The 56,578-nt window shown below is 37.4% G+C and overlaps 6 protein-coding genes across 7 annotated transcripts; 4 read left to right on the top strand and 2 right to left on the bottom strand.

Moving 5' to 3' along the window:
- Positions 1–2,512: 2,512 nt before the first annotated feature.
- On the top strand, positions 2,513–5,065 carry LOC149400468 (uncharacterized). The gene has a single exon (XM_089612028.1). It carries the CDS (start codon positions 2,850–2,852, stop codon positions 4,788–4,790), a length of 1,941 nt encoding a protein of 646 aa, XP_089468154.1. The 5' UTR covers positions 2,513–2,849; the 3' UTR covers positions 4,791–5,065.
- A 1,332-nt stretch (positions 5,066–6,397) lies between these two features.
- Positions 6,398–9,590, bottom strand: LOC149400467 (LOB domain-containing protein 19-like). The gene is made up of 2 exons (XM_089612856.1): positions 9,025–9,590; positions 6,398–7,077 (listed from the first exon to the last, which is right to left on the bottom strand). Exons 1-2 carry the CDS (start codon positions 9,352–9,354, stop codon positions 6,772–6,774), a joined length of 636 nt encoding a protein of 211 aa, XP_089468982.1. The 5' UTR covers positions 9,355–9,590; the 3' UTR covers positions 6,398–6,771.
- Positions 9,591–26,097: 16,507 nt separating this feature from the next.
- Positions 26,098–28,450, top strand: LOC149400466 (LOB domain-containing protein 18-like). Its single transcript, XM_089610437.1, has 2 exons — positions 26,098–26,418; positions 27,888–28,450. Exons 1-2 carry the CDS (start codon positions 26,098–26,100, stop codon positions 28,248–28,250), a joined length of 684 nt encoding a protein of 227 aa, XP_089466563.1. The 3' UTR covers positions 28,251–28,450.
- Positions 28,451–31,810: 3,360 nt separating this feature from the next.
- Positions 31,811–33,627, bottom strand: LOC149400465 (Tetratricopeptide repeat (TPR)-like superfamily protein). The gene is made up of 2 exons (XM_089611165.1): positions 32,967–33,627; positions 31,811–32,890 (listed from the first exon to the last, which is right to left on the bottom strand). The coding sequence occupies exons 1-2, from the start codon at positions 33,399–33,401 to the stop codon at positions 32,093–32,095; spliced, it is 1,233 nt and encodes a 410-aa protein (XP_089467291.1). The 5' UTR covers positions 33,402–33,627; the 3' UTR covers positions 31,811–32,092.
- A 4,465-nt stretch (positions 33,628–38,092) lies between these two features.
- Positions 38,093–46,988, top strand: LOC149400464 (brefeldin A-inhibited guanine nucleotide-exchange protein 2-like). Its single transcript, XM_089613037.1, has 11 exons — positions 38,093–39,577; positions 40,777–41,094; positions 41,288–41,633; positions 41,721–42,143; positions 42,224–42,513; positions 42,745–43,018; positions 43,186–43,685; positions 43,787–44,108; positions 44,183–44,537; positions 44,623–45,308; positions 46,139–46,988. Exons 1-11 carry the CDS (start codon positions 38,391–38,393, stop codon positions 46,745–46,747), a joined length of 5,310 nt encoding a protein of 1,769 aa, XP_089469163.1. The 5' UTR covers positions 38,093–38,390; the 3' UTR covers positions 46,748–46,988.
- Positions 46,989–47,103: 115 nt separating this feature from the next.
- On the top strand, positions 47,104–48,427 carry LOC149400463 (putative calcium-binding protein CML18). Of its 2 annotated transcripts, XM_089613039.1 has the most exons (2): positions 47,104–47,292; positions 47,629–48,427. In XM_089613039.1, the coding sequence occupies exon 2, from the start codon at positions 47,676–47,678 to the stop codon at positions 48,225–48,227; it is 552 nt and encodes a 183-aa protein (XP_089469165.1). In that variant the 5' UTR covers positions 47,104–47,292; positions 47,629–47,675; the 3' UTR covers positions 48,228–48,427. The 2 variants fall into 2 exon arrangements, with proteins under 2 accessions (XP_089469165.1, XP_089469164.1); XM_089613038.1 differs by lacking the exon at positions 47,104–47,292 and having other exon boundaries at positions 47,440–48,427.
- Positions 48,428–56,578: the final 8,151 nt, after the last annotated feature.

The following is a 56,578-nucleotide window of genomic DNA, read 5'->3' as shown; positions in this document are numbered from 1 at the left end:
CAATCGTGAGAGTGCTGAGGTATCTACAATTCACTCGTGATTACGGTCTATACTATACAAGATATCCTGAGGTCATTGAAGGTTACACTGATGCGAGTTGGATATCTGGTATTCAAGATTCTAAAGCCACTAGTGGATATGTATTCACTCTGGGAGGTGCGGCTATATCTTGGAAATCCTCCAAACAAACTGTGATCACTAGATCCACAATGGAATCTGAGTTTGTTGCGTTGGATAAATGTGGCGAAGAAGCTGAATGGCTTAGGAACTTCATGGAAGATATTCCTGGTTGGACTAGACCCGTGCCTGCAATATGTGTATATTGTGATAACCAATTTGCTATTGGTAGAGCACATAGTGTGATGTATAATGGTAAGTCTAGACATATCCGTCGACGACATAATACCGTTAGACAACTTCTCTCGTCTGGAGTCATAAGTATTGACTATGTTAGGTCCAAAGAGAACATTGCGGATCCGCTAACCAAAGGGTTAAATAGGGACCAAGTAGAGAAGACATCTAAAGGAATGAGACTAAAGCCCATGACAAATAAAGCCAAGGCAAAGGAAACCCAACCATGATGACTGGAGATCCCAAGATCTTGGTTCAAAGGGAAAACCTAACTGTCAATGGCTAAGTAAGGTCACTATTAAAACAGTGACTCCCGTACGAGGTTAAGCTTAGAGCTTTTAATGATTCTGTGAAATTGGATTGTTGAGATTCCGAATGAGTAATGCGGGATTACTCTTAATAAAAGAATCACCTATGTGAGAGAGAAGTGGGGCCGCTTCAAAGGAGAATTAATTGGGCTTAATTCTTTAGAAACTCTTGCAGAACCAGACGAATGTTCAGGGCCAAAATGAACATAACCATGAGAACTGAACTTGTGTCAGGGAAATATCATTGGGGGGATATGTTTATCGTTTATACAAAACGACTAACAGTTCAAGGACATCGTGTCTACTGAGTAGTCAGTAAAGATGACATATCTTTCCGAGGGAATGTTCAAAGGCTCTACCTACCTATCCTATACTGGTATTAACCGTAGAATCTATCACCACATTGAGTCGTGTCGTGTCTTTATAATTGTCGTCTCACAATTTCATTCATGGTGGGGATTGTTGGAAGAAGTGTAAATAAAAGTTATTATTTACAAGTAAATGGATGATTTGTGGCTGATATTTGAGTGGGGTCCACTCATCGGAATTTGTTAATTCTTGCGTACTTATTCCTCGTTGCGTCGGGTATAAGATTGATTATTTATTTGCCAAAATCATTACTATAATGAATGAGAAGTTGATGCTCAAAGTATGCTTAAAGAACACATTAGTCATGTGTAAATGAAGTGAATTGCAAGAGTCCCACATGGGTTGGGTAAGTGTGTTGTTGTGGTGTTTATATATCATCATCTCTCTTTAGTGGTCAAGCAAGTGCAAGAGAGGAGAGTGTGTATGGGTTATCTCTTAACCCCTCACGCGCGCGCACACACACACGCGCGCGCGCCGCCGCAGAGCCGAGCCGGGCCGGGCCCGGCCCGGATCCGGGCCCGGGTTTCGGGTTTCGGAAATGTCTCGGTCTCGGGCTCAGGCTTGGGCTTGGGCTTATCCTTAACTTTTTATTGCAAAATTCACTTACGATTTCTTTTAATTCCATAAAATAACTTTTGTGTTATGTTGGGAATTAATTTATTTGGGAGCAAAGATCTGCATGGGTTTAATGCATACGACGTGCCTTTATTCTGGAGTAAAGGAGACTTAATGGAGACGCTTTGAGCGAGCTTCCAAGGCCGTTCATAACCTGCAGAGTTAGTGAGCATTAGTGAGCATTAATGTATTAATTGGAGTTTATGGCTGAATGTTTTAGATGGTTCAAATTCGGAACCTACTCCGCTTGCTCGGCTATAAAAGGCCTTCGGGTCTCTCATTCTGAACACACAGAAGAACACAGCTCTCTCCCTCTTTGAAATTGTTTTTGTTTTGTAGTCCGGTGATAGCTTCTGACGCTCGGGTTCTAGTTCGCCGAAGCCGAGTCTTGTGGTGCATTGCTCGTCTTAGTAGTCGTTGTATCCTGGGAGGCTTTCGCTCACTAAATCCAGCACCCGTGGGAGGGCGATAAAAGCTTCAAGGAAACCGTCAAACGGGCCTCGACCTTTCCTTGCCAGTTTTCCTGTTTTCCATTTTCGATTTATATTTTATTTTTTCTTGCATGTGTCTGGTTTTCTCTATCAATATTATTTGTAATATTGCTAACAATAATAAGTAATTAATTTGACATGTTGGAGTTTCTATTGTAGAGCAGGAGATAGTACTCCTAGTCCTAGTAGATACCCAACAGACCAAGGAACGACGTAATCAACATTGTTAGACCTCGTGTTACAAAAAAGTTGATGTAAAAAGAAGTAGAACTAGTTTAGGTTTAGGTATTTCTTCAAACTCAAAGGAACCTAACTAACTACATATTCTTTAAGGAAATAAGTTCCAAAACAATGCGTCAAAAGTACCCAAAAAAAAGAGTCAATTTTCCCAGGAAAAAGAAAAGACAAGGAAAGTTTAAAATAAAGAGGAAAAAAATAAAACAAAGAAATTAGGAAAAGGGATTTACACTCAGAAACAGAACCAAACCACTCTCTCTCTCTCTTTCTCTCTCGTCGAGTTTGAGGAGAGAGAAATAACAAACAAACGAGAAGAAAGAAAGAAAGAAACCCTCGAGAACCATTCCCAAATATGTAAAAGAAAAGCTGAGGAAAAGAAGAGCCTGAAAAAGAAAAAGAAAAAGAAAAAAATCTAATAGAATAGAAAAAAAAGCCCCAAAGCTTGCGTCTTTCTCATCAGAGAGAGAGAGAGAGGGAAATGAATCCGAGCAAAAGGGAAGAGGATATCTTCATCCACCACCACCACAATCTGGGCCCACAATCCCAAATCATTCACAATCACAACCACCATCTCCACCACTGCGAGGCTCAATCGCAGCCGTCCATTCCGACCACCCACGACGACGACCCTTCCTTCTCGCTCCCGGAGATCGTCATCTTCCGATCCTCCTCCGGCTCCTCCTCCCCCTCCCACTCCTCCGACGACAACGACGACGCCGGGTCCGCCAACCCCAATCCCAACCCTAACCCTAACCCTAGCCCGTCGGAGACCCAGCCCTCGTTCCACATCAGCCCGGAGCCTCACATCTCGTCGCAATTCTACACCTTCAACGCCGAATCCCACGCGCTCATGATCCGCTGCCTCCTCGAGCGCCGACTCGCCGCGCCGCCGGAGATCCGCGCCGCCACGCCGCGCGCGATGCTCAAATCGTGGCGCGCCGTGTGGAAGGACCGCAACGAGGACACGGCGTACCTCACCGCCTGGAAGAGGATCCAGGACAAGCTCTCCGCCCACGTGGACCCCAACGGCAACAAGTTCCTCTGCTTCAAGAACAATTCCCAGCAGTTCGTCTCCCACGTCGACCAGTGGCAGCAGATCGTCATGACCTTCCACTCCGACGCCGACCTCAAGCACCTAGGGCTCAAGGACACCGTGGACAGGATCAAGAAGGTCTGGACCGTCGGAGCCAAGTTCTACGGAATCCCCGAGAGCTTCATCAGGGTCTGCCTCGCCTCCTGCCCCGTCTGCACCTCCGCCTCCTCCGCCGGCGCCGGCCGGAACAAGCGCCGGCGATTCGAGTACACCGAGTCCTTCGACGTCCCGGCCAAGGAGGTCCCGGACCGGCTCCAACACCTCGCCGCCAAGCACAAGGTGGTCCTCTGCATCAGGCAAAAGTACATCCGCTACAAGCCCTTCATGGCCGAGGTCAAGGACTACGCTTGCCACCGCGCCGGCGAGCCCGCCGTGGCCAAGAAGTCCAAGATTCTCAAACGCGAGCCCTACGCCTCCAAGCGCTGCGGCTGCGGGTTCCGAATCCGCGCCATCGTCCCCATCGCCAACTACAACGAAAAGGACAAGACTTTCGTGTACCAAGAGGAAGGGGTCGCCGTCTTCAAGCTCTACGCGGTCCACTCGGGCCACGAGCCGGGCCCGCTGGACGGCAACGCGAGGATCATGCACCGCCTCGTGGGCCACAAAGGCGGGTACTTGATGGAACAGGACCAAGAGGCCGTGTACGGGGTCAGCGAGGACATGGAGAACGAAGGGTTCGGATTGCTCGGCAAGGACGACGGGGATTCCTCGCTCCTCCAGCAGCTGAACGAGCTGCGAGCCGAGGTCGGGATGTTGGAGGCCCGGATCGCCAAGACCCCGCCGGAGCTTCTCGGGTCGGTGTCCCGGGACTTGTTCGACGTCGTGAATCGGGTCAGGCGTATCGGGGAAGATAGTGGTAACCCGAAGCCGATGGAGATGGAGATGGATATGCTTCAGGAGAAGCCGAATTCCGACGACGTGTTGGCTCACTGGAGCGACCACCACGACGCGGAGCTGATCGAGGACGACGAGGACAGCTTCGAGAGGACTCTCAATCTCGGGGACGTCGTCTCGTGGGACCACATCAGGAGCCAAAAGGACTTGATGGGCGAGTCTTGTAAGCCCGAGAAGTGGCTGAAATGCAGCGCCAGCTTCGACGAGAAGAGCATCCTCGAGTGCGAGGACACGAAGCTGGGCAAGCCCTTGAGACACGGCCACGGCCACGGCCACGATGACGACGAGTCTCTAGTGGCCGATGTGGGTCTTGTTGGGATACAGGTCGATAGTTTCTACCAAGACAACCCGAAATGGTACGACTCTCCTTGTGGGCTTGACTCCACCGCCGACTGTGGGGATAGTGGATTCAGGCACGGCGAGATTGTTTAAGAGATATTTTTTTTTTGTGTATGAGGAAGGACTCTCTCTCGTTAACGGATCTTATGTGAGTTTATCGCGCCCTTTCTTCTCAAAGCTGGAACTGGGCTGTACATTTTTATTTATACGGAGTATATCGGAGCCTCTGACATGGGTTTATCTGAGGTTTCTTTTAATTTTATGTGGCGTTCTACTGTAAAGTATTTAGCCCAATTGGGCTTCTCTCTCTCTCTCTCTCTTACTCTCTCTATGCACAGTACGGTATTCTTAACTCTTAATTTTCACCAGGTATTGGTTTCATTAATAATTTAGACCCGCATTCAGTTTTACTGTTGAATGAGATAAGTATTTGTTTTGATCTGTATATGTTCGTGTATCAATGATACCCATCTGGGAAGATATTATTCCAGATTGCATATAGGTTATGAGAGGCTTGTTTAAGGCTGTTTGTGCTACATTTGTCTCAGAGGTGCAATTTTGCCGGGCAGTCAAGTGGGAAGAAAGATCGTTAAGATGGTGAATTGGTCAAGAAGATTGGTATGTAAGTAGAGTTATTTCTCTTTTTTATAAAGAGTCGGATCATCATCCTGATTATTTGCTAACCATGAATGGTTGATGTTAAGGGCTTTTGAGTGTTTACATTGTAATCACTGAGTTGAAAAAGCTATGATGTGTGATATTTCCTATGATGACTGTCTTCAATGATTTCCAGACTAGATTTCCTAGACTAGATTAGATTTCATGGCTTATTGTTCTCTCTGTTGTTTTCACAAAATCTATTAGAGATATCTCTGATTTTTTTAGTTTGTTTTGGTCTTACATTACTGTAATATTCCATGTGCTGGCACACCTGTGTGAATGTTCGACAAATCACACTGTAGCTACATTTGAATTGCCTGGTAGATACGGTTCAAAATATAGTAAATTGTTGTCTTTTTTTACACTCAAGTGCTCATCCTCAACTATTGGTATTATTGGTATTATTGAATTGCCACTACAGCGTTCATTTTTTTTTTTCATTCTTACATCACTGCATACATTGAACGAAGGACAAATTACTAGAAAACTATTTAAGCTTTAATAATGATTATATATATAGTTTGTTTATTTATTGGACGCGCCCTCGTACAAGAGTAGACTTTCGTATAAAAGAGTCAACAGTCACTCAAATTAGGTTCTTTGGTTGAAGGGAGAAACAAATTTGAGCAATTTAAAGTTATAAATTTTTGTAGCGTCTTTGAGCAGTTTTAACGTTCTCTTGATAGCTACACAAATATTTTGTTTGAAGACGTGAATTTTCTAAATTTCTTGAATATTCAAACGTATTACAAATATCTTTTATTTTTAATTCTTAGACGATTTTGACCTTAATTTAAATGAATTCATAATCAACAAAGGAACGATCCTGTATGCAACAATGACAACACTGTAAAAGAGAGCTATTCATAAAATAAAAAAAGAAAATGAAGTATTTGAATGGAATGAAAACGGAAATAAGTTATTCGAGGGAATTAAGTGTGAAATTTTTTTAGATTCATTCCCTTGAGCGGAAAAACCTTCGTTCTCTTGAGAACGAAAATCGGCTAGTACCTTTTTGAAACTAATATCAAGAAAAATATCACAAACGTAATAGGAAGTGACGTACCAGTAAGTCTCAAAATAAGAATGAGAAGGCATATATTCTCAGAAAAAGATTCTTAAATGAGATATCACAAGTAATTCCAACACTTTGTTTTGTGCCGCTTTTCTCATTGACCAAGCCCAAATTTAAACTAAAACCATCCTCAATAATGGGCCGACACTTTCAGCTAAAGCCATTTCCTTGTTGTGCCTTGATTCTAAAGCTTGCTATCAAAAATCAATCCCAGGATACAGTAAGACAAAATACACGAAGGTCAATCTTCGCATTACAAGAAGTTGAAATCTAGCCCCATAACCACCAAAAGCTAAATAAAATGAAATAAGAAGTCCTAGAGTTCTCATTGATCACGGGCTAATGAGAAGCCGAAGAAGACCTGAACCTTTGTCCGGCGAGAGAGTAGCGAGACTCGAGTTGTCGGCCAAAAGCGTGGAGATCTCCGTCGCCGATGTCTTCGCTAAAGCCGGTCATATCGGCATGTGCTTGTTGAAGAGGCTGGTCAAACTGCATCAAAAGGCTCGGGGAAGTCAACGTCAAATCCGATGCTGAGGTGTCAAAATTCGACGACGAGTTCGAGGTTTGCGGGTTCGAAAACGGGCCTCGCTGCATTGTCGAAAGCCGAGCCTGAACGAACGCCAGTTCTGCCTGCAATTTCACAACCTACATGTATATAACACAAAAAAAAAAAAACATAGCAATTGCGAGTTAGAAAGAAGAAAAAAAAAGAAGCTAATAATACATGATATCTCAACAGTCTTTTAAGGGTGAAAAGATTGAATTCTTATCCCAATCATGGTGTGTATATGGCATTGTGCCTAACTAAAGATATTGGCTTTTTTTTTTAATTCGGCTTTAGTCGCTGACACTCAAACCACTAAACGTGTTCATGCATATCTGATTATATATACTAGCTAAATAATAATGTTTATTGTTACGAAGTTTTGTTTACAACACAAAATGTCATTATCGATAGAGGGAATCAAAATCAAGCAAAAGATTATGCGATCAGTCTGAAATGACGACGCTGAAAATAACGTTTGTGATTAAGCACTAAGCCAAACAGGATTACATCTATAACCATAACACGTATCATAAAAAAAAAAACAGGCCATGTGACATAAATATTATAATTGTAGAATATATGACCATTTTGGCATCTTGAATTTAATTTACCACACAATTACCAACAAAAATGGTAGGTCCCTTCTCGATCCAAGCAAGGAAGCAACATATGATATTCTAATTCTCAAATGCGAAATGTCAAAGTTTAATCAATGCTGTGACATTAATATATATATATATATATATATATATATATATATATATATATATATATATATTTCTACCGTGCGTGCCTAGTATACGTAAAATAGCTAAGAAAGTCAAAAGTAGATACGTTTGAAGGGTTCAAAAAAAAAAAAAGTCTAGTGGATCATGGTTTACTTAATTTCATAATTTGGTTATTCGTGGCGGCTTGACACTTCACAATCTAGCGTAACGCTTTCAAAGCATATATAAAATATAATAATAGGAATAGTGCAATGAGTTAATTAAGGTGTAAATTTGAGAAAATATGCTTATGATATTCATGGGAAAATGAAGACTCGCTTGTTATTAGAGCAATGTGATGACGGGTAATAAATTATGCATCTAGAGAAATGTTTAAGTTTGCATGAATCTTAAGCAAAGAGGTTAGTTGAAAATTGAAGACCTATTATTAAAAGACGGACCTAAGTAGAAAATACGTAACTTTTAAGGGGCCAAGAAGAGAAAAACAAAGAACTCACGTGTTGTCTTGGTCTAGACTAACGAAAAACTTGGGTTGTCAAGCAAAAGAAGTTCATAATATTAGGGTTCATCAAAAGTACAGATTTTCCCCCAAAATAAATGCCTTGTTTTTAAACATTTAAAATGGTACTAGATATTATGCAATGGATTATAGATTAAACAAATGATTAAGATGAAGAAAAAAATATTACCTATTATAAGTACTTCAAGGTACTAAAACCTTTGTGAGTTGTGACCCCTTTCAAATCAATGATTTCACGGAATTACAAGAATGATAAAACGTTAAACCCTCAAACTGAAATGATTGCGAAAACAAAACCCGTACACTTGTGCGTGTTTAACTAAAAGGCGCAACTATTAACCATTAGTTTCTTTGCAAGTCAATCAACAACAATAATGATTAGTAATAAGAAAAAAAAAAACATGTACACACGTAAACACAAATCAATTTAACCCGTCAGTCATTCCAGGCTAGTCACCTCACTCAAAACCATCACATATATTTCATTGATAAAAAAAAAACAGAAAATTAGGAAAATAAACCTGTTAAACGATAAATCTTAAATAAATAATCATTTTAGATGTAAATCTTATACGAATAGTAAAACGTTTGATATATGAAAATGATTATTTACATAAAATTTATATATGATAGTGTCTATTTACTTAAAATTTATTCGGACTATTTTTTAATGGAGCCGAATAGAAATAATTAAGAAACCCATTAATATCCGGTTTAACAAAGTACAAGCTAGCATGAAGTAGTTAATAATTTTGCAAGACAAAGAATAATAAAAAATAAATATTTATGGTGGTGACCTGGTGTTGGAGGGAAAAGAGGTGGGCGACGCAGCCGTAGACTGGGTCGCGGAGGCGAGAGAGGGCTTCGTAGGAGAGTGAGACCACGGCGTGGAGGCGCGCGTGGGGAGGGAGGCGTTGGAGGAGCTTGGAGGCGTTGCTGGCTCCGAAGACTTTGTGCACCGCCGCGAACTGCACCGCCCCTTCCTCCCCCTCGAAGTAGGCCGCGAACACGCACCCCTTCACGCACTTCCGTCGCAGGTACTTGCACGCGCCGCACGGCCCTCTCCCGCTTCGGCTGCTGCTCTCGCCCTCCCCATTGTTGTCGCTCATCATCATCATCATATTCATAATATATCTGCTCTTATTAATAAACACTTCACAGAGAGAGAGAGAGAGAGAGAGAGCTGTATCTTTATGGGAGGGGTTTAGTGCTGTTGATTATATATCGACAGATGTACTATGGATGGATTTGAGAGAGAGAGAGAGTTGAGATGTGAGAGAATTGATAGATGTGCTATTGATGGATATTTGAGAGATACATATGTGTGTTTATTCTTGTATTGGATATATAGATGGATGGATGGATGGGGTGTTTCTTTCTTTCTTTTTGGAATGGGGGAGAGAGAAATAAATTATGGGATTAATTTTTTACATTTGGTTTTAATTATTAATTATATGGGATCATGATCATGTAATTTCGTGGGGAGAGAGAGAGAGAGAGATCATTTGTGGAAGTGGGATTTGTATGAAGGGGATAGCTTTTTTTTTTGGTGGTGGGACATGTGTTGGAAAAAGAAAAGAATGGTTGTTTCTTCAACGTCTGTTTTTTTTTTCCTTTTTTTCTTTTTCTTTTTTTTAATATTAATTAGGATTCCTTAATCTTTCTCTTTAAGGATGTATACAAAAGTGTAAACGTGATAAGCAATTCTATAAACAAGTACTACTCACCGTCAATGTGACTATGTGAGCCTATATAATACGATACATAAACAAATCTCTCTCTTATTATTTCAAATTCTCGCTACTACAAGTGATTTTTTTTTTATCAGAACAAAATATCAATTTGCTCCAAGAGTTTATACTTAACTATCTTATTTCATATTATAAAAGAATACTATAATAATTCCTTTATAATACGTACGAATTTTTTAGTATTAGACCGTACTAAAATACCTCCTATATTCCTTTATAAAATAATATAGTAGACGGTGAAAGAGATGTCTTACTTGATTCTATTAAAAATAAAATGTTTTTGTATAGAAGATGTGCTACTCCTACTCATATTGTCTGCATTAATTTAAAAGAGAGTGAGGGTACAATTTGTAACTCAAACTTTAAAGCCACGTAAAGTCCAAAGAATAGGGTTTCAGAGAGAGAACGTTGAGAGGAGGAGGAAGAAGAAGAAGAAGGAGAGAGAGAGGTTTCAAAAGAAGAAGAACAAGTTGAGGTGCAAAATAGATTGCGTGAAGCAAAACATGAGTTGTGAGATTGGTGATGATGACTTTGACTACTATACTGATCTCTCTCTCTCTCTCTCTCTCTCTCTCTCTCACCCAACCGCCTATTGAGCTTTCTCACGTGTGGAACACGTCCACACGAGTGACACAGATAATATCCCACTCAGTCCATTCGGCCAGTGTCTAATCTATGTTGTCTTTTCCACTTAATCACACCTCAGAGAGAGAGACACTGATCAGACCTGTGCGTCAGATCACTATTCAGATTTTCATGGATATTTATATTATATATACATTACATACATACAGATTACAGACCGATATTTGAGTATTGAGTGTATATATATATATATATAGATATAAAAATATTATATTGGAGTGTGATTATACGACCAACTTCTACACTGTTTCAGTTATGGCCGGGCTTTTCACTCGTGATCAAGATATTGGTCTTTACTTTTAACTTGTAGTAGTAATGTCTCTGAAACGACAAATACTAAGATTTTTTATTACATGGCAATCGAAGAGGACATTATTCGGTAGTAAAGAAGAAGGAAATGAACTGTTTTGAAAAGAACCATCTATCTAGAGGAAATAGATTAGTGTGGCATGGCATCGTGATTCGGAAAATGAAATTCGCAGCCAAAATGAAGTTTGCGAGAGAGAGAGAGGGAGAGAGAGAAGAGGTAAAGCAAACTCGGTACGACTACGACTAGAACTAGTATTTTTGCTTGGAGCTAGAATTAGTATAGTAGTGAGCCATATGGCTCAATCCGAAGAGAAAAATCCAAGCTTTTAATACTTACTTTGTCCTTTACTCTGACACGTGTCCATACTAACTCTGGGTCCCACATCTATTCCACGTACCCCTTTCAGTAACATATCTTTTCATTCATTCAAACTCCGTCAGATTTACACCTTCATTCACCTCATTCACTGTTCCTCTTTTTGAGGTAAAAAGCAAACTCGCTTTCAGAAAGAAAAGGAAAAAAGACGAATATATTTTTGTAAATTTTTTTAAACGAATAAATAATAAAATGCAATATATAATGATTTCAAATATATAAAAAGTTGTACTGAAATTTAAAAGCATAAAAATATTGAAATACCCAAGGAGTATTTGAAGTTTTTATAAGTTTCTCGAATATTATGTCCTTAAAAAAAAAAGAGTTCATCACATATTATTATTATTATATTATTACTACTACTATAACGAGTCTCAAAAGCGCCAGGTATAGGCTTGTGCTTTAAAGTCTTACATATTCCCTGTGTTTATATATAGTATAAATGAAACATCACGTACATTGTAATTCTATACATATATTTACGCAAAAATAGTCATTAATGAGTTCTGTCTGTTTATTAGTGAAGAGAATAAATAAATAAAAAACTATATATATATATATATGTATATATGAACAGTTAATATATAATACATATATGTATACGTATACATATATATATATAGACACATAATTTTCCTGAAATAAAGAGTTGTTTATATACGTACATGACGACTCACGTTTTATACATGTTTTGACAATACTATGATATCTTTTCAACATATATTTTGATAGTCAGGATTATAGCACCTATACACGTCTTTTTTTTCCAAAATAACCCTTGTTCGTTCACAGTCCCACTACTTTGACATGAAATATCAGCTAACAAATCGAACTACTCGACCGTATGCCCTCAGTTATAAGGTTAGTTTCTTAGTGTACTCGATTGCTCGTTACGTTCGTTCTTCTTCTTGTAATATAACATTCTCTTTTTTATTCATTTTATTGTTTCATATTGCAAAATTTGACTGTGGCCCTGAAAAAGAAAAGAATTGTGAGTTTGGAATTTCAATGGGAATTTAATAATAAAGCTGCCACGGCAGAGCCGCGCCGTACGCCGTTTGTCTGGTCAATATGACGATTATTAAATCAATAATTACAAATGACTGATTGAGAGATTTTTTTTTATTAACTACCTTGTTTTTAGGATATATCAACTACATTTATGTGTCTAATATTCTTAAATGTTTTCTAGTACAGTCTAAATTGTACGTAATATAATAATAAAGCATTACTAGGACCAGCGACAACTATTTCTTGTCTTGTTTAAAAGAAACAACATTTATTTTGTGGGCAGGTCATAAATTTTATATGAACATGCATTTTGGTACAAATATACGAGAAAAAAATAAACAAAAAAAAAAAAAAAAATCAAAAGAGAAAACACACCTCATGCTATATATTACTTTAAAAGATACGTACATAACTTTAGCCCAATCTTATATACAAGCACATTATAACATATTGGCCCAAATTTAAAAAACAATTTGGCCCAGTTGCATATAGCATAGTGTGAGGAGCTCTATATTAGTAAGAGAATTATACAAGAATAGTATGTAAATTGTAATATTTAAAAAAATGTTACGTATTTTTAATCAATTCAAAAATATATATTTTTTCTAATCACAAACAATTTTTTTTTAAATAAATGAAACTAAAATCGGTAAACAAAACTAAATGAAATCCAAAACAGTAACTAAATTTTTAAAAAATTATATAAACATCAAGAAAAAGAAAAGGACAATCTAGCAACGTAAACAATTTCAAACATGATTTTTAGGATCTAGCCAACGTTTGATATATTTTGTAAGCCATTTACTGAAATTTATGATTAGAAAATATCGAATATACCATTGTGTGGTTTAAATCAGTGTCACAAAACACTAGCCAACGTTTGAGTTGGCTTATTTAGAAAGTCAACTTCGTCAGTTAAAAATTCCATATTCTAAGCTTGGGATTGAAATTTAAAATATCTAAAAGGCAATTCATTATTGCATATAATTTAGGAAACAAATTAAAAATTGATTAAAATAAGTAAATAAAATCTATCACATGCGACGTGTAATGAAAATGTTTGATTAATTCACGAATTTGTATAAAATCTGACACACAATTAGCTTACTTCAGATTTTTACTTGTAAATTGTCAGTAAATTTTCATTAATTATCGTTAATAGGTGTTTGTTTTGTATGCTTTCAGGTTTTTACTAGTGAATCGTCAGTAAATTTTCGTTAATATTATTTATAAATTACGTATTTTTCAAAGTTTATGGCTGTAACAATTATGATTTTTTATGCCTATTATAAACATTTTTCATACGATCAAAATATATATATAAAACATAAGTACTCTCCAATTAAGGGGATATATTCGTGTGCATTGAAAGAGAAAATCAATGAAAATCAAATCCATCAATCAGAGCAACTAATTGAACTACAAAACAAGATAGAAAAATATCATAGAAAAATATCATATAGTGTGTAATAAAGTGCGTACAACAAATAAACAAAAATAAACCAAAATAAATCGGAAGCACCCTACCCACAACGAATCTCCGCCACATACCACGCCACGATGAACTTTAACTACGATTGAGCAGCGCCTAACACAAAGACATACATGAGAGTGAGCACAGTGGAGGGAGACGAGGTGGTCAAGGGAGGCGATTTCGGCAGTCTCTCGTGGTCCCCGGTTTATTGCAGAGGGAGATGAGGCGATTATGGCGGATCTGGGTGGTCGTGCAGATCTGTGGTCTTGCGCGAAGGAGAGAACATAGTCGTTCGGTGGTTTGCGCAAATGGTGGACGGAGAGAGCATTGAGCAGTGGTCGTGTGCGCCGGTGGTGGTCGGAGTGAAAAGAGAGAGATGTGAGGGTGGTCGTGGTGGTCGGAGAGAGAGAGAGAGAGAGAGAGAGAATAAATGAGATCTGATTGTGAAACGTTGGCTACAACGTGTATTAAAACTTTAATATTTAGCGACGATCAAACGTTGGCTACATGTGATATTCAGCCGACTTTTAAACAAAAGATAAACATGTAATTTGCTAAACTAATAAAAGTCACGTCATCAATTGTGGCTATATTTGAAACTTAGTAGAAACACTGGTTAAATTGCAATTTTCACGTTACAAGTGGCTTAGTCCGTGTAATTTTTGAAAAGAAAAATGATTACAACTTGAAAGTTGCTATTTCGGTGTTAAAACTATATACTCATTAGTTGTGCGAGTAGGTTAACAAATGCCCTACCATGTACTTTCACTTGATAATTTAACGTTGACAATTACATGATTGGAGCTAACTTAATCCATGATTATTTCATTTTTTTTTTGGTTGGGCTTGGAACCTTCATTATGCCAAAAAAAAAAAAAAATTTGTTAGCAACCGGATTTTCCGAAGCCCAATCAGGCCCACTAAGCGAGTGACAATGAAAGTCGTTTGAAGATTGTTTCCGTTGTTGTTTTGGTTTGAGATAATCAAACGACATCAAAGCAACTTTTCCCTCAGAACCGTAGATCTCACTTACTCCAACGGTTGTCGGCCGTGCGAACTCTTAATTTTAGTGTCTCTTATATAATGAAGTCGAGACCTAATGTTCGAGTCATCACTTCTAAGCTTTGTTAGGATTTATTTCTTCTTTTTCTCTCTGAGTGGCGCATTCTTGAACGATCGTCTTGTCCGTGTTTTCTTGTGAGAAACTGGTAAAAGAATCATCTGTATTGAGAGTGAGAGTTTGTTATACCGAGTGACATAAAATTGGCGAGGCATTGGGTGTGTAATAGAGACAAAACTAGTAATGGCCGAGCTTCTTCTACGGCGATCAACGTGCACATAGTTCATTCTTGAACGAAACACGGGGAAAATTCGGTTGTATTCTATACTTTACGTTTTTTTCTAGTTTGTCTGGTTTCCGTTTTAGATTAGGTCAAAATCTGGTGTTTGCTTTGTGACGAATCAGGGCTAAAATTACTACAAATTCCATTTTGATGATTAGGGCATATCATCAACCCATCTTTTTATAACATCCAAGAAGGAAATAAGATTTCATGTATTATTTTCTTATTTATAAATTAATGAAGGAAATTAGGATTCTAATCAAACGATAAAAAAAAGTTAATTTTCGAGATTCATAAACTTTTCACGTATAGGATTCATCAATTTATATAATCGTACGTGTTTATTTTATACTTTTCCACTTATAGGATTCATCAGCTTTTCCAGACGCAAACCATACTAATGTACGAGATACACATCCTATATTGGATTATCAATATATAATCAATTAAATGTGGGAGTTATGTGCACGAAAAGTATACACTTCAACTAATATAAGATTATTGCTTAAAAGAAAAGTGTTGGGAATTAAATGTGTGAAGCATATAGCTATGTCTTCACAAACACGTAGTGTCTTGTACATGCACAATTATATATTGGTTTTTAGTTGGCAACGGCTAATTACTGATGCTCCTAGGGCCTCAAATTATATTCATATCTTAATTTTGGATAGCAATAGATATTATTTAAACCGGTATAATTTGTGATACCTAGCATAGATTATAGATTAGTCGGTAATTAGACACCATTTATAAAGTGAAAGTCGTGGGTTAAAAATAAATATATCTAAATAACGACGAGAATCTTCACAAAATGCCTTATTAGGATCGATTATGTGTTATTGCTCTTGTTTGTCCTTGTTGAATATAACCGTCCTGGTGATGTAGGAATATATATATGGTTCCTATATATATACGTATCAAATAAGAGTCCAAAATACCATTATTTTGACCTTTTATCATCAGGGAGTTGGAATCGAGGAAAATCACATTCCAATTCGGAATACAATTCAAATTCTAATAATTTTGTTGCAAAGATCATTGTGGCCTACTTTTCTCAAATTTTATATAGTACGTCTCTTAGTTGTTTCATTGTAATTAATCCTTTTTTCATTATTCATCATGAAGAACGTTTTATAGCTGAGTTCCTATTATCAAATTCATAATATATGAGTTTCACGTATTTTTGAATTTCGCGAATGATAAATATTATTAATTCCCGTGTATGCCTATTTAGAAAATATCATTTTAACCATCATTTTCAATTTTAATTTTAATTTTACTTTTAGAGAAATGATAAATATTATAAAACATCATATCATATCCATATACAATAAATATTATTAACCAACTGTGTTTAGTGATAATTAATGGCTATTAAGCTCTGTAGTCAATTTTATTAACTCTTAGTTTCAGTTTTTTATTTATTTCATGAATGGTCAGCATATACAATAAATATTATTCATGATTTATAGATGAGTTTTTTTATTCGTTCGAGTATGTGATAAATTATATGAAAATGTTGTTAAATTAAGTCAGCTATTCTATTGAAAAGAATAATTAAACTAAATTTTTAAAGAATGTGATCCGTCAAGTATTTATTCCCGCAAATATTTATAATATTTCTAACAACGTATTTCATAGTATAATGCAAACTAAACAAAATTTTACATTTATACTTTTAAAACCGATCATCATGATTAGTCTCTTTTTTTCCTTCACGTACCTTGAGATTTTTTACGCTGGGAAATTAGTGTTTTACGTGTACTTGTGGTAGTTGACTTTGATTGTTTTCATTATTATGGTTTGATATTTCTAGTATGATTTGCCTTACCGGCTCTCTACATATATTATAAGCAAAGCCAAAAATACATTAATATTTGTAAATATTCGTTAATATTTGTAAATATACGTTAATATTTATAAATAACAAGACTTCAAAAATATAAATAAAGTGTCAAAAAAGTTCAAACAATGTCAAATCATCATAATGATTATTTATTTAAAATTTACAAAATATTGACTATTTAGCAAATTTTTAAATTTTGGTGGGTTAGTTATTCTATTAATTGTACTTTTGTTCATTAATTTTAAGGAAAGGTAAGTATTAATACAATAAGTGTCATGATTTTTTTTTTTTTTGAATAAGTTTCATGTTTTTTTTATTCCCCGTCGTTATTTGAGATAATATTACTGTACGTAAGTTCTAATGTATTTAAATTCAAAACATTATTATAGATTTAGACGGTGTTAGTGGTTTGACAAAAATGACACTAAAAGCCTATTTATAATATATGGATATAATCGTAATATATGCACGATTAGTCTGGTCCAGACTTCAAATTCTTTTATTTGACTCATTTATTGATCGCTTTCACTTTAAACGTACTGTCCATATAAATCACTTTAGTTAACTATAGTATTTGATTAATTAAGACTGTCTAGTACCTAGTTTGCCCTGTGTTTAGGTGACACATTATAATTAAATATATACTTGAACCTAAAAATCACAAAGCAACTATAAAAGTAACAGTTGTGTGACATATTTAAGAAAACAAGGCTTTGACCGCACGAGTGTAACAAAATAATTGGAATAATTCATTATAAATAATTAGCATATTGCATGTGTATAAAAAAAATATAGGAAAGCTGATTAGGCAAACCTGTACATTGCTGTTGACAAAAGGATAGGCAAACTTATCAGCGACACAAAAAAATTATTAATTAAATACTAGAAACTGTCTGATTAAGGACTGTATATATATATATATATATATATATATATATATATATATATATATTATATAATATTGAACAAAGCCTTAATCTTGCCATACATACAAGTGGACCATATTGTAAAATAAAAGAAGGAAAAAAAAGAAGAGAGAGAGCTATAATTGTTAAAAGTAAATACGTGCATAGATAGACTATTTTAAAGAACCTTGTCTGAATTATACAACGTCAAAACACTTATGTAACCTGAAAGTAATCAAACCCCTGGAAAAATTTAAGAGTCCAATATTTTCAAAATTTATAAGATGATAAACTAATAATAATTTAGTTCATATGCCACCTACTAGTATTACCAAAACATATTAATAAATTTCATGCCACCTAAAAAATAGTCGCTGACTTTACTTGGTTCATGATATGTGCAAGGACTATGGTGCTCTGCCATATATGGTCGTTTGGAGCGCGGCGTTGAGAGACAATCGAGATCATCTGTGATTCTAGTGAAGAGTTTTCAAACCTAATGAGTCATTTTGGAAGAGATTTATGGGAAAATATGTTAAATGATTTATAATTCCGGTCGCAATCAACCAAATAAACTGGGATTATACTTGGTGAATTATTGTCATCATATTTACTCGATAATTTAGCGTAGAGCAGAGTTGGCATCATATTTACTCGATAATTATTGTCATCATACTTGGTGAATTATTGTCATCAACAGCTTGGATGTGATGCACATATATAAAAATGTGTGCAAGAACATTCTCGGTTCATATAGACGTGAAGAATTAGGACAAATTAGAAAGCGAGAAGGGACTTGAATATTAAGTCTACTTTGTACTTCGAGAAACATGGGAATAGATAGTTAAAAATAATTGTGTTCGAGAGCAGGTGAGAGAAAAAAACGTGGTTCAAAATAAGAGAGAGAGAGAGAGAGAGAAAGAGAATAATAAATTAGTTGATAACTTTAGTTACCCAACTCGTAAGCTTTATTTTTAGACCGGCGGTGAAGATCATCTCTCGCTGGTGATCGAAAAACGTACAAATGGTGATCTCCGACAGAATTCTACAGAAAAAGATAGGACCTTTCATCCAACCGAATGGGTCTATTTTTGAAGCTCTCATTGCCACAAATCCATAGGATTTGAATCACTCAATTTTCGAGTTCATATGAGGAAGATACGGATTTTTGAAGTTTTGATGAGAAAAAAATTTGCAAAGAGAGAGTGACGAATTGTAGTAAAAAAACGGAAAATATAAATCAGAGAGAGTTATTAAATGCAAAAAAAATATAATTGAGAGAGAGAGAGAGAGAGTTATTAAATATAAATAAAAGTATTGTTTCAAAGTTCCAACAAATGATAGAATAGAAAATTCAAACAGATCCTCATGTGTTTATGTATTTTTTAATAAATTTTCAAACGTTAGCTATATCCAAAATTTAAATTTAATGTTTATAAGCACTAATGACTTACAAATTTCAAATTTATAACCCAAACTTCTTTATTAATTCGATTAATTTAAAATGACTATTTTGTAAGATTCTCTAAATGAATTTAGGAGACATTAATTGTATTAATATTTCTTCTTTGAAGTTGAATAATTGGAAGTTACTTTAATTTCAAGTGAACGGCGTGTGGGGCCCTATTTCCAGGATGAGGTCTTGTTCTTACAGGGCCGTTACGTTCATGGTCACCAACTCTGACGTGGCAGGCTCTAATTCGTTTGTCTTTCTTTTGATCTTTGAACGCCGATCTTGGTTTTGACCTCTAGATTGGCTTTCTGTATAGACATTAACGCAGCTACGAATTTGGCGATTATACAAATATTTTATTTAATGAAATTATTTTCTCATGGATAAAATACAGATATATATATATATATATATATATATATATATATATATATATATATATTGCTTACGGTTAGGATTTTTATGTCTTGGTTGATCTATTCACTTTCCTTTCCAATATATACAGATATGCCAAATCTAATAATAAGATACAATGAATTAGCTGGCTATTCATTGCCTAAAGCAAATACATATTTTGGATCCCTTCTGGTCAAAGTTTATGCAAGGAAAGCATTGCATGGATTGTTTAAATTTATCCGTCTTTTTTTATATTTTATTTGGGCAGTTAAATGTATAGTGGGAAAGTTAAATCAAAAGTGATACGGTCAATGGTACTATTTTATGCTTGGAGACCAAAATTTGAAACGATAATTTACACTATTTATTTATAGAATCATATCCAGAGGAAGGAGGGAGAAAAGCCAAAAATATTCATTTAACCTTTACCAAAAAGATATCGCAAGGATCATAAAGGTATTTATTATTTATAGGGGCATTTGAATAGGATCCGCAATAAGTTAGAGTTATAAACAAAAGCGCGTGCCACTACTTTATAAAGTTAATAGGTACGTCCGTTATCATATACAATAAAATACACACAATGCAAATTTAAAATTTATTGAAATTTTTCTGGAAATTTAATAACTATTTTTTATTGAAATTAGTGATGTAACTAAATAGTCAATTTAAAGTTATGAATTTGTAAAATAATCAAAGTTTGTCTTAATTTAGTAAAATAGCTAAGATAAACAACAATCTGATTTAAAAAAAAAATTGATCCCAAGATTAATTTTTTGAAAGTGATAAATTGCTTATAATAATCGTAAAAAAATTTAATCTTTGCTGTAATTTTTTTTTTTAAAACGTAAATTTGCCTATTTTGTTGAAAAATTGAAACTTTGACTATTTTGCTAATCAATAAGTTTCAAGTGACTATTTTGTACAATTTTTTCATTGATAAAAGTCAAAATTTTAAATTCAAAAAATAGTGCAAAGAAAATTCAAAACTCCTACACGAAGAAGATGAAAATGGACCTCAAACAATCATAAATAATACAACAAAATAATATGTGCCATCTATGCAGGTAACCAGTCACTATCATATTACTATACGACTCACGAACGGAGACACAAATCTTCGCTTGTTGCAGATATTACGGTTTTAGAGATCTTACCGGACTGAGATTCATGCCCACATAAGAAAATCATTGAAGGAAAAGAAAACCCATCCGATTAAAAATCAGCACTACTACAAATATTATATTTTAAGACATAAAAAATATGACTTAAAAAATATTTAAAGTTGTACAAAAAAACGACCTCTATGTGAGTGACTTAAAAAATCCATATATTTTAAGACATTTAATAAACGTCTTCAAATCACTAAAAAAAAGGACTTCAAATCTAAAATAAACGACTTAAAAAAGGGGCCACGTAGGCAAACGTTGCTTATGTGGAAACAGTTATTATGACATTTAAAAAATGTCACTAAATCTCTAAGAAAAATGTCTCCAAATTTAATTAAAAAACGAATTCAAATAAAAGTCCATGTAGGCATAAAATTATTGACGTGGACGTCTATTTAATGTCTTATGACTCATAAAAATAAATGATTATGCAATATCAAAATAATATGATGACCTGGGCGCTTATAAGCGCCAAAATAACACTAAACATAAAAAACCAAATTTTGAAATACTAATACAATTTGAATTTACAGGAATAATAAAGAAATTTACATAGTAATAATATAAAAATAAATTATTGAATTCTATAGGAACATCTATGTCTTCTGACCCAATTTACGAAGTAAATTTTTTCTTTAATCTTTAGACCCAACGGAAGCCCCGACATGACGTAATTTCGTAGCACAAATGAAGCGCCAGTGATTGTCATTAACAAAATTGAAGCCGCAACCAATTCCTTTGATTTTATCAATCACCTGCCACAATATACAAAGTGATCATATATTTTATTCCAAAGTGCTCCCCACATCAGAATATGCCACAAATCTTGTCCATAAAAATTGAAAAGATGAGTTATTACCTTTTAATGATTCTCAACAGTATTCACCATAGCCGTGGGCACTGTAACGGAAACAAAACGACATCATTGATGTCGCTCATCCACACGTCCTGCTTGTGCTTAAGTGGGTACTTATCAGAATTGAAAACTATATGTTCTGTGGGGGGTAAATTTTTTTAATAAAAAAAGGTCCAGAAAAATGAAAGTTAACTCGTATATCGACTATAGCTAGAGAGAGGAATCCGATAATAAAATTCACCACAACCTAACCTGCTATACCTCATTATCTAGAGAGAGGAATCCGATAATAAAAATCACCACAACGAGTCGGGACGGTGAACGAACGGTGGCGTTGTCAGCCGCGATATTTCGCTCCCTCATCATCCGATTAGTAATAGAATAAGAATTGTTCCTCTATATTTTCCTCGATTCGATTGGCAAGGAGGTAGCCAGACAAGAATAATGGCCTATCCTTGCTAGGGTTTCCAAACCTTCTCTTCATTCTCCTAGAACTCGTATCTTCTGGATTTATTGGCTTTTCACCGACTCTTCTACTAGGAAAGAAGATAATTAAAGAAATAAAAAAAAGTTTGACGGTTTCAACATTAATAACACTATTTTACGGTTTATAAACAAATCGGTTTAGTTTTATTTAAAATAAAGATGAGTAAAATACATATAATTATAATATTTTAAATTATCAGCTTTCTTAAAAGAAAAAAATAAAGTTATGGAAGAAAGAAAATTAGTTTGTCCACGTACATGTTATAAATACGTGTTAAAGTCGTCATAAAAAAGACTTCATATAATATATTATTAGATACATTTTTTATTCATGTTGCTATTTTTGAAGACATTTATAAAAATGACCTAAAACAAATATTTTGAAGACATTTATAAAATAACTTCAAAAGATATAAAAGGACATTCATAAAATGACTTGAATGTAAATACCTGTTTATATAGTCGTTTTTAAAAAAGACTTAGAATATTATTTAAAGTCAAAATTTAAACATCTTGAAATCATATAAGTATTTGAAGTCTTTTTAATTGATCGACTTAAAATATTTTATATAGACGTTTTTAAGTCATTGTTCTAACGACTTTAACAGCTTGTTGGAGTCATTTTTTATACGACTTACCAAATCATTTGAAAATTTGGACTATAGAAGTCGTGCATTTTATTGAACGTCTTAAATTTCATGACTTCTAATGTAGTATATGTAGTAGTGCAGGTGGTACAAAATCAGATCTAATGTCTGGATGATTGAAATGAGGAAGCAAAACATAAACATAACCATAAATACACTAAAAAAACCAAGAATGCATGAAAAAAGAGAGAATCACTCCTAGCCTCACCCAACTCCCTTCTGCCATGCTATCCTAGTTACCACTCAAAGCCTCGCCACAGAATTGACTGAAATACCTCAGTCGAGGGAAACCAGAGCCGAACACTACGGACTCCGTCGACATCATCGAAGGACCACGATCGGAAACAAACATCCACCTGAAGACAGCTACACCACGAATCCGCTGAAGCCCTTGTTCACCAATGAATCCTGTATGGAACGGAGAAACGGCACATGGGCCAAGGACCCGATCCGATCCAAAAGACCCGTGCTATATCCCGGTTTCAGATCTCGGATCTGAACCCAGACTCTAAACGCCTTCCAGATCTGCGATCGGTTCGTCAAGGCAGAGACGGAGGATAAGCCATGCCATCAAAAGTTGTGTTGCGTCAAGAGATGAAAATTGCCGGAACTACAACTCTCAACTTGAAAGCACACGAACAAGGCCTTCCCCCCGGGTCGTAATCGTGCTAACGATGTACTAGGCCCCAAAAGACAACGGTGACGGCTAAACTATATCAGGAAGTCCCACATCGACTGATGATTGAACTCCATGATGCTTTAACATGGTATCAGAGTTAAACCCATTCTTGATGTTCGACCACCCGTGAAGGGGGTGTATCAGAAAGTCCCACATCAACTGAAGATGTATCATATGTGGTTCTTATAAAGATCATGTGTTACTCTTTATGTTGTCAATTAGTTTTAAGATGGACCTATTATACTTTAACAAACTAGTTTTTATCTTTTGGAGAGAAAACAAAGAGATTTGCTTTTTCTATCTTGTGACCTCATAGCTTCTATTTTTACGTCCATAATAGTCTTAAGATAGATAAAATCACAGCACGCCATTATTTTATGCCATACAAATGAAAGATTAAAATCTGCTATAATCGGAGGGACGTACGTGATGCGATAAGAGACTAGATAGATATGCCGTGCTCATATTATTTCACTAACATGATAAATATGTACCCTTATATATTAATTTATTGGTAAAATTGATTTTCTGGGTATTTCAAAATATGGGAAATAATTAGCAAGAAATAATTCAAATCTTGGATGTGCTTACGTACGTCTAATAACCTATTTATCCAAGTACATTCCGTGGAACGGGCAGGGTTTTCTATAGGAACTATGTGAGAAATATATATATATATATATATATATATACATTTGCGTATGTATGTATTCGCTCGCTGGCTAGGCATGTAGATTATTCTGTAGATATCAATAAAAAAAACATGAAATATTGTAGTGTGACATCATATATGATAGTATTGTAGTCATCATGATATATTTGTTGTAGATTGGATACAGTCATCATATTCTTATATGTGTATATATATTATATAGTGTCGCTAAAGCTAGTATTGATGAGAGAGTTGTGAAATATATAGTACTTTTGAGCTACTGCAACAATATCTTTGGAGTGCTGTAGTGATTATTTTTGCGGCTGATCATTCAACACAACACCACTCCAACAACTAGCTAGTAGTATTATAAAAGTTTCAAAATAAAAATTATTTATATAAAATAACAACAACCAACAATTAGATATCACTGAATTTCATATAAAACAAGATTTACTGAACTCTAATCACTCCCGTCCTTATCACCATCATCACTCATCATCATTGTGTGTCCGTCGTGTCATGACAACGACCATTTTAGGGCTTGAGAAACATCTCATTTGTATTATACTTTTTATTAGATCTCTTGTAATGATGGTAATAATTAATCAAAGACACATTAATTTAACCTGCGACATGATGATCATCTACTTATTTTATTTTTCACCCTATTTTTCCATGTGCGTTTACGTTAATGTATCGTTAGCTTTTCAAGGATCGTATACAAATTAAGCCCAGACTATCAATTTCCCTTAATGAAATAATCAAGCCTATCAAACAATACCAATTGTATATGCAAACTTATGAAGATATGCAATGATGACAATATATAGCATCAATAAGCGTATACTAATTATAGTTGAGGGAATGGGATTTGTGGGCATTCATGTCATTATCAGAAACATGCTTCTTTTTGGTTTTATATATGTAGAAAAGGAAATGAAGTATGAGAAGAAAACAAATCGAGTCATTTTCGAGAGAGAGAGAGAGAGAGAGAGAGAGTTGGCGTCGTTTGCCCTCCACGCAGCTTAAAACACGCAGAGTGGCAAATGTAGACGTACCTCTCGACACGTTTAGGATTTGAGAAATCCCCTCATTCTTTTCGTTTTCAAAAAGGGCAATACAATTAATATTCAGATATACATTAAGGAAAAAGAAAAATTAGTTTTATCTCAAACACATGCATATATGTGTCATGACTCATGAGGGAGAGGCCAATTTAATAAAGGAGCACGAGGTTTTGCTAGCTACACAAAAGAAAAAGAAAAAAAAAATATTGTTCTCTAGAGCAAGAAAAAGAAAAGAGTACTAAAAGGCAAAGAAAAAGAAAGTTAGTTTGATGAGAGAGAGAGAGAGAGAAAAAAAAACATTTCTGGCTAATGGGTTATGTATCGCATGTTTGCTTCACGCAAGCAGCTAAATGTGGGTTTATTATGTGAATGCATACATGTATCATATCATGATTCATATATATATATGTATATATGTGTGTGCGAGATAGAGAGAGTGTGTTGTGACTTGTGATATATATATTATTAAGTTTAAGAAGGAAGAAGCCATTGCTCTCTCGCGTGGCTTTAAAGTCTCCTCCTTCCGTTTTTAATCACCCTTCGTACAAAAAAAAACCCTCTCCCCAAACCCAAAAGACCAAAACCCATTTTCTTTTTTCCTAAAATAAAAAAAAACACTCATCAACAACTATCACCATTCACCACCATCACCCCCACCAAAAAAAAAAAAAAAAAAAAAACCCGGCTGTACTCACTCTCATAAAAATCAAAACCCCCTATACTATACTTTTGACGTCTCTCACAAAGCTAGTTTCTTTGACGTAAGAAAAGGTAAGAAGAGTATAGAGAGAGAGAGAGAGGGATGAGCGGCGGGGGAGGGAACCCTAGCTGCAGCGGCGGGGGAGGGGGAGGGAGCGGGGGGCCGTGCGGGGCGTGCAAGTTTCTGCGGCGGAAGTGCGTGGCGGGATGCATATTCGCGCCGTACTTCGACTCAGAGCAAGGGGCGGCGCACTTCGCGGCGGTGCACAAAGTGTTCGGAGCCAGCAACGTGTCGAAGCTGCTCCTTCACATCCCTCTCCACAAACGCCTCGACGCCGTCGTCACCGTCTGCTACGAGGCCCAGGCCCGCCTCCGCGACCCCGTCTACGGCTGCGTCGCCCACATCTTCTCTCTCCAACAACAGGCCAGTCTCTCTCTCTCTCTCTCCGTCTACATATTATTATTTCATTGTTTTTATTATTATTCATTCATTGAATGAATCCCAAACAGTGGTTTTACAAACAGCCACGAAAAAGGACGCCATGTCCTTAGTCCTTAGGTGGTGGTGGTGGTGCTGTGTAGGAGAGAAAATTACGAGAGGGGTAGTTTTTTTTTTTTTTTAATAATAATAATAATAATATTATTTTTATTATTATTTTTGGGGGGGATGCTTGCTGGGTTAGAACTTAGATGTGTATAAGGGGACACTTTCGTGTTTTACTGAAATCAATGACGTTTTTTTTTTTTTTTTTTTTTTTTTTAAATTTGAAAGGTTTTATATTATTGGTCGGCGGTTACTATGTTTAAATGTATGTGTATGCGAATGCTATTGTGTCAAATTTCTGTGCAATTTTTTTTAGATTTTGCTGGTATTAAGGAAATGGTCGGGTTTTTTGCTTCTTGGAATTATGGTCTTTTGGTTAGGTATAATAGTCACTCACTTATATAAGTATATATATGTGTATATATATATATATATTCATCTCTTACCTTGTTTTCCTCTAAATAATTATTGCGTTCCTTGTTGCAAAACACAATGTTTGGGGATTGTTATAGTTTTCCACATTATTTTTTTTTTTCCTTTCTTCAGATTTTTCGGAAGGATATGTATCTATATTACGATAGAGATGATTTACCTCTCTTTTTTGTATTTTCTTCCTTTCTTTCTATCTGACTCTCTGAGCTACATACCTTTTATATATAGTTTTCTTTATGTTATTATCACATCTAAAGGTGTAATATATTTTTCAAAATAACTAATTTTAGACATTATAATTCTGTATGTGAACGCAGACATCCAGATCATGTAACTCTTGTTATTTTAATCACTATAGACTCAAAACCAATCTAAAGATTACATGCAAGAGACTAAATTATGCGTACGATTTACTATTTTATTGGAGATTATTCAATTTCTTTACATACTCCAATGCTATGAGAAACCTTTAAGTGTTGGCAATCCCATGTTCTAATTGCTCGTAGTTCAAGCACCAATTTAGTATAAACAAATACTAAAAGTCTTAAATTTGTCTAAAATATGATATTCTAGAAGACATTCAATCAAGCTCCTTTGAGAATAATAAGAATATACACTTCTAAGACGCAAAAATATATGCGTAAAGCTGTGTCTCCCCAAAGTCTAGTTGTTCTTATTTCACTATCTCTATATGCGCGTATAGAAGAAAAATTAATATAATAAATATACATATTTAGTATGTCATCCATCTCGTTTACCTAACTCCTGTTCACTAGAAAGATAAATAAATACAAAGTAGAGAGCGTGAAAATGAATACATGTTTTTCTACACTTTGTAATTTTGATATACAAAATGGCTAAAATATAATTTTGCTGGGTTTTTTTTTTTCTTTCTTTCTTTCTTCATATCATTTCAGGTCGTGAATCTACAAACGGAACTATCCTACTTACAAGCCCACCTTGCGACGCTGGAGCTTCCGTCGCCGCCGCCGGTACCTCCGCCGGCGCCGGCGATGTTGAACCCTCCTCAGCTCTCGATATCGGACCTCCCGTCGGCCTCCTCCGCTGTCCCGGCCACGTACGACCTCTCGTCGCTCTTCGAGCCCATGGTCCAGCCCTGGGGCACCACCATGCAGAACCCACGCGCCGCCCATTTCGCCGGATCTTCCTCCGGCGCCGGCGGCGGAGATCTCCAGGCGCTGGCAAGGGAGCTCCTCCACAGACAGGGCTCTCCGCCGCAGTGCTCCGACGCCTCGCAGTCTCGGTCTCTCTCCAAATGAGACTCTCATTCGCATATCATGCCATCTTCTCTCTCGTCTGACCCAAAAAAAAAAAAAAAAAACAGATTCGCTTGCCTGTTGATGAGGTTGTTTGTAATTGAAATGGATGCTATTAGAGATTCATTGTTTAAGGTCTTGTTCTTCTTTTCTAATGGGCAAGTGACGTTAATTACTGATCTTAAATTATTATTTTTTATTTATTTCTTCATTACTTCTTTTGCTGCAAAAAGTCCTATATCATGAAACTCATTTAATTAAATTCTTTCATTTCAAATTTTTAATTCATGGAAGAATTTTAAAGAGCTGAAACTTATTTTTGTTTTGCTTCGAATTATAATTTTCGGAATTATTTGTTAGCTATTATTCGGGGTAATTTTTGTGGAAATTCAGACGGGTAACAAATATAATTAATCTTGAAAATACAATTCGGAATCTGGAACGATGTTAAAATTCAATATAAATCTTAACTAAATAGGAAAAATAAAAGAGGTAACAAATTTAATTAATCATTGAAAATGCAATTCAGAATCTGGAACGAAAATCACAATTCAACCTAAATCTTAACCCAATAGGTAAAACTCAAGGAATATCAGGGCCTTTTAAATAGGGAAATGAACACGGTTTGCCCCATTATTTTGAGCACATGTAGTAATTTCAAGTTTGTTTTCAAATCAATACTCATTCTAAATGTAAAATTATATGAACAATTGGGACGTTATTACTAAAAGAAGAACATGAAAGGGACATACAAGCCTATGTATTTTTAAAAATTGACAATTAATGTCATTTTTACTTTAAAGAGTGTTTTTTAAACTCATATTCATTCCTCGTAGATGCTCGACTAGCAAATGTTTTCCATGATGCAACCACGGATAGATGAAGAGTGCTTTAAAAGTTCGACTTTAAGCTTTTCCTAGAACTACCATCGACTATACTTAAAGCGAAGAAAACTATGAAAGAAAGGGAATAAAGACTTTCCTTCATTGTATTCGGATGCGAGGGTACGACTGCCATTGTGTATTTTTATAGATAAGACAAAGTGAGCGGTTATGGCCAAAACCGCCTCACTTAAGAACAAAACTTAAAGCTTGACGTTTAAAGAGCCGTTCAAATGTATTCGACCGTTCAGCCAGAGGACTATTTATTGTTTGACCGTTCAAACTATCGAAATAATACAAAACAAACTATGAAAGTTGAGATAAATTAATAGAAGATGCCAGAGGCGGTTCGACTATTTTGGGGGCATCGAACAATCGATAAAAAAAACTTTTTTTTTTAATATAAAAACGTTTATGTTAATATACAAATTTAAACATTCAATTTATGATAATTCAATATAAATTTACAATTAAAAATTAAGTATACCATTGTTATATATTTTTTTAACACATAATATGTTTTTGTGAAATGCAAATTCATAACTTAAAATCTGAATAATTTAGTTTGTTTACAATGCCTCCAAATTTATACGAAAAAAATATTCTTAGACCTAAAGATAAAAGATATGGAACGTCACGTGTAAACAAGTATAGGCACATGCTTCTTAATTACAATACTATGGTTACATTATATTTAGAAATTCAATGTTTAGGGAAAAATGGGTTATTAGGAGTTTATGATAGTTTTTTCGTTTGTTAAAAATTCAAATAAAAAGTAAATTAATTTTAAGTATAAGATATATTTGTCTATTTGATCCATTGAAATAATTTAGGAGTTATTAAAAGTTGATCGATTTGATCCACGTGATATTATTGAAAATCTCAAGTATATAGACACGACGTCGGCCCAGAAGAGATACATGTAATATTTTCCTCCGATTATTTCTTTTCCTTGCGAAAAGTCCTAGATATCATGGCACTTATGAATCATATCAATATAAGGAAGAATTGTAGAAACTCATCCTCATTTTTGCTTTGTATGTTAATCTTGAAGTTAGTTAGGTGTTATTGGGAATAATTGTGGGCAAATAAAGACACGTAACAAATTTGGTTAATAATTGAGTATACAATTTAAGATTCAGAATAAAAATTACCATTCGTCATAACAGTGAACCGAATTGAAAAAAAAAAGAAAAAAAAGAAGAGGGGAAGCAACGAGCTTTGGTAGACAATAGGCAATAATAGCTGAATGAAGGGCAAATGTTTCTCGCGGGCATCTATGAGAATATACATTAGATAGGTTTCAACGGCTTGATCAGAGATGAACATGGTTAATTTTATGTGGGCTTTTCTAAAGAAAAAAGGTGACACTCCATTCTTGCTGAGTTGCTCGTCATGCGCGAGGATGAAATGGGCTAGACGACTCGGCACTCGGGTATACGAGCTGCGATATGGAATCTGATTCGTCTTCGGCTATTGACTTCGTCTCTGGTCGACAATATCAAGCTGAATAAGTGTGGTTTCTTTTCGCTTAGAAAAATTACATAAACCTAAAATTAACTAGCTTTAAATGTGCGTCATTTTCACATCGCACTCATGTTTTCAAATATTTTGATAGTGATCGTTTATTTCTCTGGACAAAATATCTGTGTTCCAAATTTGGTCAAACAGTTATTGAAATTTGGTTAACAGCTATTGAAATTTGGTTATTGAATCTGATAAACAATTATTGAAATCTGGTTCAAAATATTGGTATATTGAAATCCCGTTAACGGTTATTGAAATATAGTTCAAAATATTAGTATATTAAAATTTGATCAAATGGTATTGAAATCTAATTAACATTTATTAAAATTTGGTTAATAATTATAAATAAATAATGGACATTTAAAAAATTAAAACGGTTATTTTTTAAAATTAAAACGTTTAGCGGTTAATATTGAATTTTGTTTAAGAAAGGACAATGTCCTAGCCCATACTCTTGCACCTTTTGGTTTACATAAGAGATCTTTTTTCACTTGGATCGAAGATCATCTTGATTGTATTGATTCCCATCTTTTGGTTTATTTAGCCCAATTTCAATAAGAAGCATTGCATTCTACAAAAAGTCCCATCTTTTGGTTTATTTAGCCCAATTTCAATAAGAAGCATTGCATTGTACAAAAAGTTCTGTTGTGCTAGAAAACTACCCACGCCACGACTACACATGAAAGTGAGGATACTCAAAAGAAAGAGATATGGACTTCATTGTTGAGAAGGTACGATTGTCGTTTTTAGTCAAGACTCAAGACAAGTGAGCGGTTATTGCCAAAATTATTTCACATGGTAACGATTTGAAGTTGAAGAATACTACCAAAAAAAAAAAAAAAAAAAAAAAACAGGGAAGCCATTTTAGCGTGTATGCAAACACAAAAAAATTTCAACTTTCATCCGAGATTCAGCTGGGCTTGTATGCTTGTTAAACAAGACATAAGAATCATATTTTAACGACTAAAAGGGGGTAGCACAATTGGAAAAATACTTCCCCCAAATGAAAGAGATGTGATTGATTTACTTTCAAAGTGAAAACTCCAGAGAATTCACCGGCAACAACGCTATGAAGACCTTACAACGATTATTTCGCTTAGTTTTTTTTCCTCTATTTATGCAATGAACACCGATGTTCTTTGTAGTGCGCAAGAGGAAACTCCCGATTTAGTTTATATAGTGAAAATCTGTAACAATAAAATGAAGGTAACTCTTTGCATTAAATATGATTAAGTTGGAGTATGAAGCTCAAATCCTAACAAACAAAAACCATTCTATATAAGAAAACATAGGAGAAAAAAAAATAAAAAAATGTGCCCTCCTATCACAAGTCTCGCTCCAAAATCTGATATACCTAATTTTCCAACACTATCTACATTTTCAGCTGCGCAACTCTCTAATTTCACCACAACAAAGAATAAAAGGTGGTTCAATCAATCAAGCTTCAACAGCCATAGCCAAACCCAACCCACCAAAGTCCCTGAAAAGGGGCTCGAGCTCTTCGCCGACGACGCCGAGGCTCCGGAACCAAGCGGCGAGCGTCTCCGCGGCCTCTCTCCCGATCCCGACCCCGTCTCTCTCCAGCTCCGCCACGAACTCCAGCGCCCTCTGGGGCCTCCCTTCCCTCTCGTAGCCCGACAGCACCAGAGCCACGCAGCGGTCGCTGGGCCGAATCCCGGCCCGCCTCATGTTCTCGAACGCCGCCCGGGCCCCGTCTCCCCGCCCCGACCCCGCCCACGCGTTGATCACCAGCCCGCACAGCCTCGCGTCGGGCACGACTCCCGCGAGCTGGGCCGCGTCGAACACCCTCTGCGCGCCCTCGGCGTCCGCCCCGGGACCCACCGAGTACGCCCTCAGCACCGCCTTGTAGACCTCGCTCCCGGCGAAGACCTCCAGAGAGTCCATTTCCCTGAGCAAGGCTTCGGCTTTCTCGGGGAGCCCGGCCCGGACGTAGGCCATGGTCATGGCTCCGTAGGATCGTTTGTCCACGGGCTCTCCCAGGAGCTTGATCTCCTCGAAGGCGGTCTCGGCCGAGGAGAGATCGCCGGCCTTGCTGTACATGTCCACAAAGGCCGTCAAGGTCACTTGGTCGCAGAGGAAGCCTCGGGTTTTCATGGCCGCCAGCGTGGCCTCGGCTTCTCCGATTCGGTTTCGCTTCCCGTACGCGTGGATTATCTTCGTGTAGTCGCGGGTGTTTGGCTCCATGGATTCCTCGCCGAGGCCAAACTCTGCCACCTGAGGATAATCTCATTCTCGTCTCAATTTTCTAATAGGGTGTATTGCGAAAATGAGTTGAGTAAGGAGTTTAAACCTGAATGTAGAGAGGGTGATTGATTGTCTTCAAGTGTTTCAGAATCGCTAGCCAGTCGGCTCTTCGGGGCTTCATAACCCTAATCCACTCGGCCAGTAAGTCGGAGAGCGAAAAAGCCTCGTCGCCGGAGAAGCAAAAGATCTGCTTCAGGACAGCCTGGCAACGGTTGGTCATTTTCGCTGGCAGGCCGTAGATGGCCTGTTTTTGGGCCTCGGTTGTGTTGAGCCCAATCCGTTTCCACTTGTACCTCCGTGTCCCTTCATCGGCCTCCGGCTGAGCGGTGGCCGATACTTGCCGGAGTTGAGGCCAGGGAGAGCGGAGACCGGTCTGGGGGTTTATCCGAAACCCGAGTCGCTCGAAATGGGTTTTCGGGGATGACAGCGTTGCTAATCGGGGGCTCGAAGCCGCGGTTGGACTTGAAGCTAAGATTTCCATGGATATTTGAGGTCGTTGTTGTTAGCTTATAAGAATTGGGAACGAAGCAGACGAGATTTTGTTCACTGAGTGTGTCTTTCTTTTGGCTAGGACCCAATGAGTATATCTATGTGTGTGCTCTGTGACTCTGTCTGTGTATTTGAGACTTGTGAGAGGATGAGATTGATAAATGTTTAAGGATGTGTTTGGTGGTCTAATCAGGAATAGAGAATTAGAGATTATGCTTGCTGTTGCTTGGTGGTAAAATTTAATTTCATAAATAGAATCATGAGAATATTACATTGGGAATTTATCAAGTATCAAATTTAGCAACGAAATAAATGAGGCATTGGTAATTTTATTAGGAATAATCTTTGTAGTTGTTCCGTGGTGAAATTGTAGTCCTCTTTTTTTTTTTTCGTATTTGAAAATCGTCTATTTGCTTGTTCATTATTTAATTTTATAAATTAATAATCACCCCCTTATTAGTGTGGATTCAATTTAAAAGCTCACTAATGCTAATGTAAGCATTGTAAGCAACGCGTGTACTTGCATGGTGAAATATCACGACACTAACACCGGACACAATGCAATAAGCTTAATGGACTCCTAATCAACCACTTTAATCATTTCCATTCAGCCTCTGATCGACTTTGCTATGCAACTATATTATTAAATAAAAAAAACTAATTACTTTATCAAATTAAAATTATTAGCAACATGTGAAAGGAAGTACACTACTTAACACCCTTCCACAAGAACGCTTAACTATTTAACAGTGTTAATGCACGTTTCAAATAAACACGAGTGTTGCAAAGTTTGAGTCAAGGCTAAACCTTGTGGTGGTACATAACTAAAAGATTATTGAACCTTTGACTTGTAGTCTTGCCTCCTTGGAGAATAAGTTATATGAGATCTCTTCTCCTTATAATAGATGAGAAACTGAGCTACCGGGGTATCTGGTCAAACTCTTCAATGCTCAGTATTAGTATTTTGATGTGGAGATCTAGGCTAAAAAAAATGGTATTTTATTTACAGAGAAGCAGTGTAATTTGAATGAGGATGAAGAAATTCTTAACAGATTTTAAGACGAAGATAATAAGTGCAGAGGCTGAGAGCCCAACCTCCATGTCAGGCCTCCGTATTAGTGATCACGAGGCTAAAATTATGTGTCAAACTTTGTTGAGGTGTTGACTTCCAACTAGGGCATTGATGCAGATTAAAGGACCGGCCTATGAGTTTGACCATGACTGCGGGACAAAGGCATATATGATATTGTTAAATTAAAAAGAAATAAAATAAAAAGTGCAGATTTTAAAATTTAAAAATTAGAGAAAAAAAGAAGATTAAATTTTAAATTTTAAATTTTAGAAAGAATATTAAATTTTAATTTTTTTTAACTGAGAGACCTATTATTAATTGGAGGCTATATCAATAGCCACAATAGAAAGAATGAAAAAAGGAACCTCATAAAACCAACAATCATTTTTGTCAAAAGAAAAAGCATTACGAACAAGTGTGTGTGCAGCGTTGTTACCCTCGCGAGGAACGAGCCGGGATAACCCACTACTTATGTCACGTAATAGCTTTTGGATATCAACAATTACTAATTAGAGTCTTTGGTATGGACCCGGTTACTGCTGCAACCACCGCTTGGCAATCACTCTCAACTTCGTCCACTCAGAGCCCGTGTGTTCTGGTGAAAAGCAAGCTTTCTATGATGGCGATGCACTCTGCCACCGCAGGTTCGTAGACGTTGGGCAACCGAGAGCCCCTATGACTTCACCCAAACTGTTCCGAACAATACCTCCAAGACTTGTTCCTTCGCCACCGAGGGGAATGGGCGTATCAGTATTCAACTTTATTTTTCCCAGGTATGGGGCCTTCCATCACATCTTTTCCTTGGACCGCTTGTCGCGCTGATCTTAGAGGGGTACTTAGAGGCATGGAAAGAGGATAACCATTCTCCCGATGCCACCACAATTTGTTTCGGTGTCATACTCGCCCTCCCATGAACCACGCCATCCCACCACATATTAGTGGAGCATAACGAAGCAAAGATGGCGCGGTCAGCCTAAGAAAGGTGGTCCCAATTGGCCATGATAAAATCGTCCAATCTCCTTGCAACTGCGATATTCATCATGAATCAGAAGGAAGTATTTCACCATACCGTCTTAGCACAGGAACAGTCCCAGAGGGTGTGAAGTGGAGTTTCCAGGTTGCTGCAAAAGGAACACTTCATGATGCAATTGATACCCCGATTTGCCAAAACGCTATGGGTAGGACGACATCCATTCATAACACGCCATATAATTTTTTTTTACCTTGGGCTGGACATGACTTTCCCAGAGTGATTTCTAAAAAGTCGTGCTAGTGGGCGTCGAAGACGAGAGCTCCGTCATTTGACTTAGTTGATACCCTGATTTAACTGTGTACTCTCCCAACCAATCATGATGCCACACAAAAGAATCGCCTTTACTCTCCATACTCAGAGGAATACTCATAATCATTGGAATATCTACCTGCCACATATACTCATGTAAACGTTCCTATGACCACATACGAGAGCCCAAGTCAATCAAATCCTCGACCTTTACATTCATGTGTTTTGCGCGTGGGATAATGATAGGTTTGTGGAAGATGGGATCCATCTATCATTAAATGCCTCGATCGATCGACCATCATATGAAGGATTTGATATAAGCGGAGGGCAATGTGGTTTTAGCGAAATACTTCGCTTTCAAAACTTGAGCCGCCATAGACAAAGGCTGCGACATAATCTGACATCTCTATTTAGCAAGCATGGATTGATTAAAAGTCACAAGACTTTTAAAACCAAAGTCACCTTGATGTTTTGGGAGGCATAACTTATCCCACGCACGTCAATGCATTTTTCACTTCGATGGATCTCCACCCCACCAAAATCTCGACAGCATTGCTTCTATTTCCCCACATAAACCCATTGGCACTCGGAAGACACTCATGGTATAAGAGGAGAGAGCCAAAGATACTGCCTTTATAAGGGGTTCTCTTCCCGCTTGCGATAAAAGTCTTCCCTTCCACAAGGAAAGCCTCGACCTCACCTTATCCCGGGTAATTTAAAAGACCCGCTTCTTACTTCGACCAACAAATTGTGAGAGACCAATGTAGTTTTTTTGGCGCATAAATCATCACAATTGAAAACCCTGTCCACCCAGGTAAATAAGGAACGAGATTAATATAGAGGTTAAACGAGCATCCCACACCCAAAATGTGCCCCACATAGGTCTTCCCTAAACCCCCTTCCCCATAACTAAGGTAAATAACGTAAAAAAATACACTCATTTCTATACCTGTTTCAGAAGAACGAAGAAAAAGGGATGTTTTCATGTTGTCAAAGAGTTGAAAAATGAAAATAGATGACGAGTGCCTGATTGAATTGATCGAGTCATGTAGGAACAAGGTTCAAGTCTACTGGTCTATTAGGATGCCTCAGCTGCATAAATCACTGCACTTCTACTTGACACCTATTGCAATGATAAACGGCTCGTCTCGCCGTGACCTTCTCTTGAATTCCAAAACTCTCTAGATATCCAGAAAGGGCACATCGAAGTTCATCATCCACATTAGGACTAAATAGAGTCGAAGCCTTTTGGAAGTTTATGAGCTGCCCGGTCACTGCTGCGTATTTATCGACGATTCGAACAATTGACCCCACACTATGCTGCTGGCACGGCATAACAAGAGTGAGTCGTCTGAAAAAAGTAGGTGGCTGATGGTGGGCCACGTTTGTTGCAAGCGAAGACGGTCAGCTCACGGTTATGGACAGCCTGTCGGATCAGCGACGAAAACCCATCAGCGGACAATAAGTATAAGTACGGGAATAGAGGACACCCCTAACGCAGGGCCTGTTCCGATTTCACGCTGCCTTCAATTATTCTGTTAATAACAAAGGAATAAGAATGAGTCGTAATATAGTCCATAACCACTCGTATCCATCGGTCGGGAAAATCACGTTTTTTCCATGATCCTCTCCATAAAGCACCACTCGATCGATCCGATCATAAGTCTTGCTCATATCAAGTTTGAGACTCATCCATCCTCGTTTTCCGGTCGTCTTTCTCATCATAGAGTGCATACCATCACGATATTGAAAGAAAACATGACGTTATTAAGTTGAGTTTCTTTAATAAAAATGTAAAAAATTATAAAAATAACTCGTTTGACTGTGATATTTGAAGATTTGACTAATTAAAAAATTATGATTTTTTCCTATAAAGAAATAAAAATTATGATTTTATTATCATTGAAAATATATTTTGGTGATATAGTCATATATTTCCATATTTTTTTTAATCAAGTGGGGCAGATCTCCGATTCCAGACTTATTAGTTAATAATTTAACCAGCTAGCTATATAACCAAACTACTTTGAGTAACAATCTCGTATATATAGCCTGCGTCGTATACATGCAGTTGAAAACTGTTTGACATTTGTATACTATTAATATGGTTTTTCATAAATCTACATCTAATTCCGTCAAATAGGCAATAATTTGTTTATTAAGAAAATTATGCCGGGAACTAATTCAAGAAAAGTCCACCGGAGATCGGGAAATCCAATTTAAAACAGACAAATTGCTCTTTAAAAACCCAAAATAACCCTATTTAGTGGCCTTATTTACTTACACCCATCAGGAAATATACGCATACTCACAAAAAGGAAATCAAGTCCATTATAGTCATTGGCATATAGGGTACAAAAAAAGAAAAATATCCCAAGCGCGATCTAAATCTCAAACCCCTCTCTAATCTCTCTCGCTCCCACCACTCTCCATGACACTTCGTTGTCTGCGCAATTTGAATCGGAGGAGTTGCTGAGTCAAGTAACTCGCCGTCAGAGCGAACCAACATATCTCCGAACTCGAAAACGAATGATTCAGCCGATACAACAACAAACCTTCTAGAAGACCTAGCGGTTCATCGGCTTCATTTCCAGATCTGACTTGCAAGGTATTTGCTTTGGGTGGGAATGGCTTCCGAGGAAGCCGATTCCCGTCTGAGCCAGGTCGTATCGCCGGCACTGGATCGGATCATCAAGAACGCCTCGTGGCGGAAGCACGCGAAGCTCGCTAACGAATGCAAGGCGGTCCTGGATCGGCTCGGCTCGGGCAAGGCTACGCCGCCGGAATCAGACGCCGGGGAAGATGCGGCGAACTCGGTACCTGGACCTCTTCACGACGGAGGTCCTACTGAGTACTCGCTCGCGGACTCCGAGTCGATCCTCAGCCCTCTGATCAACGCCGCATCTTCCGGCGTTCTCAAGATCGCCGATCCGGCGGTGGAATGCGTCCAGAAGCTGATCGCCCATGGCTACATTCGCGGAGAGGCTGATCCTAGCAGTGATGGGAACGGCGGAGAGTCGAAGCTCCTCGCGAAGATGATTGAGTCGGTCTGCAAATGCCACGACCTCGGTGATGAGCAGATGGAACTTGCGGTTCTCAAGACGCTCTTATCTGCCGTTACTTCAATTTCTTTGCGAATCCACGGTGATTGCTTGCTCCAAATTGTGAGGACTTGCTACGATATTTACCTCGGAAGCAAGAATGTGGTGAACCAGACCACTGCTAAGGCGTCGTTGATCCAAATGCTGGTGATTGTGTTTCGGAGAATGGAGGCTGATTCGTCTACTGTTCCGATCCAACCGATAGTTGTGGCTGAATTGATGGAACCAATCGAGAAGTCTGACGTGGATGGTTCAATGACGATGTTTGTTCAGGGATTCATTACCAAGATCATGCAGGACATCGACGGGGTTCTGAATCCGGTGACTCCGAGTGCTCTTGGAGGACACGATGGGGCGTTTGAGTCGACCGCCGTTGAGACTACGAACCCTACGGATTTGTTAGATTCAACGGATAAGGACATGTTGGATGCTAAGTATTGGGAGATCAGCATGTACAAGTCAGCACTGGAGGGCCGGAAAGGTGAGCTGGCAGACGGAGAAGCCGAGAGGGAAGACGATTTGGAGGTTCAGATCGGGAACAAGCTGCGCCGGGATGCTTTCCTTGTGTTTCGAGCTCTTTGCAAGCTTTCGATGAAGACACCTCCGAAGGAGGCCTTGGCGGACCCGCAGCTGATGAAGGGAAAAATTGTGGCCTTGGAGTTGTTGAAGATCTTGCTCGAAAATGCTGGCGCTGTTTTTCGGACTAGTGAGAGGTATCTTTCTGCAACTGTGTATACTGATCGTTGCTAAGTGATTAGTGCACATTTGGGTAATAAGCTCATAAAAGGGTTTGCAATTAGTTGGTTTAAGTGAACTAGCCTCGAGATTGCTTTGGTGGACATATATATAATTATAATGCTGAAGTCTGTTGTCATTTTGATTGCTTATTTACGTACACCAATTGGTAAGTTTTATAATTTGTTAGTTGATATCGTAGCATTTTATCATTTTTACTCAGATTTCCCTTGGTTCTTTTGCTTCTAGTTGTACGGCTCGAACTTCATTTGCTCAGTCGATTAAATGATATTGCAAAGAGAAGCGATTGCTTGGTTGCTTTCTAGAGTTTCCACTTCTATATGGCAACAAATTTAGAAATTATCCAATCACAATAGTAATTGATATTTACTAATTTTGGATTTAAAAAAAAAAAAAACAAAAACCCAAGGGTCTAGTGGTAAGGGAAATTATCGGGACCTTGTCAGCCCAGAGTTCGATTCCCCCTGGACAGGGTAGTCTCCCAGTCGATCATGCCAAGGACTTGTGGATTATAGTCGGGTCTAACCAGGACACCACGCTTATTAAAAAAATATTACTTTTTTTTTTAAGCTTTTTCATGTTTCTAAAATTGTTAGCTTCACGGATAAGTTAGGTTCTATAGAATTTCGGGTAATTTCATGAAGTAGTAATATTGTCTTGCTAGCTTTATTTATTTACTCGCTTGTTTTATGTTTGTTGTTATTTTCTTTTGTGCTATACTATTACCTTGTTAATAAAACACATCAACAAGACTTAACAACTCAATAAAACATTCCGTTACACTTAATTCTTTTGCATTTTTGTCCTCGGCCGATTTTCATTATGTTTATTTAATTCAAATCGGACTTGTAACAGATGGCTCTGAGTGAGTTTATTTTTATAGGTGTCAACTGGTTTATGTATTGTGATTAAACATATGAATGGTAGGCTCATAATTACTCCCATTCTTATGCACGTCCGTGCTAAGTTATTATGCAGCTATTGAATTAGTAGTTCATTATTATCTACGGGCTGTACTGTCAACTAATATATCGCAGATTGGTTTAGGATATCTCATTTGGATCTGTTTGATTTATTAATGATTTCACTTTGAAATATATTTTATCTCACCTTGCAACCCCTCTGATAAATCATATGTTTGGTGTACGTGAAACAGGTTTTTAGGTGCGATTAAACAATATTTATGCCTATCATTGTTAAAGAACAGCGCTTCGACTCTTATGATAGTTTTCCAGCTATCTTGCTCCATCTTTATCAGCCTCGTGTCCAGATTTAGAGCTGGACTGAAAGCAGAAATTGGAGTTTTTTTCCCAATGATTGTTCTCAGGGTTTTGGAAAATGTAGCACAACCCAATTTTCAACAGAAGATGATAGTGCTCCGGTTTCTTGAGAAGCTCTGTGTTGATTCACAGATCTTGGTAGACATATTTATTAACTATGATTGCGATGTCAATTCATCAAACATATTTGAGAGGTATGCCGAGTTGTATTATGAACCTTATTCTTGAAAATTACAATCTTTAATAACATGGCAGTTTGTAACAGTATCATGTTTAGTCTCTTACTTAGTTGCCTGTTTTTTATCGCACCCTTCCAGCAGAAATAACCTGATTTTCTATTGATTGGTCACATATTGATATTTGTATTCTTTCCTTTAATCCTGACAGGATGGTTAATGGACTTCTAAAAACCGCACAAGGTGTTCCTGCTGGTGGACCCACCACATTGTTGCCTCCTCAAGAGGCAACAATGAAGCTTGAAGCTATGAAGTGTTTAGTAGCTGTTTTGAAGTCAATGGGAGACTGGGCAAATAAACAGCTACGCATTCCAGATCCTCACTCTACCAAAAAAATTGAATCAGTTGAAAACAGCACTGAATTGGGAAGTTTGCCCATAGCAAATGGTAATTCTGACGAGGCTATTGAAGGATCAGAGTCCCCTTCCGAAGCTTCTAGTGAGGGTTCTGATGCTTTGACAATTGAGCAACGCCGGGCTTACAAGTTGGAACTTCAGGTAAACCGGACTCAGATATGTGCACTGAAATTAGTTGAGTCTTTTTTTCTTATTATAATTGGAAACTAATTTTAAGTCTTGTGGCAGGAAGGTATATCACTTTTCAATCGTAAGCCAAAGAAAGGAATTGAGTTTCTTATCAATGCTAATAAGGTGGGAAATTCCCCAGAGGAGATAGCGGCTTTTCTAAAAAATGCATCGGGATTGAATAAGACTTTGATAGGCGATTACCTGGGTGAAAGAGAAGACTTATCACTGAAGGTGATGCATGCATATGTGGATTCTTTTGAATTACAAGGGAAGGAGTTTGATGAGGCAATCAGGGCCTTTCTTCAAGGCTTTCGATTACCCGGAGAGGCTCAAAAAATTGATCGTATCATGGAGAAGTTTGCTGAGCGATATTGCAAATGTAACCCAAAGGCTTTTACTAGTGCTGACACGGCCTATGTCCTTGCTTACTCTGTGATAATGCTTAATACTGATGCTCATAATCCTATGGTGAAAAACAAGGTGAGTTCACAAGATTGCTTCCATCCATTGTATTAAGAGTGGTGATACCACTGATATGCCTCATACTATTTTATTTGCAGATGTCGGCTGATGATTTTATAAGAAACAACCGTGGCATAGATGATGGAAAAGATTTACCTGAAGAGTACTTGAGATCATTGTTTGAGAGAATTTCAAGGAATGAGATAAAAATGAAAGAGGCTGATTTTGCTCCTCAGCAGATACAATCAATAAATCCAAACCGGCTACTGGGACTGGACTCTATCCTGAATATTGTCATCCGTAAGCGGGACGAGAAAAGTATGGGAACCAGTGACGATCTTTATAGGCACATGCAAGAACAGTTTAAAGAAAAGGCGCGCAAGTCCGAGTAAGAGTCATAACTTTTCTAGTGCTTTGTAGAACATTGGTACTTTCAAAACCTGGTAATAATTTTGCATTAACTTGTGATGTGCATTCAACAGAAGTAAATGTGTATTTAAAATCTTTGCGTTTTGATCTGCTTGCTGAAAGATGTGGGATTCAAAGTTAAGATGAAGTAATTTTACTGGTTTATTTACAGAGTAAATATCAATTATTCATTCCTCTATGAAATTTACAGGTCTGTTTATTATGCTGCAACAGACGTAGTGATTCTAAGATTTATGATTGAGGTCTGCTGGGCTCCTATGCTAGCTGCCTTCAGTGTTCCCCTTGACCAAAGTGATGATGAAGTCATAATAGCTCTGTGCCTTGAGGGCTTTCGTTTTGCTATTCATGTTACTGCTGTTATGTCTATGAAAACTCATAGAGACGCTTTTGTTACTTCACTTGCAAAGTTCACTTCTCTTCACTCCCCTGCTGATATCAGGCAGAAAAACATTGATGCAATTAAGGTTGGTGATATTTTCACTTCCCTCAGAAAATAAAGCAGTACGGGATGATTCATTTTTTCCCCTTTCCTTTTAAGTGGTTTTTTCTAAATGCTATCTTAAAAAATAAACTCACTATGATCCCCGAATCCCATCTTTCCATCAATCTGAAATGGCCATATTGTCATCAGGCAATCGTGACTATAGCGGATGAGGATGGGAACTACTTACAAGAAGCTTGGGAGCACATTCTGACGTGTGTCTCCAGGTTTGAACATTTACACCTCTTGGGAGAAGGTGCCCCTCCGGATGCCACATTTTTCGCTTTCCCGCAGAATGAATCAGAAAAGTCAAAACCGAGTAAGTCAACGATCCTTCCAGCCTTAAAGAAGAAAGGACATGGACGGATGCAGTATGCAGCTTCTGCGGTAATGCGAGGCTCATATGATAGTGCTGGGATCGGCGGTAATTCCTCTGTGACATCTGAGCAGATGAACCATTTGGTTTCGAACTTGAACATGTTGGAGCAAGTTGGGAGCTCTGAAATGAATCGCATATTCACTCGAAGTCAAAAGCTGAACAGCGAGGCAATCATTGATTTTGTAAAGGCTCTGTGCAAGGTCTCAATGGAAGAATTGCGATCAACCTCCGATCCTCGAGTTTTTAGCTTGACGAAGATGGTTGAAATTGCGTAAGCTTCACTTTCTCTTTGAACCCAGGATATTTTTTGTATTCTCGATATGCTTCCACTTTAAAAGGGAAGTGTGACCCATATTTTTTTTATCGTAACAGGCACTACAATATGAACCGGATCAGGCTTGTGTGGTCGAGCATCTGGCACGTGCTCTCGGATTTCTTTGTATCAATTGGCTGCTCTGAAAACCTTTCTATTGCGATTTTTGCGATGGATTCATTACGCCAATTATCGATGAAGTTCTTAGAGCGGGAAGAGTTGGCTAATTATAATTTCCAGAATGAATTTATGAAGCCTTTTGTCATTGTTATGCGTAAAAGCAGTGCGGTTGAAATCAGAGAGTTGATAATTAGATGTGTCTCACAAATGGTTCTATCTAAAGTCAACAATGTCAAATCCGGTTGGAAGAGCATGTTCATGGTAATGGAATGCCCAATATTTTTATTTATAAATTGTCTGCTGTGGTTATTCTTGATTATGATTAAACTTTTCAGGTGTTCACGACTGCGGCGTATGATGATCACAAAAACATTGTGCTCTTGGCCTTTGAAATAATAGAGAAAATCATCAGAGATTACTTCCCATACATCACTGAGACTGAAACCACCACTTTTACAGATTGTGTGAATTGTCTTGTTGCATTTACAAACAGCAGATTCAACAAAGACATCAGCCTCCAAGCCATTGCTTTTCTTCGTTTCTGCGCAACAAAACTTGCTCAGGGAGATGTGGAATCCTCTGGAAAAATTTCTCCATCGTCACCCAATTCCGGGAAAGATGGAAAACAAGAGAATGGAGAAATATCAGACAGGGATGACAATCTCTATTTCTGGTTTCCTTTATTGGCTGGTACGCATTTAATGATAAGACTTCTTTCCCAGCTTAAATTTATACTTTCTGAAGTCTGAATTTAATATATACTTCATTTATACAGGTTTATCCGAACTTAGCTTTGACCCCCGGCCCGAAATCAGAAAGAGTGCCTTACAAGTGCTATTTGAAACTTTGCGGAATCATGGGCATCTTTTCTCCCTGCAACTATGGGAGCGAGTATTTGATTCTGTCCTTTTCCCAATATTCGACTATGTACGACATGCTATTGATCCTTCTGGTGACAATTCATCGGACGAAGTTGACGCAGAATCTGGTGAGCTTGATCAAGATGCATGGCTCTACGAGACATGCACATTAGCACTACAGTTGGTTGTAGACCTCTTCGTGAAATTTTACAGCACGGTCAATCCACTTCTGAAGAAAGTCTTGACGCTTTTAGTAAGTTTCATCAAGCGTCCCCACCAAAGCTTAGCTGGTATCGGTATTGCTTCATTCGTTCGGCTGATGAGCAGTGCCGGAGATCTGTTTTCCGACGAGAAGTGGCTTGAAGTGGTCTTGTCCCTAAACGAAGCTGCAAATTCAACTCTGCCCGATTTCTCTTTCATAATGGATGGGGATAGCGCTTCCAGAATTAACGAAGCAGCTTCTTCTAATGGAATCAGCAACGGCGAGACTTCCGTCTCGAGCATGCACGACGAAGATTCAGAGGGTCTCAGAGCACACCATATCTACATGTGTATATCAGATGCCAAGTGCAGGGCAGCGGTCCAGCTTCTTTTAATTCAGGTAAGGTCCCGTCTCCCATCTTTCCCAATGTCATATATTACCTAGGGAGGGGTATGATAGACTTGGAAGAGTATAGTAATAACTTTTTTTATTATATTAAATTCCATTTTTATTCATTTATTTATATTTGAGAAGAACAAGTTTTTAGGGTGAGCACTAGAGTTATGAGGAGAGTTATTGAGTTAATTATTTTATTTTCCATAGTCATAGTAGATAGTGGCTACTGGCAACAGAGATATTGGCCAAAGTTTGAGTTACTGGTGTAACCGGTGGGTTACCGCGCGGTATACCGCTTACAGCCGGTGGCGAAACGTATAAAACCGTGAAATCTCTATAAAACTGGAATTTACAGCGCCGATACCGGTAGAAAGTTCCGCTATGCAAAAAACCGGCGAGACCCAGTTAAAAACTTCATAAAAACCGGGGTTTATACCCCAATTCTAAATAAAAATAAAAATAAAATAAATTTAAATAAAAAATTAAAGTTATGAAAATTTATTTTATATATATTTATTATGAAAAATCTACCAGTTTCTTTCTCGGAAAATTCACGGCAAACCCAGGTAAAGGGTATACCCATAAAATTTGAGTTCTGGCACGGTACTGTTAAACAGTATCTCAAACCTTGATATTGGCTCACTTAGTATTGATAATATTAATAATTTGTATTCGGAGCTACTCCTGGGCGTATCGGGGTGATTAGAATAAATAGTAGTCTGTTAAAGGGAAAATTTATATTTTTAGTAATATGACATGAGATAAAGGAACGTGATTCCTTGGGAGAGACCAGACTCATGAGAATCTAACGATGGGTTTGTTTAAATTGGCAGGCGATAATGGAGATCTACAACATGTATCGATCCCAATTTTCAGCGAAAAACATCCTAGTCCTGTTTGGGTCGGTGCAAAGCATAGCCTCTCACGCCCACAAGATCAACAGCAACACGTCGCTGCGTTCGAAGCTACAAGAGTTTGGATCGATCACCCAAATGCAGGACCCGCCTCTCCTACGCCTCGAGAACGAGTCGTACCAGATCTGCCTCACGCTGCTCCAGAATCTCGTGGAGGACCGGGCCGAGAGCGCCGAGGCCGAGGTCGAGGCCCACCTTGTGGGCCTCTGCCTCGAGATCCTAGGGTTCTACATCGAGAGCTCGAGGTTCGGGGATGCATCGGAGCCGTCCGTTTCCGTGCAGCCCCAGTGGCAGATTCCCCTGGGGTCAGGCAAGCGCCGCGAATTGGCTGCCCGAGCGCCGCTCATCGTGACCACTCTCCAGGCCATCTCTAGTTTGGGCGAGGCTTCCTTCGAGAACAACTTGACTCTTCTATTCCCGCTCCTTTCCAGCTTGATAAGCTGCGAGCACGGCTCCGGTGATGTTCAGGCCGCTCTCAGCGACATGCTCAGCTCGTCTTTGGGTCCCGTTCTTCTCCGCTCTTGTTGACCATGCTCCTCTGTTCACAGATGTATGATAAATATCTTTTCTTTTCTTTTTTATTTACCTTCCCCCGTATAAACTTGCTCTTACCTTTCTATTTCATTTTTATATTAATAATTTTTATCGGAAGTATAGCTGAGTAGTGAATGAAGAGTTAGATATGTATTTGGTTGCCTGCGATTATTAAATATTGCAAGTCATTTGCCTTTTATTGTTCCGTTACAGGAGCCCATAGATTTGTCTTCAAGATGTTGTTTGCGTTATAATAATATTATTTCTCGCTTAATATAATATTAATATTTGTTCCGTACCAAAACTGGTAATTTCATGTACAATACGATTCCCATTCAAAACGTACATCATATGATTTAGATTACTTAAGCGATTAATTCATAATGACTTGTTTTTTTCTTCCACCTAGATGAGTTTTCATCGCAGTGTGATGGCAAATGTTTTTCATTTTCATTTTTATGTCGTATATGAGGTAATCGACTGGGTTGGTCACACTGATTGAGACATCCAAGATAGAAGAAACCTGAAGTCTTGCTCAGGTAACGACAAAATGTTACAAGTAAAAGGGACTTTTGCCGGCACAGTACTTATCCTCAATAATTCAGCTAGCGTACGCCAAACAAGACCCTATCAAACACAGTTTTGTTGGTTGTTTGCTTCTAATAAATATCCTTTTTTCAAGGTTGTGGAATCAAATCTACGAATTTTAAAACCAACGACCAAACAACCGACTCTGCTAGTTTCAGCCGCAGTATCTTTCCATCCAAAGATAGCCCTCTGCCTATTATAATAAATAGCCTTCTAGCTTTCTATCCAATTAATTCTACTATTTTATTCTACTCTCTGTACTTTCAAATCAATGTCGGGTTGTTTAGTAGGTCTCCACAGGAGGGCTAAGATCTTCCTTCATCGCCTCAGTGCCATGAACATGCATCAAGGAGCCAGGAAAGCAAAGCCACTGAGAAAACTCTGGTCAAGCCCTCATCAAGCATCAACAGCGGACTTCGCAGCCATGGAAGCGTGCAACCAATTCAGGCGAGTTTTCGAAGCCATCGACGAAAACGGGGATGGGAAGATCTCGCCTTCCGAGCTCAGCCAAGTATTGCTGTGCCTCGGCTACGACCACTCTGTCGCCGGCGTAGAAGCCGAGGGAATGGTGAGGCAAATTGACTGCGACGGCGACGGGTTTGTTGACTTGGACGAGTTCATGGGCGCTGTGGTCAACGCTGACGTGGATCCCGATGGAAGATCGAGCGGCGTAACTCGCGACGATCTCAGGGACGCCTTTCTGGTTTTCGACGCAGACAGGGATGGAAAGATCTCTGCGGAGGAGCTGAGAAGGGTTTTGGTGAGGCTTGGCTGTGATAAGTGTAGTGTTGGAGAGTGTAGAAGAATGATCAAAGGTGTTGACAAAGATGGTGATGGGTTCGTTGATTTTGAAGAGTTTCGGTTGATGATGATAATTGATAACTAAGTAGCGCTAGTTTAAGATTGTGTTATTGTCGCTCTTTATTTACATGTAATTAATTAAGGGTTGAAAGGTTGATTTTTGGTCTAGTGCACTCTAATTAGCTTTTAGGAAAGCTAAACTATAGTTCAATAATCTAGTTTTTGTTTTATCATAATTAGGTGACACTTGTGAGTTTACAAATAATTACAGTTGATAAATCCATCCCCCAATTTTCTTGTTATAACATATAATTATAACACAATTTCAATTTTTTCCTCGAGACGAATCATATTAAGTAAAATTGAGTATATTAATGTCAACACTAGATCTTGATGAATCATATTGAGATTTCGACATCTTTGTTTTCTGATAACACATTGTCCGTCGACTTTACGGAGAAATTCAGTGTCTCATATTACATAAATTTCATATTAAAATATTATGACGAAAAATAAAAATCGGTGTTATATAAAATAGAACCATCAGCCAATCACTAAGCTCCGACATTTTTTTTTCTTCAAAATTATCTATAGAAAAAAGTTGTACTTCCACCGAATTAAAAAAAATATTATTTTGTCGATTGCATAAGTGAATTTGAATATAATTTTAAATTTTAGAATGATTTAACTCAAAAAAAAATATTTTTATCGGACATAATAACCATTTTTTTTATCATTACACCAATAAATAAACGAGTTTGTAAGTTGTATTACGGTGAGTGCGTGGGAGACTTTTCAGTTTCAAATGAGTAAGATTAGATTATATATTAAAGACTAAGATCAAAAAGAGACGAAAAATGATAATTTTGTCTTGAAACATTACTCTTGGGGGCTTATCATTGGATTGAAAACATGTAAATAAATGGACAGCCACGTCAATATCTCCCTGTTCTTATCTCTATCAATGAATGATAACAAAATTCCACGAGAGGAAAAAGCGTGACAAATAAAATAAACCAAAGAAACGGTCCCTCTCAAAATCTTATATCTGACACAATAATAAATAGTACTTGCTTGCCTATCGTTTGATTGTCATAATGTTTTCAAAATTCATGATGAATTATTCGAAACCCTGTAAAACAGTCAACTTTCATAATCCATATCATAGTCCTTTTTGAAGACCAAAACAATAATGAACCACATCCCTTCTCATGCACGTTCCTAAACGGATGATCCTATTGATATTTCTGTGTATATCAACTAATTATCTATGGCAGAGACATCAAATGCTTGATTGAACAGTTAAATATACTATCTATAAGATGACAAATTTCCAAAGAAAAAATTGAGCATGTAAATAAAAAGTAGAGTAAATTGATAAAATATAATTAAAAATACATTTGATTGAGTTTATATTACAAATGTGTCAAGATCATTTAATTTAGCCCATTTTCAATCTTATTTTAGCTTGGAATTTATTTCAACCCCAAAAATATTTCTCTCTCACATATATCTATTAAATTCATTAATTCTCATCAATCAAAAAATATAACACAAGATTTATCAATGTCTCAAACTTCACAAGTTTTGAGTTGGTTTTACTAATGCGTAAGCTTAAGTTACTTTTTTGTTATTTTTCTACTATCTATATTACATATGTTTTTTTTTTTAATTAATATATTACATATGTTTTAAATTGTTATTTTTCTCATGTGCAGTTAGTTGCTATTACCGCACAAAGAAAAAGGCCTCTAGCGATGGCCTAGTATCGTATTTTGTAACGTGTCGCATATATATTTTAGGTGAAAATTGTTTCTTGGTAGCCGTTTTTGTAATTTATCGCAAAAAATAACATGTTTACAGTCTTTATTATAAAAATAACTTTTTGAGTTGTAAACCGTCACTTATCTTGATTTTTTTTTTGTAATGTTATAAGGAGAACTTGTTTACTGTTTTGGACTATATTTAACTTTATTTATTGTTTATAATTTAATTTAGAAAGTAAATAATTGTTTAACGTTTGAAAAACAGCTATATCGGAAAGGATTTGATATAGCAGCTGTTTTTAAAATGTTACACTTAAAAGTGTTATTTGTGTAATTTCCCTGCTATTCAATGGGTCCAGAAGCCTAAGAAATTTAGGTCCATATTATGATGGGAAAATTACGAAAATAACGGTTTTATAGTGCAACATTTTTAATACAGTGACTATTTTAATTTCTTTTAAAAAAATCGCATTTTTAAATACGGTAAACTATTTTATTTGCATGTATAAAATAGTAAACAGTAAATTCAGTTAGCAAATAATTTTTTTTATATTTTTTGCAGTGAGAATTGTAAATACGTTATTCGTGTAATAAAATACAAAAAGGGCCAATCAAAGCAATTATCACGTGAGGATTGTTACAGTTAGACCTTGAAATCCCAAGAAGAAAATAAGTGTGCAAAAATGAAAAAAATACATATATATATATATATATATATATAGATATAGGTATATTTTTAGAAGTGACTCTATTGACCAAGATCACATGATATATATTATAGCAATGCAAGCATGTGACACTATCGGTCAATATTACATAATTTAGTTCATGGATATTAAGCTGAAAAATTATAAGCCCTCCACCTTGTAACAGGGAATGCAAATGAAATAATATGATATTATCCAAATGACATCTATGCATCTTCACTATTATTGTTCTACTTCTGCTGAAGCAATCTTAAAATTTGTAATTTATTTATTAATGTTTTGAGGTAAAAACTACTTGTTCCGATTTTAACCCTATAAACCAATCGAACTCAGTCCCGACCTCGCTACTTAGCCGAGAAAAAGCCTATACAAAATGAGAAAGAAAAAGAAGAATGAGAAAATTATCTATATTTATTACTAGTGTCAAGTTCTTCTTTGAGCCTCAATGATTGTATTAAAAAAAACAATAAAAAAATTGGCTACGTAAGCCACCTAAACTATAGGAATTGTAAATTAGCCAACCTTTAGTAAATACTTTGTAAATAGCCAACTTGCATACGTGACAGTCTATTAACTACCTAAAATATATGTTTGGCTGTTAAATAAGTCTTTTACTAATCTGTTAATAAGTCTACTTGGCTATTTACAATAACTTAACCAAATGTGGGCTATATCTCAATTCACTATATCCGTGTGGCTATATAACTTAATTACCCAAAAAATACAATTGTAGTCGTTAATTATCAAATTTAAGAATGTATTCAGTGTTGTACTCGATAATAAACAATTTCAATAATACCAAATTTTAAAAAAGACTTGTATCAATATTTATAATTAAATTGTTGAACAATATTTAAAACAAAACATATAAACAACAAACATCAACAAATCCAAATTACTTGACTAAACCAATAAATAAAAAATGAAGAAGACATCGTGATTCAATACCAAATTACAAAATATAATCATAATTCTTAAAAAAAATAACGAATATGAACGAACCTCAAAATTGTTAAGAGAATTGTAGCTGCAAAACAACCCGCCAAAATACAATTCATATATAAAATTTAAACTACAAGAAAAGAAAACACAAAGTATCGTTAATAATATATAATGGATTCAGCGCTATATATAGTAACTGTTGGGAATTTTCGGAACAGTCAAACAACATTATCGGCCAAACACACAGAGACGGAACGAAAAAGGAGCAAGAAAAGAAAAACGACACAGGCAAATTCTACCGTGCTTCGGTGTAAAACACACCTACGTGCACGTTGAGCTCCGGCGGAGGAACTCGCTCACTAGTATCGGCAAATCTTACTCTCAGACCAAGTTTCTCAGTACACAAATGAAAAACAACAAAGAAGAGAGACCCCCAGAAGATTACAGTAATCAAGAACACACCAGAACACTCAACCGTGTTTCACTCTCACCGATTACAACTTCACGCTCTCAATATTTTCACTCAGAGAAACCCTAACAACGCTCAAGATGGAGACCAAAGAGATCATGAGATCTCAGCCCTGATACGCCCTTTATATGTGAATCTGAGGTGCTTTTAATCCTGACCGTCAGCTGTCAAACCCTTTCAACGGCTCAGCTTCTGCGGCACACGAAACGACTTCAACTGAGCGTCAGTTGGTGAACGACACTCTAAGCTTTGTCGTTTCTCCACCTGCAGTCAAACTCGCTGATGGGCTTACTCAACTGGGCCGGGACGTAGCATTCTGGGCTTCACATATTCTCAACAAATCTCCACCTTGAAGTCTGAATGCTCGTCTACTCGATACTAGCTACATTCGCTCAACTCCGCCTTCATTGCTCACTCACCTGTGACTATCCAACAAACAACAAGTTCAAGCAATGCTCGAACTTAATGTTTGTGACAATCTTTGTTCCCATGTCCGCTGGGTTATCCTCCGTCGGAACCTTCTTCACCTCCACCTCACCTTCAGCTATCCGATCGCGCACGAAGTGGAACCTGACATCGACATGCTTCGTTCTCTCGTGATACACCGGATTTTTACTGAGGTGTATTGCACTTTGACTGTCAGAGAACACTGTCACTCTCCCATCCAGCAGCTTTGTTTCCCGGAGAAGTCCTTGAAGCCATATAGCCTCCTTTACTGCGTCGGCGAGGGCAACATATTCTGCCTCAGTTGTAGACAGGGCCACCAGAGGTTGCAATTGTGTCTTCCAACTCACACAATTCCCACCTAGTGTAAAATAGTATGCTGTAGTTGACTTCCGAGAGTCCCTGTCTCCTGCAAAATCTGAATCCACATACCCTACAAGATCAAGTGTGTCATATCTGCGTTTATAGATCAAACCAGTATTTAAAGAACCATTAATGTAACTGAGGACCCATTGAAGGGCCTTCCAATATTCATGACCAGGATTTGACATAAACCGACTCAATAAAGATATAGCAAAAGACAAATCAGGACGAGTACTAATCATAAAGTACATCACAGAACCAATCACATTAGAGTAGGGTACATTTTCCATTTTTAGATTCTGACAAAGAATTTGGGCACTGATGTTTACCTAACAGGAAATGACCAGCCAAAGGAACCTTGACGGGTTTCTGATTCAAATGCCCAAATTTTTCTATCAGCTTTGTTAAGTAAGAAGTTTGATGAATTTTCAAAACAGATTTACTTCTATCACGATCAACAAACATCCCTAATATTTTCCTAACAGCCCCAAGGTCTTTCATATCAAACTCAGAACTTAGCTTATTTTTTAGCTAATTTATTTTAGACCTAGACTTGCTAATTAAAAGCATATCATCTACATATAAGAGCAAATAAACGGGGACATTATCATGACAGACATAAAAACACGAATCAAACTGACTTCTACAGAACCCGATACTGATCACAAAATTATCAAACCTTTTGTACCACTGCCGTGGTGACTGTTTGAGACCATACAAGGATTTCTGTAACAAACAGACATAATCAGCAGATTTGCTTTCTACAAATCCCTCAGGCTGAACCATATATATGGTTTCATCAAGGTCACCATGAAGAAAAGCTGTCTTAACATCCATCTGTTCAATCTCAAGATCAAAGTGAGCAGCAATAGACAACATGATTCGAATAGTCTTATATTTAACCACAGGCGAAAAATTTCATTGAAATCTATTCCCTCTCTTTGAGTGAAGCCTTTTGCAACCAACCTGGCTTTGTACCTAGGGGGCTCACTAGGGTTTATACTCTCTTTGATCTTATACAACCACCTACACTCAACAACTTTTCTATCCTTAGGTTTAAGGACAAGTTTCCAGGTGTTGTTAACCCTAAGGGATTGCATCTCCTCATTCATGGCATCAAGCCACTTACCTTTATCTTTGGACCTGATGGCTTCTTGATAGCAGCTCGGTTCCACCACTTGGATCTCATGAGCTGCCACCAAAGCCGTGAAGACAAGGTCGGCATAGGAGAACCTATTGGGAGGTCTGATATCCCTTCTATTCCTATCACGGGCAAGCTGGTAGTTTTCTAGGGCTTCCTGGTCTGTTGGTTCTAGGTGATCAACATGAACATGTTCTTCTTCATCATCTTGAATACCTATAGGATCAGCATGTTCATGTTGAGGGTCAGGCTCGGGTTCAGGTACTATAGGGGTGGTTTCTAACTCCACCTCAAGGTCAGCTCTCCGGGTTTGTGTTTGGTCACTCGGTGGGATGGGTGAAAGGTTTTCAGGGCTAGCTAGGTTCTTATAAGGAAATACACTCTCATTGAAAACAACATCCCGGCTAACAAGGACTTTCACACCTCTAGATCCTAACTCCCAGAGTCTATAACCTTTGGTCCCTAAGGGGTAACCCAAAAACACACACTTGATGGAACGAGGGTCTAATTTACCATCACGAGTGTGTGCATAGGCAACACACCCAAAAACTCTAAGATGGGAAATACTAGGGCTTCTACCGGACCAAACTTCTAAGGGACACTTAAAATCTATGGCACTAGAGGGGCTCAGGTTTATAAGATATGTTGCTGTTGCAAGGGCTTCACCCCAGAACGATTTAGGCAAACCAGAAGTGAACAAGAGACATCTTACCTTTTCTAAGATAGTTCGATTCATTCGCTCGGCTACACCATTTTGCTGTGGTGTGAGTCGGACAGTATGATGTCTTGCTATACCCTTATCACTGCAATACTTGTCAAAGAAGAGATTACAGAATTCTAGGCCATTATCAGTCCTTAAAGTTTTAACACGCTTATCAGTTTGGTTTTCAACTAACACGAGCCAGTTTTTAAAATTTTCAAAAGCCTCATCTTTGGATTTTAGCAAATATGTCCAAACCATTCTACTATGATCATCAACAATAGACAAAAAAATATCTAAAACCACCATGAGTAACAGTTTTATCCGGACCCCACAAATCAGCATGCGTGTATTCCAAGATCTGAGTAGAGAAATGATTTCCTTTTGAAAACTTTTGTCTATGTTGTTTGCCCAAGATACATGTCTCACAAAAGCTAATGTTATGAAACTGGTCCTTACCAAACTTACCTTGCTTACCTAGGATGTCAAGACCTTTCTGACTCATGTGGCCGAGCCTCAAATGCCATTTATCGGGACCTGCATGGTTAGTACTAACAAGAGCAACAGAGGTAACACAAGAGCAATGAGCACCAGTAAGAACATAAAGACCATTCTGTTTCACACCGGTCAAAATGAGTTTGCCATCTTTCCTGATGGTGGCTACACCATTTTCCAGACTGGTAGAGCAACCAAGATCATCAAGCCAACCAATAGAGATCAAATTTCGTTTCAAATAGGGAATAAAACGAACATCAGTTAGAACAACTTTCCTGTCATTCTCAAGTTTGGAAACAATAGATCCAATACCTTTAATCTTACAAGGATGGTTATTACCCATATACACAAGACCAGAATCAACAGGTTTCAAACCAACAAACCATTCTTTGTAAGGACACATATGAAACCAACAAACCCTTGACCTAATCTGATCACTAACATTCAACACATCACAACCAACAGACTCAGCAGCGTGATTCACAGCAACATTAGTTTCAGGGGTAGTGTTTTTTTGTTTAGCAAGCCACTTATAGCAATCCTTTTTCACGTGACCCACTTTCTTACAGTAAAAACACTTCCTAGTTTCAGATTTATCAGAGGAGTTATTATTAGCAGATTTGTTCTTCTTTTTGTTTTTAGCAGGGTTCTTAGAAGAAGAACTATCACTCTTATCTTTCACAAACAGGTTAGACCCAGAACTTCTCTTTTGGTTTTTCAAATCAATCTCCCTAGTTTTCAACCCAGAGATAACCAATTCAAGAGAAGGAACAGTGCCAGTATATTGCAGAGAATCTTTCACAACGGTATAAGAATCAGGCAAAGAATTCAACAAGATAACAGCAAGACTTGTATCATCAAGGGCTTGTTTAGACCCTTTCAACAACTGATTCATTTTCAAGAACTCGTCAAGATTTTCATCAATAGACTTAGTGGCATTAATTTTATAATTGAAAATAGCCCCTTTCAAGAAAGCAAGGTTTGGGGCAGATTGCTCAGAATAAATGGATTTGAGTTTGTTCCATACCTCAATGGCCGATTCCAGCCCATCAACCTTGCGAAGCACGCTGTCTGAAAGGTTCAGGATCAGAAGATTATACGCTTCCTCCAATACCTCCGGCTTCCACTTGAGGGCTTCTTCAGACCACTTCTTCTCGTCTGCTTCTAGTGCCACCAAGACCTTGTTGTGCGACAGTAGAGCGCGAATTCTCTTTGACCAACTGTTGAAGTCGCCTTTCCCGTCGAACACGGAAAACTCCATCTTGAACGAACCCATGAATTTCGTGAACCGGTGTGGTTTCACGAAAAGCGATCACTCGTGTGTTTCCCGAAAGACCCCAAAGAGACGAAAAAGACTCACCCAAAGGAACACGAAAGACAGATAAAAAAGATACCCAAGAAACCCTAGG

The sequence above is a fragment of the Urtica dioica genome, chromosome 4 (genome assembly GCF_054948205.1).
Source record: "Urtica dioica subsp. dioica isolate 48M chromosome 4, U.dioica_male_clone48M_v1_H2, whole genome shotgun sequence".
NCBI classification, from domain to species: Eukaryota; Viridiplantae; Streptophyta; class Magnoliopsida; order Rosales; family Urticaceae; genus Urtica; species Urtica dioica.
This window is presented reverse-complemented; position numbering and strand designations above follow the sequence as displayed.

What these genes read in the sequence shown, in the direction of transcription:
- LOC149400468 (XM_089612028.1), top strand. Translation starts at nt 2,850, where the DNA reads ATGAATCCGAGCAAAAGGGAAGAGGATATCTTCATCCACCACCACCAC.
- LOC149400467 (XM_089612856.1), bottom strand. Translation starts at nt 9,354, where the DNA reads ATGAATATGATGATGATGATGAGCGACAACAATGGGGAGGGCGAGAGC. An exon ending in TCTTTTCCCTCCAACACCAG is followed by an intron (nt 7,078 to 9,024) that starts GTCACCACCATA and finishes ATATACATGTAG; the next exon opens with GTTGTGAAATTGCAGGCAGA.
- LOC149400466 (XM_089610437.1), top strand. Translation starts at nt 26,098, where the DNA reads ATGAGCGGCGGGGGAGGGAACCCTAGCTGCAGCGGCGGGGGAGGGGGA. An exon ending in TCTTCTCTCTCCAACAACAG is followed by an intron (nt 26,419 to 27,887) that starts GCCAGTCTCTCT and finishes ATATCATTTCAG; the next exon opens with GTCGTGAATCTACAAACGGA.
- LOC149400465 (XM_089611165.1), bottom strand. Translation starts at nt 33,401, where the DNA reads ATGGAAATCTTAGCTTCAAGTCCAACCGCGGCTTCGAGCCCCCGATTA. An exon ending in ATCACCCTCTCTACATTCAG is followed by an intron (nt 32,891 to 32,966) that starts GTTTAAACTCCT and finishes GATTATCCTCAG; the next exon opens with GTGGCAGAGTTTGGCCTCGG.
- LOC149400464 (XM_089613037.1), top strand. Translation starts at nt 38,391, where the DNA reads ATGGCTTCCGAGGAAGCCGATTCCCGTCTGAGCCAGGTCGTATCGCCG. An exon ending in GTTTTTCGGACTAGTGAGAG is followed by an intron (nt 39,578 to 40,776) that starts GTATCTTTCTGC and finishes TACGTGAAACAG; the next exon opens with GTTTTTAGGTGCGATTAAAC. An exon ending in CTTACAAGTTGGAACTTCAG is followed by an intron (nt 41,634 to 41,720) that starts GTAAACCGGACT and finishes GTCTTGTGGCAG; the next exon opens with GAAGGTATATCACTTTTCAA.
- LOC149400463 (XM_089613038.1), top strand. Translation starts at nt 47,613, where the DNA reads ATGTCGGGTTGTTTAGTAGGTCTCCACAGGAGGGCTAAGATCTTCCTT.